Consider the following 72,089-nt stretch of genomic DNA (forward strand, 5'->3'; position numbering starts at 1 on the left):
CGGGGGTGCTTGGGAACAAGCGTTTGCATTTTTGTATGGAGTCGCCACCAATTTTTATGGGAAATTGGAACCGTTCGAATACCTCGTGTCATGTCAAGACACAAAGTAAAGACATGAACACTAAGCAATCGTTACCCTTAGCATTCTATGTCTAGAATGACTCTCGCGGATGCCAATGAACACGGGTGCTCACGGAGATCTGGAGTAAGGGGTGAGGGTACGTATTAGGAAGCTCTTTTGATCGAACACCTAATCCCGCCCGCCTCGATAGCGGCCTCTACTAATGATTAGGGAAGTTATTCGTACTTGATATATCGTCGGCTATATGCATGCAATGCAACATCCAAGTTTTAATCCTAACATGTGAGAATTAATACTAAGTCGGTGAACAATTAATTAGCATACAATTGGGTCGAAGTAGGATTTAGTGCTCAATTACATGTGAAAACATACAAACAATAAAAGAAATACAATAATCATAAATTACAATAATGAAAATTACAATAATTACAATGGAATGGGTGATTTATGTCGAAAATACCTCTAAAACGGATGATTTGAGAAAAAGGAATAAAAGAATAAAAATCAAATAAATTAACGAACATGAATTAGCGTGATATTACAGATAATAGTTGATTAATACGTAAACTAATTAAACTATGTCAAAGCAAAGACGGAGTTCAGGGACAGAACTCAGCCAGGATCAGGCGCAGCAGAGAAGTCGCGTCCTCCTTTGAAACAACAGCGCACGACGCGCGTCTGTTCCTTGGCTCAGTTCTGGCTATGAAGCCGTAATTGCAAGCCGTTAATGTTAATTGGTGATTTTAATGATCAATTGGTATTATTTACTCGGATGGAAGTGATTAATGGGTTATTTAACATATGAATGGGTCATGAAACCAACAAAACATGGATGAGACGGATGCAAACGAATTAACATAAGATGGAATAATGATAGAAGTGAAAAAATATTAATGAGTCAAACAAATTAATTCAATTAATTAGGTTAGATATGATGGATTAATGACGAATATGTGATGAATACAACAAATTACAGATGAAAACTATATCAAAGACGAATTCCAGAAACCCAATATTGACGAATTGAATCTCTACAACCCGAAATTGAATTTGATGACGAAAACCCGTAAATATTGGATTATTAGGGATTTAAGTCGAATTTGTGATGGATAAAACATGTTAATGATGATGATTATAATATACATGTGAATTATACTCTGTTATGATGAAGAATTAACAAACAAACGAAATAAACAAGAGGAACTTGGGACGAATAACAGAGGACGAACGAAGAAGAAAGGAAGCAGGAACTGCGGCAGCCTCACGAAGAGGCGCAGCAGTTGCTGCGTCCTTTCTCGACGGTTATCTACTGGAAATCCGTAAAAAGAGGCTTTAAAGCATGGTTTAAGAAATCGGTTTTAATGGTATTTTCGACGTAAACCTTACAATTGAGGATACAAAAGGTAAATACAATAAATAAAAAAGGATTATACACCCTCAGACTTACATGTTGACGAAACGAGAAGGACTAAGATATCGATTAGTGATGCTCGACGCGAATGCAAAGAAAGTACCCTCGTAAGAGGAAAACGATTAAGTTAATTAAGTTGATTGAGGTGTAGTTGGTCAAATTGGTCGGTCATGCAAACGGAGAGGCTGGTACTCAGAAGGATCCGAGCTTACGTGGTCGAAAGTTCAAGCACGTAGACGCCAAAAAGTAAGAACAAAGTCTAGAATGCAAAGGGAGAAGAGAAGGGCGGACACTCGCGTGAGAAATATGAGGAGCGAAGGCTCCTATTTATACTAATCACGCGACGGAATTAGGGTTTCGGAGACTCTTTGGAAGTGAATCTCGGAAAGATATGAAAAAGATACGAGAAACATGCAGAAAATGGCCTGGGAAGAGGCGCAGGCGGCACCATGCGTCTCTTGGAAGAGGCGCAGACACTGCCGCCCGTGTCTGTTCCCAAGGGGTTTCCTCCTGCGGAAGAAAGATTTTCGTGTTTGAGTTATGGTAGGACGGAAATAATTCGGTTTTCCTTAATATCTTATGTGAATATTACGGGAAATTTACTAAAAGATAAAATTTATGAAATATGGAATAGAAATATCCGGAACGTTCCAGAACATTCTGACTCGGGATTTAACGGTTATCAGAAAATGGAGACGGTTTTAGGCCCGGACTCCGAATGTACTCTAATTACTGTCAAAACGACCGCGTCGGGACGTAGATGACAACTAAGAGGTAGACATTAATATTTGAGCAATCACTTGACGATAATCTAACGAATTGTCACAAATCGTTCCGCGTACCAAACATGCGGCCCAATCATCACCGGGTGGTTTGCGGGAGGTGCAGAAATGAGGTATCTACAACCGGTACTCTCTATCCCGCGTCACCCACATCGTCAACCGATCCGCCCCTTTGTCTTCTTGTCGAGTCAGCTGTCGACCTATGGCACCCACGCCTTGGTCATCCTGGTTCCAATATTATTAGTTTTCTTAATTTTCAAAAGTTTATTTCTTATAATTCGTGTCAAGTCGGAAAACACAAACGACTACCTTCATGATTCTAATTCTATGTCTGTTTGCCCGTTTGATATTATACATTGTGATTTGTGGACTTCCCCTATCCTTAGCAAAAGTGGTTTCAAGTATTACATGGTCTTAATTGACAACTACACTCAATATTTATGGGTATATCCACTTAAATTTAAATTCGAGGCATTTTCCAAATTTTTACAACTCCGTGCTCTAGCTCGTACTCAATTTTCCACAGAAATAAAAAACTTTCAGTGCGACATGGGCCGCAAATTTGACAATTCCTCGTTTCATAACCTTGCCCAATCTCATGGTCTCACCCTTCGATTTTCGTGTCCACATACTTCCCCACAAAATGGGAAGGCGGAGCATATGATACGGCGATTAAATGACATCAAGCTCACGCTCCTTCTACATGCTTCACTACCACCCACTTTTTTGGTCGATGCCCTCCATACTGCGGTCTATCTACACAACATCCTTCCATCAAAACTTCTTTCATATCGATCCCCTGCTTCCGCTCTCTTTATTCGCCACCCTACTTACACTCATCTCCACGTCTTTGGGTGTCTCTGTTACCCCAATCTGTCAGCCACGTGTCATCACAAACTCCAACCTCGCTCCACTCGTTGTGTCTTCCTAGGCTATCCCGTTAATTACCGAGGGTACCGGTGTCTTGAGCTCGCTACAGGCAAAATATTGTTGTCCCGTCACGTCGCTTTCGATGAGAAATCCTTTCCCTTTGCCACCTCACCTACACCCGACCCCCAACCGTATCAGTTCCTTAACCCTATTGAACCCGACAACTTTGCCTATCCACCCACCTCACCTGACCCAATTGAACCCCGCTCACCTGCCACACCTTCGACCCCAACACCGAACCCCCTACTACACCCACAACACCACCTTCAAACCCTGCCACGGCTTCCCCCTCTCCCTCACCTTCTCCTCCTCCATGCACTCCGCCACCACCCCCCCCCCCCTCCTCCAACCCACACGATGTCAACCCGTGCTAGTCATGGCATATTCAAACCTATTGACCGTCTTAACCTTTTAGCCTTTTCCAACAAATCTGTTTCCCCCCTGCCCAAATCACTCTCGGATGCTCTCCGTGACCCCAATTGGACTACCACTATGAACACCGAATATCGTGCTCTTATTGATAACAATACATGGGATTTAGTACCCCGTCCTTCGGATGCTCATGTGATTCGGTGCATGTGGTTATTTCATCAAAGTATCATTCGGATGGTAGTCTTGAGCGCTATAAAGCGCGTTTGGTTGTCAATGGTAAAACTCAACGGGTAGGAATCGATTGTGATGAGACATTTAGTCCCGTGGTCAAGCCTACTACCATTCGCACCGTGTTAAGCCTAGCCGTTTCTCGTTCTTGGCCCATTCATCAGATGGATGTCAAGAATGCTTTTCTACATGGTGATTTACTTGAGACGGTGTATATGCACCAACCTCCTGGGTTTGTTGATCGCTCCAAACCGGGTCATGTGTGTAAACTACACAAGTCGTTATATGGTCTTAAACAAGCCCCTCGGGCGTGGTTTCAACGATTTGCGACATTTATTAAGACCCAAGGATTTCAAAGAAGCATTTCTGATCCATCATTATTATTTATCGACATGGGATTGACACTGCATATTTACTTTTTTTATGTCGATGATATTGTCATTACTGCTTCCTCTAACCGGTTTTTGCAGCATATTATATCCTTCCTGTCTCGTGAATTCGCAATGACGGATCTTGGTGCTCTTCACCATTTTCTTGGTATAACTGTGACTCGCTCCGCCACCGGCCTACTTTTATCTCAGGGACAGTATGCCAAATCCATCCTTGCATGAGCTTCTATGACCGGTTGCAATCCCATTGTTACGCTCGTAGACACCTCAGCCAAACTGAGTGCCTCAGATGGCCCTCCTATTGCTGATCCTGCCCTATATCGTAGCCTTGCAGGTGCAGTTCAATACCTTACCATTACTCGCACTGACATTTCTTATGCAGTTCAGCAGGTTTGTCTCTTTATGCACGATCCCCGTGAGTCCCATATGCATTTTTTGAAGCGGATTCTCCGCTATATCAAGGGCACCATGGAGTACGGGCTTACCTTTTCCGCCTCCAAGTCACACAAACTTACTGCTTATTCTGATGCTGACTGGGGTGGCTGTCCTAATTACCGACGCTCCACTTCCGGGTACTGTATTTTTCTGGGTGACAATCTGATTTCTTGGTCTTCCAAACGACAACCAACTATCTCCCGTTCTAATGCAGAAGCCGAATATAGAGGTGTCGCCAATGCAGTGGCCGAGACTACATGGATTCGAAATCTTCTTTCTGAACTACATATGTCACTTCGTCACGCCTCTCTTGTGTATTGCGACAATATTTCGGCTGTCTACCTCTCTGGTAATCCCGTTCAGCACCAGCGCACGAAACACATTGAGCTTGATAAACATTTTGTTCGTGAAAAGGTGCAAGTTGGACTGGTTCGTGTTCTTCATGTCCCTTCGTCGTATCAATATGCAGACATATTCACGAAGGGCCTCCCTCGCCAGCTCTTTACGCAATTTCGTTCCAGTCTCAGCGTTCAGCCTCCTCCCGTTTCGACTGCGGAGGTGTATTAGTAAATATAGATATTGTATATATTTACGTATATATTTAGTCAATGTATTCACACTGTATTAGCAAGTATATAATGTACTCTAACCCTAATCATTAGTTACGGAATACAATTACTTTCAACATCATATGAATAAACTTCGAAGACTATTGTGATAATTACAATCTCATTCAATCATGGAAGTAGACTTGCCTCACTCATTTGTGTAGTTTATCTCATCATTCGTGAGAAAGCAACATCCTCATCGCGCCTGAAAGCTTATTACACTAGGGTACTCCAAGATCACCGCATGATCGTTGCGTTAATTTTCCGCCCGCCCATGTATTGATCCCACAAACTAATACAAGTACTTTCCAACAAAGACTAGATTAGTCATGGGATTGTATACCATAGTTTATATTTTTCTTTGATCATTTTACATTTCCACCACATTCTATACCCAATTACCCATTCAACCAATCGTTCCTCCTACATTCACCACCAACCCAAATTATTAAAACATTGATCGCATAACTTCATATTCAATAAATATTAAAGGTTGTTACAATAAATAAATTTGACTATTATTTTGGAAAGATTTTTCAAAACATTAATTTGATTCTTGCATTATTAGTATATCACTATGTCAAATTGGTCGCACGTCTACAAAACATGTTTGGTAGAATAATAATTACACCCGAATCATAATTTTGTAAAAGTGTTCATAAAAAAAATTTTAATTCAGGAGAGAACTCTACCCCATCTAGAGACAGAAAACTAGAGAGATAAACCGACTTTCCCCCCTTTTCCTAACCCCTAAGTTTTCCTTGCCTACTACAGCCACCATCCCCTCCGTCCACCGCTGCTCCCCACCGACCCCGCCGGAGATGTGGCCGATCTCCGGCGGCTCCTTTGTAACACCCCCATATACCGAGGAGCCTTAACTAGACCTTCCTTTGCATATAAGGGCATTACCATCTCGGTTGCCCGAGGAAAGTAATCATCAAAGGTCAATAACATAACATTTATAATTATATTACAAGTGTTACAACCAACCAATAAAATAAAGATACAACTAGTCAACTACACACTATCTCTATCGGAACTCGTGACGACTCATCCCTGCCAGGACTCCAACCATCAACCACATCAACACCTGCTAAGACTGACTGCTCACCATAGAGATCACGGCAGACACATAAACAAACAAAACAACCACACAAGGTCAGTAACTGAGACAAGGCACAACTTTAACCGACAACAACCGTCAACGCAATACAAAACACAACCAGTCACACACAATCATGCCCACTCCAATCAATCTCCGTCACCGACTGTCCACTGGACCAGCCCTGCCAGTGGGGGACCGCAGCCGTTCCCACCTAAGCCCCGCTCATCATACTGAGCGATAATCCTGTCCCATTAATGTGCACATCCCCTCCCGTGGCGGGTTCCACGGAGGGCAAAACTAGGGCGTGAAGCCACTCCCGCAAGTGACTCCACTCAGCCGAGGACGCACCTCGAGAACCAGAGACAATCAATCACAGACAGCTGCAACCAACAAACTGTATACACCAACCGATTACCGCATATACTCTGCCACACAAACACAACAACACAACAACCACGACACAACAACCACGACACAACAACCACGACACAACAACCACGACACAACAACAACGACACAACAACCACGACACAACAACCGACACACTAGACCATCCACAGAAACTGAGTAGGCGAACCTACCTTTAAGCGACTACACTGATTCCATGCCCATACACTAAATACCCAGCAATCAAGCAACACCTATATACACAATACAATCATCTATCACTACCAATCTAATCCTAACTGAAAACACAAAGACACAGATGATGATGACGACATACCTACATGAGGAAAACTGGCAGAGAACCGCTACCCGACTCAAGCTATGCACTCATATGGCACAAGGACCTTCAAAGGCTCCCGTGGAAGGCATATGGTAAAGGGAAGAGGAAGGGACGACATCTAGGTTTAGAAGAAAGAGGCGGAAATGATTTGCGGTTTTAGAAAAACACGATTATAAACCCTCGCTGAAAAGACGCTACTCGATAGAGTAACTAACGTACTCGATCAAGTGGCACCCTACTCGATCGAGTACCCAAGCTACTCGATCGAGTAGCCTCTACTCTATCGAGTACCACCCACAACTCAAGGCACGAAGTAACTTTGGCACGCACTCCTAAGGACTATTACTGCTCCCAAGGTCGGTCAACGCCAGTCAACAGGTCCCTAGAAGGGCGGGTATTATATCCTTAGCTTGATCATGGGTTTTTCCATCCTCCCTCTGACCTTTGTTCCGTCTTAGTCTGCCGATCTTGTCTAGGGGCCGTTTAAAGTTTGATCGATTCTCTTTATGTCTACATCTGAGGTGTTCTCATCCCTAATCTTATGTGTGCGCTGTCTAAACCATCTTTATAATTGGGGCTTTAATTTCTATATGGATCATCTTTGCTTAAGCTATTCATTTTCTTTTATTCAGTGGGGAACTTTGTTCCTTAATCCTATATCTTTCTGTTGTGGTTTGCTGCCTTTTTCTACTTAGCATTTCAGATTTCCAAAGTTAATTTTCTATGGATTAGTTTGTTGCCGTCTTTTACTCTGCAATGGATTTTTCAGTTGCCCTGATTCGATTTGTTTAAAGTATGTCATTTGGTTCCCTAGTTTTAATTGACTTGGACATTGGTTGAAGGCCTCTGTTGTTTAACTGTGCTATCTTTCATATTCTTCTTCTCTCATGATTATGTTCTTGTGTTGGTGGTTTGATGTCGGTGGCGTGGGGACGTGTTGGCTGTAGTAGTCTTCCACTCCATGGATTATCAAATTATCCTTTTCAATCTTTGCGATTTAGTTGCTTTGTATGATAATGGTACCGATGACGACGTTCTTGCTAAGTGTCTCATGGAATTAAGGGAGCCATCTTTCTCCGCTGTCAATCTGTTAAAAGATAGGGGTAATGCTCTTTTTAAGGATTGTCACATATCTTTAGCTGCTCTTCACTACACGTCAGCTTTAAAGTTTTTATGTTTTCTTGGACTTCCATCATCATCATCCGATCAGCACAACATGGCTTCCTGCCTTGCCTTTTCCCTTATTCTAAACTTAACTTTTTGTGAACTAAAGCTTTTGAATTATTCTAAGGCTCTGGTATACTGCAACTTTGTCCTATCCTTTGAACCATATAATGTTAAAGCTCTTTATCGTCGTGGCTTAGCTTTCAAGAAGTTGAATTCCCTAACTACAGCTCTTGAAGACTTTGACTCTGCCTTGAAAATTGACTCGAGTAATAAGGATGTCAACTGTGAGCTCAATTCTTTAGTTGACCTTTTAGCACTCAATCTTAACGGGAAGCGGGCCACTTTACAATTCGACCCTCTGGCCATTAACAAGAGAAGTAAGCATCACGTCTCTTGTCCTGAAGTGACAGACACATGTGTTCTTCCTCATGAGTCACATAACTCTTCTTCCAGTATAAGTAAGTCATTCCGTTGACCTAGGTGATGACCAAGTCGGAGTTGCCACTAACTCTGAAGTGATGGACTCCATGAATAAAAACAACCCTTCGTTGGCAGTTGAAGCTGAAGGTCGTGATGATACTACACAATCTTTTGCTCCTACCTCGGAACAGTCCCAATTTTTCTTCACCAACAAAAAGCACGACTACAAGAGGCTGAAACTTTCGTGTCATGCCTACAATAATTTGTTGCTCGGAAAAGATGTAGAGTTTTTTCACCCCAAATCCGGAGCATTCTCGAGGGTTCGCCCCCTCACTCACAAAACTTCTATCCAGCAGGGAACTCTCCATGATGTTATGTCATGGGAAGCAGCAGTTCCCACGTCAAAGGAATTTGGAACTTCAAAGGAACTTAGCCAATCAAAGGAGGCAACGGTTCCCGATGTTTGTCATATGAAATCTGACACTGTTTATGCCGAAGAAGAATTAGCTCGCGAGGAATGCTTTGTCTGAACCGATAAGAAGAAACACATTTCTTCAAACACTTCTTATGCTAGTAAGACCTATATTGTTCGGTTTAAATTTGAAGCAGTTAGGGTGTATTCGGGTGAACAAGTTTGCCGTAAAGACAGCCGTTCCGTTGCTCAGAATCAAGTGACTCGGCCCACTATTAATTTGAAGAAAAGAGTTTCAGTTTCTGTCACCCGCTTATCTTCTTTTTGCAAGTATACCAAGACTACTAACGTTGTAAAGAAGACCAAAAGGTGCGAAGATTACCCGTTTCAATTTGATGATTACTTCCCGCCGTTCAAGAAATGTCGTCTAGCCGGTTCTCTTTGCTCTTTTTCGATGTTTAGTTTAACTAATTGGATGTCGAGTAGATTAGAGGTTTCCCTTGCCAACCCATTTGAAAATGGGTAATATGTAACTAATTATTATGTCGACTTTCTTTTATCTATATCAGTTTATCGCTGTGAAAAAAAAAATAATTACACCTTAAACTACGCTAATACCCCTAGATCCAAAACCTTGTTATCCCTTCATTTTTCATTTACGTTCATTTTCTTTGCTCCCTCCTATTCACTATATTCTTCTCTATTTTCCCTTTTGGATTATTCGGGTATTCTTCCCTATTTCCTTTTTTGGGTTGATTTGTGTGGTATATGGGGTAGTGTATTTTGTGTGGTCCAAATTAACTTTCTTATTTCTTATGCAAAAAGAAAAGGGGAAGAATATAGTGAATAGGAGGGAGTACTACTTTATCTTTTTGTTATTATACTTCTCTATATAATGTAAGTAATCCACCTACTTTATCTTCTTTGTATTTTTTTTATAATTTATCGGGGTGTATATTTCTTAAATATAGGTTAACACTAAAGTGGAAGATATTTAGATATTAAAGATCACTTGATCTTGTTTAAAACTATCTTAACATAAAATTTATGTGAATCTATTTTTAATTCATCTCTATTTAATTAGGTAGAAACGTCCTAAGAACAACCTTTATACAAGAAATGAAGTTGTACAACTAAGTTATCAAATCGAGTTTTTTTTTTTTTTTTTTTTTTTTTTTTTTTTACTTAAAAAAAGGAAAATCGTTGTTTCTCTATGGCTTCTCTTTAGGGTTTTCCTGTGTGAGTCTTCGTCATAGTTTATCTTTGTTTCTTCCTTCCCGTTCAAGGTATCTATCTATGGTGGTGCTCGTAGGTTCGTTCTCTGTTACTTTGCTTCTGTTTCTTTTTCTGGTTAGGGTTTGGCTGTTTTGGTAGTTTGGTGTTGTAGGTTGTTAGGGTTCGAATTTTGTTAGGGTTTTGGGGCCTTTGTTTGAATTATGGGAAGTAGGAAGGGGAAAGAAGTGGTGGACGAAGGCAGTAGTAGGGGGAGTATGGCTTTCGAATGGGAGGTTGGGGGTGTTGAGGATCAAACGGTGAAGACGGAACTTATCTTGGTGGGCAAGATTTGGGCATCGAAGGCGGTTAATGGGCGCGCTGCTATCGATACAATGCTCCGGTTGTGGAATCCAAGAGGTAAAGTTGTGGGTAGCGTGGTGGATGCTCGGGAAAAGCTGTTTATGTTCAAGTTCGAGGATGTGCGCGATAAGGTTAAGGTTATGGAGGGGCAACCTTGGCACTTTGACAAGTTTGTTTGGTGTTTTAATGAACCTTGTGATGAAGGGAGGATATCGGATACTCCATTGTTCCAATTACCTATGTGGGCGTGCATCTATGATCTTCCTATTAAGGGACGCACGAATTTGGCGAATTTGAGCAATCTTGGCGCGCAGTTGGGTAGGTTTGTTGCAAAAGATGAGGTTGATGCTCCTGAATTGGAAAGGGTGGTTCGAATTCGAATTTTACACGATATTAGAAAGGCTCTGAAGCCCGCTGTTGAAATTCGAATGCCGAGTGGAAAAGTTGATACTTTGTTGTGAAGTATGAGCGGTTGCCGCTGTTTTGTTATGGTTGTGGGGTGTTGGGTCATGGGGTCAAGGATTGTGAAAGAGGTCCTTATGATGAGGACGAATTGCAGTATGGGGAGGGCTTGCGAGCTTCTCCTCGAAAGGGAGGTAGAATGGGGGTGGTTGATGGACGGAAAACAGCCAGGGACTTGAGGCCGGATTTCGATGAGGAGTATTTGAAAGATGAGATTGCGTTGGTGGAGAAGTTGCGTCGTTTTGCATTGTCTTGTAAGTCGAAAACAGTACAGGGGAAGGGGACGGTGGGATTGAGAAGCGTGTTGGAGCATGATGAGGAGGGAGGTTATGGGGAGGATCGTTTAATGGTGGGGGAGGGGGTGCAGCAGCCTGTTCAGAGTATTGTGATGAAGGAAGGGGGAACAAAGGGGTCTGAGACGGGTAGGGAGAGTGAATTGATGGCGAGTGCGGGGCTAAAGACGATGAATAAGGGCTTGGGTGGTGGGGTTGCTAGTATTTCGGCTGAGGAGATAGCAGGTGACAAGCGGAGTGAGACGATGCCTGGGAAGTTAATTTTGACGTCTATGGGGGGGGGAGGGAGATGCAGTTGGGAGTTAATCGCTAGTGGGGCTGAGTGGAGTAGAGGGTGGTGAGAAGAACAAAAGTGGAGTTAGGAAGTGGGTGCGGCTGGAACGTGATGTTACAGAAGGTTGTGGGAGTGTTGCTGGGTTTGGTGTGGAGGCGTTGACTAATGATTTTAATAAAAGAAATAGGTGTGAGGTGGACAATGAGGATGCTGTGGGTAATAAGAGAGTTGCGATACACAGGGATGTGTTGATATCTGAGGCGGAGGTTGATAGCAATCAACCCCGCCGGGTCCAATGAATTGTTTAAGCCTTAACTGCAGGGGGCTGGGCAACCCCGATGCAGTAGGCGGTCTTCGGAACCATATCCGACGGGAGGCCCCGGCTATGATATTTCTCTGTGAAATGAAGTTGAGTAGTCGTGAAATGAGTAGGTTAATTAGTAAGGTGGATGGATATACGGGTGTAGCTGTAGATAGTGTGGGCCGTTCAGGTGGGCTTGCGTTTTTGTGGAAAGAGGAGGTGTTGTGTGTTATGAGGGCGGTTGCGATCCATTTTATGGACTTCGATGTTGAATGGAATGGCTTAAAGTGGCGGGTTACAGGATTTTACGGGTGGCCGGCTGTCCAAGATAGGCATTTATCATGGCAGCTGTTGCGGATGTTGGCTGGGGAGGGAAATGGCCCTTGGCTGTGTGTGGGTGATTTCAATGAGATTCTGTATTCTACTGAGATGAAAGGGGCTTCAAGAGCGCAGTGGCAGATGAATAACTTTCGTGATGCTGTGGATGAGGTGGGTATTCGGGATCTTCCTATGGAAGGCTATGCCTTTACTTTTGATAATGGACAGGTCGGAGAGGATAACAGACAATCTCGTATTGATAGGGCTATGGCTAACGAGGAGTGGTTTGACCTGTTTCCTTATGCTCGAGTGCTTCATCTGAACAGGGAATGGTCGGATCATTGTCCGATAAAGGTTGTGGGGGATCGGCGACTGGGGCGAGAGGGCCGGGGTGATAGGATGTTTAGGTTTGAGCATATATGGGTAGATGAGGAGGGGTGTGAGGAGGCTGTTAAACGGGGGTGGAGCAGAGGGGGTGATGATTTTACGGAGTGTATTGATTGGTGTGCTCGGGAATTGGTAGAGTGGAAGGGGGTAAGTATAGGGAAGATCATGAAGAGCCTTGTTAAGAAGAGGGAGCGTTTGAAGGTGCTAAATGAAGGTGATAGGAGTTTAGGGCGTGTTCAGGAAAGGAAGCGGGTGGTGATGGAAATAGCGGCTCTCTTGCGTCAGGAGGAGAGGTTTTGGCGACAGCGTTCTCGGGCTATTTGGCTACGTGATGGAGATAGGAATTCCAAATTTTTCCATAGGGCTGCTAGCGAGAGGAGAAAGAAGAATTTTATCTCAAAGGTTAGTGATGATCTGGGGAATGCTTTTGAGGGTACTGAGGCTGTTTCACGATGTGCTGTAGATTACTTTGGTGAGCTTTTCGGTTCAGGGTCACCGGAGAGATTTGATGATCTTTTGACGGTTGTGGAGGGTCGAGTTACGGGTGAGATGAACGCGGGGTTGGCAGAAGAGTATACGGGTGACGAGGTGGCTATAGCGTTGAATCAGATGCATCCATTGAAGGCGCCGGGACCAGACGGTATGAACGGCCTTTTCTATCAGACATACTGGCATATTGTTGGACCTGCGGTTATAAGGTTAGTGCTCAACATTCTTAATGGGGCCCCTATTCCAACCGGCCTGAATGATACTAATATTGTTTTAATACCGAAGAAGAAGGCGCCTGATAAGCTGGCTGATTTTAGGCCAATTAGTTTGTGCAATGTGATTTATAAATTGGTTTCGAAAGTGCTAGCTAATAGAGTGAAGAGATTTTTGAGTGATGTTGTGTCAGAGAATCAGGGGGCGTTTACACCCGGAAGGCTGATTAGTGATAATATTCTGGTTGCTTTTGAGTTGTTTCATCATATGAAGAATACAAGGAGTAATGGGGGCCATTTGGCGTTGAAACTTGATATGGCGAAGGCTTATGATCGGGTTGAGTGGGATTTTTTAGAGGCTGTTTTATGTCGAATGGGGTTTCATGAGCGGTGGGTTAGTACGGTTATGAGGTGTGTTCGGTCGGTGCGATATTCTGTGCTTGTTAATGGTCAACGGTCGGAGTCCTTTTTACCAAGTAGGGGGTTACGACAAGGGGACCCGTTATCGCCTTATCTATTTCTTTTATGTGCGGAAGTGTTGTCTGGTATGTTGAGGAGAGCAGCAGAGAGGGGTTCGATTCATGGTATTAGGATTGCTCATCAGGCCCCGAGTGTTTCGCATTTATTCTTTGCTGATGATAGTATAATATTTGTGAAGGCTAGGGAGAGTGAGGCTAGGGAAGTTAAGCGTATCCTTGATCGCTATCAGCAGGCTTCGGGGCAGTTAGTGAGTTTACCGAAGACCACGGTTTCTTTTAGCCGTGGAACCAGTTTGGCGAGGAAGCAGCAGATAGGGAATGTGTTTGGAGTGAGGCAGGTAGTGTGTCAGGAGAGATATTTGGGTTTGCCGACTGTTTTAGGGAGGTCTAAAGGGGGACTTACGGATCTGATTCGTGACAAGTTGACTAAGAAGTTGCAGGGATGGAAGGGTTCGTTACTCAGTAAAGCGGGTAAGGAGGTGCTTATAAAGGCAGTGGCCCAAGCTATACCAACTTATGCGATGAGTGTTTTTCGAATTCCGTCTAATTTCTGTGATGAGTTAAGGTCCCTTGTTTCGAGGTTTTGGTGGGGTACGGAGAATGGGAGGAGGAAGATACCTTGGATCGCTTGGCGGAAGCTTTGTTTACCTAAATGCCGTGGGGGACTTGGGTTTCGAGACTTTGTCAAGTTTAATAGTTCATTGCTGGGTAAGCAGGCATGGAGGCTACTTACTGATGAGGATAGTTTAATGACACGACTGTTAAAAGGTAAATACTTTCCTTCTACTTCTTTTCTGGAGGCAGGTTTGGGATCCAATCCGAGTTATTCTTGGAGGAGTATTTGGGAAGCACGGTCTGTGTTGTCGATGGGGTTACGGCGTAGGGTGGGAGATGGGCTTTCCACGGCGGTGTGGCGGGATCCGTGGGTGGGGGAACTAGTTCGGGGATGGTTATTTCGCCTAGGGGGGAGGCTGATCCGGGTCTGCGTGTGGCGGACCTTATGGAGGAAGGGGGAAGGGGGTGGAATAAGGAGCTGGTCGAATCTTTGTTTCTCCCGTTCGAGAGTGAGAGGATATTCAGGATGCGTATTGGTGAACAGCTGGTTCGGGATGAGTGGTTTTGGAGTGGGGAAAGAGATGGAGTATATACTGTTCGGTCGGCTTATAGACTTTTGGTTAAGCAAGATGGGGATGTGGTGGGACCTTCGAGTTTTCTTTCAGATAGCTGGTTGTGGAATAAAATTTGGAAAGTACCTGTTTTACCGAGGATTAAAGTGTTCATGTGGCAGCTGTGTAATGAGGCCATTGCTACTAGAGGCAATATTTCAGCGAGGATGGGTTCGATTGGAGGCGAGTGTGTTCGATGTGGGGATTGTTTAGAATCTTGTTTACATGTGGTTCGCGGGTGTGGGTGGGTTGGTGGCGTTTGGGAGGGATTGGAGGTGGAGGTGCCGTCTTGTTTAGGATTTGCTAAGGTAAGGGACTGGGTGGAGGTAGCTTTGAAGGATCTGGAGATACGGGAACAGGTGGTTTTCATGACTGGGTGTTGGGCTATTTGGGAGAGGAGGAATAAAGCAATTTTTGAAGATGGAGATTGAAGGGCGGAATTAGTGGTAAAACGGGTTGGGGATTTGGTAGATGAGATGGAGGGGAAGGGAAGTTTGGAGGTGGCGGTGGAGGTCCGGGGAGAGGCGGCTGGTGTTGGCGGGTGGATAAGGCCGGATGACGGGGTGGTGAAGGTGAATGTGGATGCAGCTATTGTGGAGAGTGTGGGGATAAGGTTGGGTGCTGTATGTCGAAACGATAGGGGGGAGGTTGAGTGGTGTAGTGTGGAACAGAGCTCGGTGGCGATGGATCCAGAAGAAGCGGAAGCAGCTGCTATCTTGTATGGACTCAAGGAGGCTCGAAGGAGGAATAATTGAAAGGTTATTTTGGAAGGTGACTGCTCGAATGTTATCCATGATCTACAGCTGAAACGGAAGGGACGCAGTAGGGTTTTTTTGATTTATATTGACATTTATGCTTTATGTAATTCTTTTGATTTTGTTTCGTTTAAATGGTCGCGTAGATGTTTTAATAAGGTCGCTCATGAGCTAGCTCATCTGAGGCCATGGACTTTAGGTTCTCGTAGATGGTTGGCGTCTTTTCCATTGGACATTTCTGATGTAGTTCGTGTTGATTCTGATATTATATCTACTTAAACCCGTGTGGGTTTATTTCAAAAAAAAAAAAAAGAAAAAAGAAATGAAGTTGTACAATTCGACTTGGTGAAACATACCGACAAAAATGACTCGACTCGAATAATCCAATCTGAACTCGACCCGAACTCGAATTGAGGACCCGAATTTGACCCAATAACCTTTATTGATTCGATCATATTAAACTCGACCCGGATGTCTATATTGCATATTGACCATTATCTTCGGCCTAACTCAACCCAACCAACCCGAATCCAAACTGAGCCAACACGAACCCGAGCCAAATAATCCGTTTGTCAGGTCTATCAATCAAAGCAAGGACAATTTAGTCAAATCACGTCGCAAAACACAAAGTGATAGAGTGTTAAACACGTTGGACCGTTGGTGGCTAATGAAATGTCGCGAAACCTACGCATCTAATAAACCAAGAACTCCTTATATCATCACATCTTACACTCTCTTTCTTTCCGTTTCACAGTTCTTTCTTTCATGTTCTTACGCCTCAAAGATTAAAGGTTAGTCTAATTTTTTTCAATTTTTCTCCTTTTTAATCTTAAAAGTTTCTTTATGGTTTTAATTGAATCAATTGATCTGAAATTTGGATAAACCCTAAAAAAAGTTGTTTTTTTAGGCTAATTTGCCTGATTTCTGATCTGGGTTTGCAAGATCTGAGGGAATTAGTGTTGGGTTTTGTAAAAGATGGGATCTTTATCTAATTTGGGGATCTGGGTAGTTGTGATTTGCATGATTTTTGAAACTGGAATTGGGTTTTATTTACCTGGTAGTTACCCTCATAAATATAAAGTTGGGGATGTTTTATCTGTGAAAGTTAATTCTTTAACCTCAATTGATACTGAAATTCCCTTTAGTTACTATAGTTTACCCTTTTGTAAGCCTGAGGAAGGTGTTAAGGATAGTGCTGAGAATTTGGGGGAGCTTCTTATGGGTGATAGGATTGAGAATTCACCATATAGGTTTAAGATGTATTAGAATGAGAGTGAGATTATTTTGTGCAAGACGAATCCGCTTTCGCCTGATGAGTTTAAGCTTTTGAAGACTAGGATTGATGAGATGTATCAGGTTAATTTGATCCTTGTTAGTATTCAATTTCTAAATATTTTTCCAAATTAACCACCTAAAAAACACCAGGCTTTTAAAATACCTTTTAGGGGGCGTTTGGTTCACGCGTTGGTATGAGTTTGGAATCAGGAATCATACCCGGGTGGTATGGGTTTGGAACTTGATTCCTCATACCATGCGTTTGTTTCAATTTTGGTGGAATGAGATCGAACTTCATCAAATTTAAAAAAAATCTAAAATACAACATTAAAAATAATTATTTTGATACTAAAAAATCATGAAAATGAAGATTTAATCAAATAAATGTAAAAAAAATTTCATTTAAAATGTTCCATTTAAGTTTTTTTCATGATTTTTGGTTTTATTACTTGATACCCATCAATCTCATACCCACCTCCCCCTGGGTATTCCAAACCCATACCTCATGGGTTTGAGGTATGGGTATGAAACCCCCATATTTGCCAAACAAACACTTGGTATGGATTTGACTCATTCCAAACCCATAACTCATACCTTTATGAGTTGAACCAAACACCCCCTTAGATAACTCCTATATAGGCTAACTCAAATAAAAAACGTAAAAAATTACTCGTAATTCTTAACTATTATAGGTGGCCCAGAATAATAACTTTAATCGTCTTAATACAAAACTTTATATATAGTAGATTTATTAAATGTAAAAATAATTAATGTCAATATTAAACAAATTATACGCGGACGAACCCGTGCTAGTTTTACTCCTCAAAACTCAAAAGGAGGATATTTCACCCTGCTCAAACCCTCAAATACCTTTGCGCCACCCGAGATCAGCTACCTTAGCCGTCTCTCTCACAGACGTCCACGAGCGCTCGACCATCGACTCAGCAAAACCCCAAACCCCTACCCGGCGATCGACGACAACGATACATCTACTCACAAAGTAATTAACTAATTACAACCTCTTTTATAATTTTACCCTTGTCATTTTTTTCATCCCTCTTTTTTTTTTTCCATTCCCTTACGTTCACCTCCCTCCGGCAACCCCCACTTCGTCTGACCTTACTCCGGTCAACTTGTGCTTCGTCTGACCCTACTCTGATCGGCCGGGACTCCGACATCATTATGTTGCAAATTTGCAGTATTATGACATTAAAATGCATTAGTGTACAACGCTGTACACTGTGATCAGGTAAACATTAATTACACTAGATGTTGTGGGTATATTGCAAGTCTATGAGACAACAACTCACAACGTGGCGTTCATGAATCAATTTGTTGTAAACCTTCTACGAGGAGCGATTTGAAGTTTAGAAATCAATTTAATACATATCACCCATGATAGTACATAGTATCACTCTATCAGGCTATCGCTGAAGAATATGAACATGTTTCCTCGCACCTACGAGTGTAACCACCATGCTTTCCTCCAACGCACCACTATCGGTCCAACCTTAATCGATAATTAATAAACAACTAAATATATTAATTTAACAAATTCATAAACCCTAATAATTTCAACAAAACATATTAATAATTTATAAACAACTATATTACTTCACTAATAATTTGAGAATTATGATCTATTGTTCGAGTTTTTAGAGCAATTAGATTCGATTTTAAAGAAAAAGGTACAAAAGAAATGATTTGTTTAGGTTTGGGGGAAAAAGGGGATGATATGGAAAATTAATGAAAAAATGTATATGAAAGAGTAAAGTTCGCATGTGGAAAAGTAATTTCGTTTTTTTTTTTTATTATTGTTTTGATTGTCGTAGATACACCTTATGAGTTGGATATCGGACCCTGCGGGTTGCGGGTTACCCATATCTGACACATATAATCTAGCTAATTTGGAGTCGTCGGATATGTTCAATTGGACCCTATCCAGATGCGACCCATTGCCATCCAACTCGTATGACAACCTCCTAACTGTAAAAGAAAAATAAAATAAGCCCCGCTTCCTCTTCTCTCATCTTTTACTCAGCTTCTCTTTCGTTCTTCATTCTACAATCGGGGGGAAGTGGCAAATAAGCCCCAAACGTTTGCCACTAGGTGCAAATTAGCCCCATCACATTTTATACGTGCAAATTAACCCCATTAGTTATACCCGATGTGCAATTTGCCCCAATTAGAGATATCCGAGTAAATTTCTCGTCGGAAAATATTGACATGGCACCGGAAAGATGACTAGGATAGATTAAATTAAATAATAAATAAAAAAAAACAAGAATTATCACTATCACTCTTATCACTTGTTACTTCCTCCCTCTTCTCTCCGACTCTCATATATTTTAAGCTCCTTCAATCCTCACACCTCCATCCGATCCCTTTTTTCTATTTTTTTCATGTCAATTTTGTTGTTTGTTGTAGCCTACACTAATTCTCATATATCATCCACCATTTTTGTAATTAAAGTTTAGCAAGTATCAGAAAAACTCAAAAAAAAAATTGAAATTTGGGGAAAATTGAGTTTATGCACAGTACACTTATATGCCGCCATTTTTACACGATTTGAGCTCGAAAATTAACAATAGCGATGAAGAAGACAGGAAGCACTAAACAGACGTAAGAAATAAAAATAATGAGGTTAATTTATTATCTAAAGGCGAAAGAAGATAGGAAGCAATAAACAGACGTAAGAACTAAAAATTAACAATGGCGATGAAGAAGATAGGAAGCAATAAATTGAAATCTGGCAATATTTAAAATCATGTTTTTTTAAAAATTTATTATATAATTTAATCTATTCTAGTCATCTTTCCGGTGGCACGTCAATATTTTCCGGCGAGAAATTTACTCGGAAATCTCTAATTGGGGCGAATTGCACATCGGATATAACTAATGGGGTTAATTTGCACGTATAAAATGTTATGGGGCTAATTTGCACGTAGTGGCAAACGTTTGGGGCTTATTTGCCACTTCCTCAAGTGAAGTATTTATTATTTCTATTTGTTCACTGTAATTGATTTATACATAATACAAAATATAGCCTTGTGTAATTTAATTGATTTATTATTTATAGGTTTTGCGCGGCTTGTGTATCCATCATGGCAAGATCTCTATCAAGTATGATTTTGCGAAACATTTGTAATTCATCTGCTCCTCGTTTCACCTCTCAAGTATGTCGATTTCTTTCTTTCTTTCTTTTTTTATTAGCTCATTTGATTTTGATTTTCCCCTTGTATTCCGAGTTTTATGATCGTCTCAAATTAGATTGAGAATGATGGTTGTGTATCGAAAAGGGTTTTATAGTTACAAAGTTTTGTTGTACTTGGACTATAATTTGATGCATCGCAATGTTACCAGAAATCGAAATGTTGTGTCTTTAGGCTTCACCATTGTTCATATATACATGTTTGGCATTGGATATGCTACTTTTAAAGGCAATTCTTTTGACTTTAAAATGAAGATATGATAGTCTGGCTGGTTATATAGTATATAACTTATATCGGACATGAAATGAAGATATTTTGCATGATATTGATAGTGCAACAGGTAGTGTTCTGTTTCAGTGGCAATAAGATTTAACAGTAAAGCATTTGTTGAAATAAGGAACACGCTTATCACTACTGATTACTAATTGGACAAATTCATCTGTCTTGTATACTCCTTGCTTCATTCACTTGTCCAGGAAATATTGACTAAGATTATCTAAGATGTCTATATTCAAATTTAGTACCCAACTTCCAGAATTAGACATTGTTGCTGTTGGTGAAGCGCATTTCAATTCTTCTCCCTCTATTTTTTTTTTCATTTGGCCCCATAGGAGAATGGCGTAAATTTATAGGGTATTCGAATAAGCAAGGATAGTGTTGGTCTTATATGTGGGTTCTCATCCTCAACTCTTCTTTCCCCCTTCTATCACCATATATGTTTATGTGTCTTACTTTTCTTTCCCTCTCTTCTATCAATGTACACCTTCACCACCACTCATTCACCTTCAACCCCTCCTCCCTCTACCATCATCGACCCCCACTCACCCTTCATTATGCCCTCTGCCCCACCTCCCTCCATCATCTACTTCCCTTAACTATCCCAAAAGCCCTATTTCCCTCCAACTTCCCCCCACCTCCTTTCCTTGGTTGCTCTACCGACTACCATACCAGCATTCACAGCAAGAAGAATGACTAAGTGGAGGGCTCATTGGTCTTGCTGGCCGGCAGCGCTTGGGAAGGAAGGGCGAGGAGGTTGGCGTTTGAAGGTGTTGCAAATGTCTAAGTAGAAATTTGTTGATGACTTCACAGGCTTACTAAATTTCAGAGCAAAAAGACATTTACAGAGTAGAAATTTGTAGACAGTTACTTTTATGTTCGTTTTTGGTAAAAACAATTATTTTCTAATAGATCTGGGAAAATAATTTGATTTATTTGAACCCTTGCGAAAGGGAAGGGATGAGGTGAGGTGAGAGTTTGGAGGTTGAGAGGTTGGTTGGGAAGGGGGTGTGCTGGTGTCGAGAAACTGTTTGGTTGTGGGGTTGAGAAGGGGGAGTAAGGTGTATTGGGGTTGCGCAATGGAGGATCATATGTGTATATATACATGTTTGGCATTGAATATGCTACGAAATGTTGCTGATTTTTAGTGATATTTTGTACTTTCATTGAGTTGATAACAAGAATGTTTATCTGACTGGTTATATATAACATAAGTATCGGACATGAAATAAAGATATGATAATCTGGCGTTTTTGGTTTCATAAAATGTAAAATATGCCTAGTTTTGTGTCAATATATGGACTATGGTTACACTTACGGTGGAGAAGTGTCAGGGTACAACAACACTTCAATTGTTTCGGTGTTTTGTGTTTTCTTAACTGGCCAGTGGCTACATGACGTTAAATTATACCCCTAAAATTAAATACCTAAAAGCTATTTATAAGACCGTTAATTTTACGATATGCGCACGTTTGACCCTTGAGTTTCTTCGTCATTACACTTGCGTAGTATTTACACCTGACTTTTGCTATTGGCATGAGAAGTATTAGACTATTAGCCATTCTCTTGTCTCTTTTTTTTTTCACAGGTATCTGGGGCATTTTACCAGAATCGAGTGAAGTACTCAACTACTGTGTCCAACGACCCTGATACACATGAAGACTTCAGGCCGACCAGTAAGCATGAGAGTTCAGACCTTTCTGCCAAAGATGTTGTTGATAAGGTTGCTTTTGTTTAACAACTTTATCACTTTTGACCTCATGATTCTCACATGTATTTTATTTGCTTGCCATCAATTTTTTTTTCTTTTCATTACGGTGATGTCGTGCATGCCTTCTTACATATCATGAATTGCACTTCCAGGATGTCAAGGAAAATCCTGTTATGATTTATATGAAGGGGAACCCTGACGTGCCTAGGTGCGGTTTTAGCGCTCTTGCTGTAAGGGTACTGAATGAGTACAGTAAGTTATACTTAAGTTTTCTGCCATTTCATGGGACTTCTGTTCCTAGTGTTTCTTTTACTTTCCTCTTACGGACGTCTTGATCTTTATATGCTTAAATGTAAAAGGTTATTCAAGAACAAATCTATCACCCATTCACACGGGTGTATTTGTTGTGATTGTTTTGGAAGGAGCATGGCCAAATAGGACGTGAGGGAGGAAATTAAATCGTTGGTTTACATTGCTGGCTTTTGTAGCACTTGGCTCAAAGCCTCAAAATGGTCTGCCATGAATAGTATAAGACTATAAACCGTTTCTAGTGAAAGAGCCATCAGCATTCTTTGTGAACAAGGATTAAAGTTTTGAGGTGCCGAATTGGAAAGTGGCAAGAAATTAAAGGTCTTTGAGTGATGCATTCTGCAAAATCGCAATTTACCTGTGTTACTTAGACACTCCGACGTGGTCTTGTGTCGGAGTCGGGTTGGAGTGTCGGACGCGTAATTCCTAGATTTTCTTATATAATAGTTACTCCACTGCATGTGCATGTCCACCATGCAGAAGCTGTACAAGTATTAATGTGTCAACTGTCAAGTGTTTGTCCGCTCGCGACATGTCTGAAGACTGCCGTGTCGACGTAACACAACAAATTCCAATATGCATTTGTGCTTCATGCCCACAAGTTAGGCCCTGTTCTTTTGCACTTAATTTCAGTTCTAATAAGTTCAGTTCAGCTCCATTAAGTTCAGTTTAGCTTTATTCAGTTCAGATCAGTTCAGTTCATATTAGTTTATTTTAGTTTATTTGAACATTAATATTATTATTCTTATTTTATATTCTTATTCATATCATTATTATTATATTAATTTATTTACTATTGTTATTACTATACTAGTACTGGCACCGCTACTCCCACCACTACTACCACCACTACAACAACAACCACCACTACTATGACCACCACCACCACTATGACCACCACCACCAGTACTACTACCACTACCACTACCACCACCACCACCACCACCACCGCTACTACAACCACTACCAACACCAACACTACTACTACTACCACTACCACTACCACCACTACTACAATACTACTACTACTACTACTTAGAGGTGATCATGGGCCGGTCCGGGTCGGATTTGGGCCGGACCCCAGTATTAAATTAAGCCCAAGTTTGCGGGCCAGGCTACATGTGCGGGTCTATTTCTTCTTCATCATCATCATCATTCTTTCAGCTCCATTCAGTTCAATTTAGACAATTTTAGTCCAAAAGAATAGGGCCTTAGTTTAACTATTATTATTATTATTATTTCAGCTCAGCTCAATTAAGTTCTTTCAGCTCCATTCAATTCTGTTCAGACAATTTTAGTCCAAAAGAATAGGACCTTAGTTTAACTATCAACATTTATTGTTGCATTCATTTCAAAAATGCAGACGAGAATGTGGAGAAAATAGAATAGTTGGACAGTAGGTGACTAAAAATTCTCCCTTTAACATGTGTGTGTATTACTCCCGCCTTCCCTAAATTTAGAGTATGATGCCATGTGCAACTTTTTCTTGTGTGCTACTAGGCTTCTTCAGTGATTTTATGCTTCAGATTTGATATACTTTGTACAAGTATCAATTTAACATGCTTCATTGGGTTAATATCGGTGAATAGTATACTGCATAAATTTGCAGTTCGAGTTGTTACCATAGGGGAACCTATATCTGTGGCGAATAATTTTATGCTAACAGCCGTCCATGTTGGGGAGGACTTTGTGAATGTTTTTTTAGAAAAAGGTTTTAGGGGATTGTCCGTAAGAGTAAGTAGGGATGCCTACTTTTCTCGTAATTTGGCATTCATCTCTTTGTTGGATTTTGTAGCCTTGTATGGTCGATCCTTTTTTTTTTGTCGGCAAAGCCAAAAAATATACACTCGTAGTTGCCTTTGATGTTTAATTAATTCTAGAATTTCTATTTTATTTATTTATTTGACATTTTGAAATGAAATTCTATCGTTTCCATCCTTCACACTAAATTGCTATTTGTAGATGTTCCTTTTAGTTCAAGAAGTATACTAGAGGACATGGAGTTGAAGGAAGCTGTTAAATCCTACAGGTAATACACCAAGCACAGGCAGAAATTTTTATTTCTACTATTTTTAATTTTTTTCTAGTGTGTGTAATTTCTGTTTGTTTGAGTTAACTTAGTTACGGAGTTGGGGATCATTAGCTCATATGCTTTTATTATCTATCAAATGTATATTGTTGTTGATCTTATTCCTTTCTATGTAGCCACTGGCCCACATTTCCACAAATATTTATCAAGGGAGAATTCGTTGGAGGTTCAGACATTATTCTTAATATGCACCAGGTAGCCTTATCATAACACATTTTGTTTTAGAATAGTCAATATAGATGAGATTATCTGCTTACATATCTACCTTGTTCAGACGGGCGAGTTAAAGGAAATGCTCAAAGACGTTCCTGCCTCAGTGAAATCTGAATAAGCATGTAAGTGCATGAGATGCAAGCATGGGTTTTCGTCGAGTGCTCTGTCGAGTCCAATGTTATACTATCGTCAATTTTTGACAATAGCTGAGAGCCTGTTTCTTTTCCAGTTTGTCGTTCAACTTGTGTTGCAAATATTAGTCAAGTTCGAGTATACCCATCACCTGATGGTTGACCTAGATTAATCATAAGGCAAATGTTTGTCATTTGTTTTAGAACAGGTGTATAATTTGCTTGCTAATTGTTTGGAGAACACACAAAGGATCTACGATTTTATTTGTAAGAAGGGATACAAGCTGACAAGCATGCATCATAGACGTGCATGGTAAGCACGTGATCCTCAATTATTATATACAGTATTATCAATGCATCTTAAAATGAGAGTATGCCCATTTAGGAGATAATCCTAAAATGGGAGTTAAAGAGTAGCAGCAGGGTTGTTGGCCATGCGATTGATGGTGGCGTTGGTCTTGATCTTTCCATCCTCCTTTATCACTTCGACAGTAGGGTTAGCTATATCTAGATTCCGCTGGATGGAGTACCAAGTTTGAGACTCAATATGTAGTCCCTTGGGCCGCATTCAATGTAAACCCGTGCAGGACACGACCCTCGTCGGAAATGCGTTAAAACGTGTCGAACACCTTTAAAGCCGTGTCTAATTTTCTTCTTTTCTTTGGCCACATATCCGACATGTGTCCATGGTATTTGTACATATTTTGGGGACACTTCAAAAGAATCAAGGTGAATTTAAGATGGTTTTTTTTTATTAATGTGAGTTGGCAGATCAAAGATTATAGGTATGGATGTCAAATTGTCAATGTGGCGGGGTAAGTGCAGAGAATGGGCATCCCGCTCCCGCATTCACGAACTATAATGCGTACTCACAACCGGCTCACGACTCGTGCGGGTGGAACTTTTTAAACCCGCACCTGTCCCGCGGGTACATATTAACCCGCCAAATTACCTTTTCCTCATAAAAGAATTTTTATAAATATAGTTCTTGAATTTAAAACGTACTAGTCCTACACAATTTAGACAAATGCATCTCTACAAAGGGATTTAAAATAGTTTAACAATCAATTAATTAGTATATAAGTTTTCAAACAATGAATAAAAAAATCATTCTCCAAGCTAATGGTTTTCAATCAATCCTAGTTTGGTTAGTATAATTACTATATTTACTATATAATAGTGTATGAATAAGTGAGGCAGATGAAGTAAAAATAGATCTTCAATGAGGCGGAATAAACGAACTTTGTTTTTTTTTTTTTTTTTTTTTTGAAAACCATCCCAGGCGGTATTACCTCATATTAATAATATCATCGGAAATCAAATCCATAACATGTCGCGGCAGAGTACTAACTCAGACTTTCCTACCGAGATGCGAAGAGCTTAAATGAGCGCTACATTGTTATGTTTTCTAGACACAAACGACCATAAAATAGACTCAAAACCATTACACAAATCCAAAATATCATCAAGTAATAAATAAAACTCGCTTCTACCCGTTGCCTTCGACTTCAGCGCGTCGATCAACACCTTGCAATCGCTCTCAATAACCAGCCGCCTACACCTTCTTGCTTGAGCTTCCTTTAGACCTGCCATCACCGCTTCAGCCTCCGCCATTTTGGGTTCCATGGTCCCGCTTCTGAACTCCGTCATCCCCCACAACACCCTACCCTCACTGTTACGGCACACCGCTCCAAGTCCCGTATCCCAGCCTTCCTTAACACCCGCGTCCACGTTCAACTTCGCCCATCCTTCCTCTGGTTTACGCCAGCTCCCTCGTCCCTCCTCTTGCTTATCTTCAGCACCAGCCACCCTCACCTCATCCTCCATTTCCTTCCTTAACTCTTCCACTCTTCTAGCCACCTTACCTGCATCCACCGAAACTCCATCGAAAACCCATTTATTTCAAGCTTCCCATATCGCCCAACACCCCATCATAAAAGTATCTATCTCACTGTCCTCGAGCTCCCTCCACACGTCCTCCACCCACTCCCTCACCCACTCATACCCATCAGCCATGCGCATACCAATTCCCAGCCTATCCCACAGCCCACCCACCCAACCACAACCCCGCACAAGATGAAGACAAGTCTCCATCTCATGCTCACATACCGGACAACCAACCTCCACCGAATGGACCCGCTTGGCCAAGTTAACTTTTGTAGAAATTGCATTATTGCACAATTGCCACATGAAAACTTTAATACGGGGTAAGACTTTGGCTTTCCATATACGATTCCATAGCGCTTTTTCCTTCAAAAAATCCGAAGAGCTTACATCCTTCCCACCATCTTTTGTGAGCTCTCTATAGGCGATTTGACGGTATATTCGCCATTCTTCTCAAGGTCCCACATCCACATATCCTCGAGTTTCGTTTTGGAAATGCGCATCTGAAGTATACGGTCTTGTTCAAAAGGGAGGAAAAGACTCCTTACCTTGTTTGTGTCCCAGCCAACTCCATCCGTCCGCCATAGGTCTGCAACCACCATATCTGCACTAGTATTCAGTCGAGGTGAAATTATTTTACGAGTTTGGGTATTCGGTATCCACGGGTCAGACCACACCAGAGTACTCAGCCCATTTCCGACTCTCCGTCGCACTCCCAAACGCAGCACCTCTCTAGCTTCCAGTATCCCTCTCCAAGTGTAGCTAGGATTCGGGCCCATCGTAACCGACATAAAGGACCCATTTGGGAAGTACTTACCACCAAGTACCCGCACCATCAACCTCGATCGATCAGTAAGAAACCTCCATGCTTGTTTACCCAAAAGAGCCATGTTGAATTTATGAAAATCCCTAAAACCCAAACCACCAAAGCATTTCGGCCTACACAGCTTTGCCCACACAACCCATAGTATTTTTCCTTTTCCATTCGTGGCTCCCCACCAGAAGCGAGATACAATGGATCGTAACTCATCACAGAAGTTATTAGGCATTTTGAAGACGCTCATCGCATAGGTTGGGATTGATTGGGCCACGGCCTTTATCAAAATTTCCCGACCTGCCTTCGAAAACAACTGCCCTTTTCACCCCTGTAATTTCTTGCATAATTATCCCGTACCATGCTAGTCACCACCTTTCGCGAATGACCCACTACAGTGGGAAATCCGAGATACTTTTCTTGTACCTCGACCACCCTAACACCGAGACAATTGGTCACCAAATCCCTGTCAGCCATCCTCGTACCTTTGCTAAAAGAGACAGACGTCGTATCGAAATTCACAATCTGACCCGACGCCCTAGCATACTCCAGGAGAATTTGTTTCACGCAATTGGCTTCCACTTGATTTGCTTAAACAAAAAATATACTATCATCAACGAAAAGGAGGTGTGAACAACCGGTGAAGAGGCCGAAACCCGGATGCCATGGATAGATGCATTCTCCGATGCTCTTCTCATTAAACTCGATAAGACTTCCGCACAAAGAATGAAAAGGTAGGGAGATAAAGGGTCTCCTTGTCGAAGCCCTCTACCTGGCCGAAACACCTCAGACGGAGCCCCATTAACCATCACGGAGAAAGTAACCGAGGAGACACAATGCATAACTCTACCCAGCCAACATCGAACCCCATACGAAGCAACACCCTCTCAAGGAAAACCCATTCGACCCTATCATAAGCTTTAGACATATCTAATTTCAGCGCCATATGTCCATTCTTGTTCTTTGAATTTTTCATAAAATGGAACATCTCAAATGCCACAAGAATATTATCCGTAATTAATCTCCCCGGGGTAAAATCACTTTGATTCTCGGAGACAATATCCCCCAAAAACAATTTTAACCGATTAGCGAGGACTTTTGATACTAACTTTTATATGACATTACATAAACTGATAGGTCGAAATTCAGTCATTTTATCTGGGGCCTTCTTTTTCGGAATTAAGACTATATGAGTTTTATTAATACCTTCCGGAAATGGCGCGCCACGAAGCACTCTGAGCACAGTACGGGTCTCCGCAGGTCCAACAATATGCCAATACGTTTGATAAAAGAGCCCGTTCATTCCGTCTGGACCCGGAGCTTTCAAAGGATTCATTTGATTCAGGGCGAATATCACTTCATCTTCGGTATATTCACTGCGTAGCACATCGTTCATTCTACCCGTCAACCTCCCCTCAATACCGTCTAACAACTGCTCGAATTGACTTGGTTCCTCTGACATGAAAAGCTCTTCGAAATATGCCTTTGCTACGTCCGTAATTTCCTCTAGATCCTCTCGCACTCGGCCATTTTTATCAACAATTCTCGCAATATGATTTCGTTGCTTACGCTGCCCCGCTTTCCTATGAAAATATTTCGTATTCCTATCCCCTTCCTTCAACCAAAGAGCCCGAGACCTTTGACGCCAAAAACTCTCCTCTTGGTTTAAAAGCGTAGCTATTTCCTTGACTAGTCTCCTCCTCTCCTCTACCTCTCGCCTAGACCTCCCTCCTTCATTAAGTTTATGTAATTTACGCCGTTTGATATTCAGGTCCCTCATAATTTTGCCTATGCTAACCCCTTTCCACTTCTGTAGCTTCTCCGCACATCGTTCCAAAATCGTAACCAAATCGTCTTCCCCATCCTCCCAGGCAGCACGAACCGCATCCTCACACCCTTGCTCCCCTACCCAAACCTTCTCAAAATGAAAGAGTCTCCCCCTCACACGTTCGTCCTCGACCCTTCTGTCCAACCGAAGCAAAATTGGTGAATGGTCTGACCATTCCCGCGTCAAATGAATCAGCCTCGACCGTGGGAACAAATCCGCCCAAGCATCATTGCACAAAGCACGATCAAGCCGGCTCTGTCTATTATCCTCATCCGCCTGCCCGTTGTCATATGTAAAAGTATATCCCTCAAACTCTATATCTCGTAACCCACAATCATCTAAAGCCTCCCGGAAGTTGGTCATATGCCATTGAGGCCGAGAGCCCCCTTTCATCTCCGTAGCAAAGAGCACTTCATTAAAATCTCCAACGCACACCCACGGCCCCCCCGTCTTGAGCACCAAGTTCCCTAAGCAGCTGCCACGAGAGGTGTCTATCCGTGACGTTTGGCCATCCGTAAAAACCCGTTACTCTCCAAGTCCCATCCAGCTCATGTATATCAAAATCCATGTGATGAATCGAGGCCGAACGAAAAAGGCACTTCACATGTTTCTTCCACATAAAAGCTAACCCACCCGACCTACCAACACTATCCACCTCCATACCCTCATACTCATCAAATTGGGCACGGACTCTCCTAAATTCTTCACCGCTCAGCTTGGTCTCGGAGAGAAAGACCATAGCGGGGGCCTCTTTCCGCAATAAATTACGGAAACCGCCTACTGCAGCGGGGTTGCCCAGCCCCCTGCAGTTAAGGCTAAGGAGATTCATTGTTCCCAGCGGGGTTGAGTCATCTCAACCTCCGCCTCAGATGAACATACATCCAAGATTTTGCGAATTTTCGAGCCTCCTTGCACCTCAACATTATCCTCATTACTCCTCCCTCTCTTCTCCCCTAACATCACGTTCAGGTCTGTCACCTTGTTGCATCCACCTTCCTCTCCGCCATCATCACTCCTACTATCTATTCTTGTCCATCTCAATGCCCCCTTCCCCTTATCATTCGAAGCCCCACTAGTCTCTTCTTCACCCCCACTCCGCTCCCTCCTTTCCCCCTGACTTCTCATCCTCCCTTTACCACTTTCAACTCCCACGCCATTCATCTATCCCTCATCTTCCCCACTCCTAATCTCCCCATTGACTCCTTCTACCGTCCCCCCAAACCTCTCAACTGTCTAGTTTTGCCCTCTCTGCACGGAGTCAACAGTATGGAGTGATACCTCCATTTTCTTTGCTTTAGACTTAATCGAAATATTTTTCAGCTTGGCAATCATTTTATCAACATCTTCCTGTTCCGAACGTCTGAATTCCTCCTCGAAAACCCTGCTCAAATCCTTCGAGTTTTTTAGTCCTGAATCCGCAACATTCTTTAACACTCTTCTCGGGGAGGCCCTCAAACTCTCGCTAAACCTCAGTTCGCCCTCTTCGTATGGCCCCTCATCACAATCCTTCTCTCCGTGTCCAAGAACACCACAGCCGTAACAGAATATCGGGAGCCGCTCATATTTGACATCGAATTCCACAAGGTTACCCTTAGCCATTCTCGCACGCACAGAGTCACGTAAAGGTTTACGCACATCGTGCAAAACCCTAATCCTCACTGTCCTCTCAAGCTCTGGTAGGGGCGCTTCATCCATACAAACAAACTGTCCAATTTGCATCCCAATTTTCCGGACATTCTCCTCATTCGATCGACCCCTTAGAGGCAAATCGTAAACCCTAGCCCATAACGGAACTTGGAACAACGGTGTATCCACAGGTTTTCCGTCACAGATAGGATCATTGAAGCACCAAATATATTTATCGAAGTGCCATGGTTGGCCTTCGAACACCTTAGCCTTATCAATCTCAGACGCAAATTTGAATAAGAAAATTTTATTTTTTGCATCAAGAATATTGCCAACTACATTACCTTTCGTGTTCCACAGTTTAGTCATCGTCTCGATCGCTGCTTTAGCATTAACCGTCTTTGAGAACCAAACCCTACCAACCAGCATAACCTCCAGCGTCTCCTCGTCCTTCCCGTCGTCACCAGCATCCCAGACAAACTCATCGTCATGCTCCATAATCCTCTTACCCTTCCTTGTACTCGAATCCCCATGCTCGCTCATCTTGCAAAACCCTACTTCTCAACCCTTGGAAACTATGTTGAGAAGGTGGGCAATAACCAGAAAATAAAGACCACGAACCCAGTAGAAATCGACCTAGATGAAAAGGATGAACTAAAGACCTCGATTAGACGTAGGCTCTCATAGGAACCCTAGAGAGAATTTTTTGCAGCCTTATTTAGGCGCTCTTTGGTAAACGACAATAAACGAACTTTGTTACTTATTAGAAAACAAAGATTTGAAATATTGCGACAAGTAAAAATCAATAATACCTTATGAAATAAGCTTAATAAATTGTATAAATACAATTGTTTTTGTGCCTCCGTCTAAAGAAGAGAATGTTTGACCTAGTTTGCTTAAAATGAATTTCTATTTTTTAAGTCTAATTTTTCAAATATAGTTTTCAAGAAACAGAAACATCAAATTGATACTTTTATTTTTATGGGCAAAAAAAAGTTATTTCACTAGTAGAAAAATATTTTTTTGCGGCTCTCTATTTGAGGTGTTTTAGCCTAATGGCAGCAAATAATTTTCTTTTTTTTTATAAATCATATTACTATTTGCGGCGTTCTTTTAAGAAAACGCCTCAAATAGATAATGTTTGACCTAGTTTGCTTAAAATGAATTTCTATTTTTTAAGTCTAATTTTTCAAATGTAGTTTTCAAGAAACAGAAAATTATTTCTTAAAAGAAGAAATAAAGAAGAGAATGTTTGACCTAGTTTGCTTAAAATGAATTTCTATTTTTTAAGTCTAATTTTTCAAATGTAGTTTTCAAGAAACAGAAACATCAAATTGATACTTTTATTTTTATGGGCAAAAACATGTTATTTCACTAGTAGAAAAATATTTTTTTGCGGCTCTCTATTTGAGGTGTTTTAGCCTAATGGCAGCAAATAATTTTCTTTTTTTTATAAATCATATTACTATTTGCGGCGTTCTTTTAAGAAAACGCCTCAAATAGAGTATTTGCGGCGTTAAGGTTTAAAAACGCAGCAAATAATAAAATTAGTTAAAATAAAAACAAAAACTAAACTCATCCGTGTTATACACTATCCATATCCATATCAATATCGTATTTTCTTAAAAAAAGAAATATGCTCACAGACTCACAAAGTCACTCTCCATCACATATTCTCTCAGTCCTGTTCTCTCAGATTAAAATTAAGAAAATCAAAATAAAAAGTAAAATTCACCACCAAAAGAAAATCTTCAGATCGCCGGCCACGTCGTCACCTCGCCATCTCACCAGAAAAGCTTGAAATCGACCAACCGTTCTATTATTTGATTATTAGGTATGTCAAATTATGTTCCATGGTTTACTTTTTCAATTAAATGCAGTGAAGATTTTTAGGGTTTATTTTAGATTAATTATTTTAGTTAGGGTTTATATTTATTTTCGATTAATTGGAGTGCTGATTTTGGAATACAATTCGATTAATTATTAGGGTTTATGTTTGTTTTAGATTAATAATTTTTGTTTGGGTTTATGTTTATTTTCGATGAATTAACTAGCTTTTATTCATTGATTACTCTAATTTTCGATCAAAGCCAGCTTCGATTTTAGCTCTTTAATTCAAACCCCATGCAATTTTCCATCGTTTTCATGTTTTTTGGTTCGGGTTTTTACAATTTCTTAGAGATTGAGTAGAAAGATTGTATTTTTTTTTTGTTGTAGTAATCAATTGTACTGGAGTTAACATCATATTTGGGGTCTGAACTTTCCAATTTTTTAACAAGAAAGACTCCAACTTTGTCTGTTTAGCAGTAAGGACCTGCTCATTAACGGAGTCAACTTTGCTCGTTAAAAGGGGCTGAGTTGCTGACAAAGAACACTTTGATTTCATCTTCTCCATAATCCCTTTTTGTAATTGGATATTTGAGTGAGGGATGCATCAGTTCTTCGTCCAAACTCCAAACGCAAATGCAGTAATAATTTTCTTTTTAAATCTTTTGTATAATAATGTCAAGAAAGTAGGCCACAATTAATCGAACCTATTAACCAAATAACCAAATACTTTTTTTTTTGATAGCGAATAACCAAATACTTCGTAACCAAATAAAAATACGTGTATATTTAGGCTTTGTTAATCGAGCCTTTTTAGCGGTTGACTGAACTGTTTGCGATGGTTTTTAACAATTACTTACTCCGTCTCATTTATTTGTTTACATTTGATTAAAATACCGCTCAATAGAAAATATAAAAGGTAAACAAATAACTTAGATAAAAGAAGTAGCTGAAATCGATTGGTTTAGGTTAGGGTCAGCGTGTGAATGGAGTGAATGGACTGAACTGTCTAAACCGAACCAAAATAGTGGTTATAAAATTTAAAACTAGTGGACCTAGATCATACCCATATCCAATTTAAAACTAATCCTTAACCATGTCTTAACAGAATCCATGTGCCCATATGCAAATGTTAATCGACACCAAATACTTATATATATAGTACGATACAGAAAATAAACAATAATTGTAATTCATCTTTAGGATTGAACCTGATTTGTTCATCTCTTTTTCATTTTATGTTCGTAAAAATGATAATTGATACCCTAACCTTTACTTAATGGTGAGCTAAAATGTTTATCATGAGATATTGAATGAAAAATAAAATGAAGCTGGATTTCAGTTTCGGTGAAAGTAAAGGGTTAGCTAATCTCTCCAATTTTAGGTCCTCTTTGTAACATTCCGTTTGACGGTTGATCTTATTTGGTGGATTGTCTTGGTATTGAGGGTGCTAGTGAGCGTTATGGCAGTAAGACAGAGTTGGCAACACATATGTTGTGAGTATCCGATAGTACTGTGGAGTTAGCATTGAGAGTTTATGCTGTAGTTGAGACGATATCGTGAGCCATAGTGTGGAAGTAAGCGTGTTGGTGAGTTAGTGTTAGGTGTTCATGTTTTATAGGTTAGGTTGGAACTTCGGGGACGAAGTTCTTTTTAAGGAGGAAAGACTATAATACTCCGTATTTTAGTGGGAGTACTTGGTCGAGGACTTGGTTGGTACTCGGCCGAGTGTGTGTTACTCGGCCGAGTGCACTTGACCGAGTAAATCGGTTCAGCAAGTTGACGGTTTCTTTTATGTTTTGACCAAGGATATCGTTATAATGCTTATATCATTTCTAGTTCATTTTAACATCTCTAAAAACCATTTTCTAAACCTAGAGAGAGGGAGAGGAAGAAGAGTGTCGAGCTTTTCATTGGATTGGAGATTTCTCATCTTTTTTTCAACCTAATTCGATTTCCCTGTTTGTAAGTCGATTTCATTCCATTGTTTATACTGTTTTAAAATCTTCATCTTCGAAAAGTTTGAAAAGAGAGTCCTGTTTATTTGATGTCTAGTTTATGCATATCAAATCTCGTAGTCAAATTCTTTATGGTTTATCCTAGGTGATTTATTTATGAACATGTCGCTGAAAAGTCCACGAATCTGATTTGGTTGTGGAAAATGATTTGAAACCCTAATTTATATATCGATTCAGTTATGGGGCTTTTTAATACATCATCTTTGTATAGTCTAGATGACAATAGGATTTGGAATTACTAAAAAATAATGATTTAAACTCGTTTTATGAATCAATACTTTTTATGCGACGGTTTCTGTCAGTTTTTAGAAATCAGTCTGAAAACCCTTGATAAGTTTGGAATTTGAGAAAAATACATTAAATAGTATTTGTATCTAAGACTCATGGGGTTCCAATCCAATTGGCCTTGCATCAATTAGATTTTTCTAGAATTAGTTATGCATTTTATACCGAGTCTGCCATGTGCTGGAAAATCAGGAAAAGTCGTGTTTGTTCTTTAAGTTGATATTCCTATTAAGTTATGGTAAGTCTAGGTTATGTGCATGATTAATTGATTGAGTAGGTGGTAATTATACATAATTATGTTATGTAGGTGATGGATATGTGAAGGATTATGATTGATTGCTTGTGTGTGCTTGGATTGCGAAAAGGTAGGGTTTCTCCTACTCAGTACTGTTAATTGATTGAGATTGCATATGTTTCATAATTGTTGTTATCTGCTGATCATCGGAGGTTGGTGTTGTGGTGACGGTGTTGGTGTGGTTGTGTTGTGACGGTTGTGGTGTTGTGACAGCTGTGATGCTGTGTGTGATTGTGGTGGAGTCACTTGCGGGAGTGGCTTCACACCCTAGTTCGCCCTCTGTGGAACCCGTCACGGGAGGGGATGTGCACATTAAGGGACAGGGATTGTTAGTCGCTCGTTGATGAGCTGGACTAGGCGGGGATGGGCTGCGGTCACCCACTGGCGGCGAGGATTACCTGTTGTGATGGGTAATCTGACAAGGCTACACACTTCGGTGTGTAGTCGGTTACTGTGTGAGATCGGGAGACCGGGGATGGAGGATGATCAGCCGGTTACATTGTTTGTTTGTTTTATCTTGATTGAACGGTACTGAGCCCGTGTTGTTGTTTTGTAAAACCTACGGTGATCCATTCGGGGATGGTGAGCAGATTGTGACAGGTAATGCAGATGTTTAGCTATGGGACAGTCATGGGGAGTCATCACCTTGAGTCTAGCTTCCGCTGTTACAAGTTTAGCTGTCTTTGATTTCAGTTGTATTGAGTTCCTTACACTTTTATTTTGAGTTGGTCTGAGATTATGTAATCGTTAAAACTCTTATACTTTAATAAAATTGTTTTGGATTGTTGCTTTTGATATACTAACCTCGGGCAACCGAGATGGTAACAGCCTTTCATGCTAGGGTAGTCCTTGGTAAGGTACCTTGGCATGAGGGGGTGTTACAAAGTGGTATCAGAGCTGACGATTCCGGCACCTAAAACAAATGAACCCAATGAACCTAGGGAGTCTAAATAAAATGAACCCGGGGAGAGTTGTTTGGAGCTACCGCAAAGACTTGGGAGACGTCCCGAAGTTGCATTAAGGCCCTTACGATCTCAAGCCGGTCACATGGGGGGAAACTGTTGTATGTTTGAGTCATGTGTGTTTGATACCTATAATTGGAATCTTGTGAAGTTGTTGGATGAATGGTGAAAGTGTTGGAACGTGGTAGTATATGAGAGGTGGATTGTGAATTCGTATATGTTAGATCTTGAGCATGAAGAATGTGATCATGTTACCTGTTTAATACTCTCTTGAGCATGAAGTATGGTAGTGGTACATGTGCATATGAACATGATGATGTTAATGTTTGGGTGTTGGTAGTAGCATATGGTTCCGGTCACGCGTCTATATACATGAATGTTGTGTTTAATTTTCATGTGGGTATGATAAAAGTGCATCTATGTACTGGTTTCTTGAAGTATTGGGTCGTTATTGTTTGTTTTATGCAGGTGTAAGTTGTGTTGTTAAGAAAAATTGATTTCTATAAAGACCAATTATGGAAGGGCTATCTTAAAACTGTCATAAGTCGAGTTCTAGAAATGATATTGCTGTAATTCCAATTGGAGGTGATAGCTTGTCCTCTTACGATTCTAACGTTAGGTCACACGCCCAGATTGATCAGGTAACGAGTGAGATATGTCTGTTTTACGAAAACTGGACGGTGCTGAGAACTGTGCCGATACTTGACCGAGTAGGCCCTACTCGGCCGAGTATCTTTCATACTCGACCGAGTATTCCATATTCGGCTGAGTAATCTCTTTGTGATAAGTCTGTTTAGCTTCTGGGGTCGTGACTCGGCCGATTAGTCTCATTACTCGACCGAGTATCCTATACTCGACCGAGTACCTCTTTGGGCGGTCATTTTGAGTCGATGACTATGTTCTTACATTTGTTTTGAGTCATAGGGTTGGTACACATGTATATTTTGGGTCTTAAAGCATTCTTTTATATATGTGACGGTTTTGATACGTAAGTTACCAAATGCTATGATAGGGACAATGCCGGCTTATGAGGGATAGGTGTTGGATATAAAGGACATGAGGTATATGTGGTTGTGAGGGATAGTGGACCAAGAAAAGAGTAGATTGATGAGCTAAATGAGGCTAGGAACATGTTTTGTGAAATATGGTGAATGTTATAGTCGTGTGTTGAGTAATATAAATGTAAGAGTATATGGACAGAGTAATGTAAGTTTAAAGAAACGTGAGAATTAAAGATTGAGATGAGGGATACGAATAGTGGCATATTGGGATGTGTAAGGATTTATGGAGGGAGACGGTTAGGATTTTGTTGGTTAGGGATATATGTGATGAAAGGTCGTTATAGAGGGATGGGAACGAATGAGATCGAGTTATGCCGCGATGGGTAGATAGTGGTCGAGTTTGGGAATTTGGAATATCTAGAGGTGAGCCTAGTGTGTAATTCTTTGGACAATTAACGGTATGAGGTGAATTTTGGTTTCTAGAGATACGAAAGGGAGATACGACTAATTGAAGAGTAACCGTTAGTGTGTGGACTTGTTGGTGACAAAGGTGAGTGAGAAGCAAGATGAGAGATGATAAATGATAAGAAGAATGATAAGATATTGATATGAATTAATGGAATAAGTGTTGTGGAGTTATGGGAAAATAAACAAATTACTAAAGATTTAGGTAGAAAGAGAAAGGAGATAAATTATTAATTGGTATTATTGAGTAAAAAGGGAGAAAGAGGGATGAAAGTAAGTTGAGAGAACGTTGACCGGAGTTAAGGAGCATGAAGGTAGGAAATTATGGAAATGTACGATAGCCTCACTAGAGGGTGTGAGTTAATGATTATATAGGAGAGCAGGACGATATGTTAGCCGTGAGTTTCGAGGTATTAAGGAAATAAGAAGCTTGTAGAGTGTTTACACGATATGAGATTTTGGTGGAGAGTTAGGTGACGACGCAGTAAAAGGTAGAATTTGAAATAATGATGAGGTAGATTTTATTGATGGATTTGATGTTCGTTATTTGGGATGATAACCAAAGAGAGGAAACGAATTGTTATATTAAGAAGTGATAGTAAAAGAGTAGGCGCATGGGAGATGGTGGTGTCATAATGTTGTCTAGTGGTTAAGGATGAGGTTAAATAGAGATGTTAGTCATTCTAAAAAGATTGTTTTTGTGGAGGCTTGATTGGTATGTGTGGATTGGACGGAGTATAAAATGTGGAAATATGAGGTATTCGCTGGTAATTGGGTACTGATGATATGGCTACGTTCGCCGGGTGGTGATAATTGAGTGTATGAGAGGATATGTTATGAAGAGCACCTGAGTTAAGTCCGGATGAGAGGTATTCATTATCAAGTGGTAACTTACGTACTCAGGATTGGCTAGTTACATTTGATTATGGGTCCTTGATATGTGTAGATGTTTGTGTGAGGTTCTGACCTCATGATTCATGGTCTGGATAATATTCAGAAGGTTGGTATTTGTGATTCTGTTTATTATGTTACATCGTGATCTAGTAGAGCGGTTTTTAGAAAGTCTTCTGGTCAAGGAAGTGTTACTCAGTCAGTGTTATGAGGTTGTAAAATTTGTGATGGCTATCGACATGGTTGTTGTGCCTAGAGTGGCGACCTGGACACGGTATTTTCGTGTTGTCATACATTGTTGTTTGTTTACTGCTATTTCCTATCAGTGTCGGTCGGGGCATATAGACCGTTGTTTTGTTTCCCGATGTTTCTTACCAGTGTCGGCATGGGAGTGAGAATAGAGTATGACATGAAAGAGAGTTGGGTATGGTTCTATTGTTGTCATGGTATAGTAATATTCTGTTAATGTGACACAGTTGTGAGAGGTGGTGGGAGTACTTTTGATCTTATTTTAGATGAGGCATTGGTGGACGTAGTTGTGGCAAGAGAATTGTGGAGCATGTGTGATATTGAACTAGAACTACATGTGGTTTAGCACCTTTTATTGGGACAGTGAGTACAGAGTTTTGGGAGTTAGTATCATGTCGAGCCAAGGGTGAGTTTTGTGGTAATAAAAGAAGTGAACTTGAGAAGCTAATGTGAGTGTGTATAATAATCGTGGATCGTGAGTTATGATTGTGGAAATCAGTGCATGTATAAAGAAGTATGCCGTTTGTGGTATAGGTTATGTGGTGTGCCGAATGAATTGAGGTATGAGAATAACTAGAGTAAGAGATCCCTGGATATAGGAATAAATATAATAGGTGTCGAGGCTATAGGCGGATATCATTGACATGCGGTAGTGATGAGAATAATGAGAATATATAGTTAAGGATCTAGTATTAGTGAGAGTTACGAGGACGTAACATATATCTTAAGAGGAGTAGGATGCGATAAAGAGAGTTTGATGGTTGTACATGTTATAGTATAATTGGAAGTTTGAGTGTTGGTGTAGAGTAAAGGATGGATTTGTGTTGGGGTTGATTTTTATTACAGGTAATGGCAGTGCTTGTGGTAGTATGATGTTTACGAGTGTGAGTAAACTTCGAGGACGAAGTTCGTTTTAAGGGTGGTAGAATGTAACATTCCGTTTTGACGATTGATCTTATTTGGTGGATTGTCTTGGTATTGAGGGTGCTAGTGAGCGTTATGGAAGTAAGACAGAGTTGGCAACACATATGTTGTGAGTATTCGATAGTACTGTTGAGTTAGCATTGAGAGTTTATGCTGTAGTTGAGACGATATCGTGAGCCATAGTGTGGAAGTAAGCGTGGTTGGTGAGTTAGTGTTAGGTGTTCATGTTTTATAGGTTGGGTTGGAACTTCGGGGACGAAGTTCTTTTCAAGGAGGGAAGACTGTAATACTCCGTATTTTAGTGGGAGTATTCGGTCGAGTACTTGGTTGGTACTCGGCCGAGTGTGTGTTACTCGGCCGAGTGCACTTGACCGAGTAAATCGGTTCAGCAAGTTGACGGTTTCTTTTATGTTTTGACCAAGGATATCGTTATAATGCTTATATCATTTTTAGTTCATTTTAACATCTCTAAAAACCATTTTCTAAACCTAGAGAGAGGGAGAGGAAGAAGAGTGTCGAGCTTTGCATTGGATTGGAGATTTCTCATCTTTTTTTCAACCTAATTCGATTTCCCTGTTTGTAAGTCGATTTCATTCCATTGTTTATACTGTTTTAAAGTCTTCATCTTCGAAAAGTTTGAAAAGCGAGTCCTATTTATTTGATGTCTAGTTTATGCATATCAAATCTCGTAGTCAAATTCTTTATGGTTTGTCTTAGGTGATTTATTTATGAACATGTCGCTGAAAAGTCCACGAATCTGATTTGGTTGTGGAAAATGATTTGAAACCCTAATTTATATATCGATTCAGTTATGGGGCTTTTTAATACATCATCTTTGTATAGTCTAGATGACAATATGATTTGGAATTACTGAAAAATAATGTTTTAAACTCGTTTTATGAATCAATACTTTTTATGCGACGGTTTCTGTCAGTTTTTAGAAATCAGTCTGAAAAACCCTTGATAAGTTTGGAATTTGGGAAAAATACGTTAGATATTATTTGTAGCTAAGACTCATGGGGTACTAATCCAATTGGCCTTGCATCAATTAGATTTTTCTAGAATTAGTTATGCATTTTATACCGAGTCTTCCATGTGTTGGAAAATCAGGAAAAGTCGTGTTTGTTCTTTAAGTTGATATTCCTATTAAGTTCCCTTATTCCCGACATGCTATGATTCCCCGTGGTGGGTCCTTTCAGGTCGAGTCCGGCTCCTTGTGATGCAGCGGAACCGTGGCAATTAGGATTTTAAGACGCAGCTAGGTCCAGGGGTCCAAAGCCAGCTAAGGAGTTCCAGCCTGGGGACCGGAAGAAGCGGGGGCAGGAGCAGGATCCGGAAAAGGACTGACTTCATTCAACTGCCGCTGGACTGCGAGAAAGTTGAGCTTGATTGACAGCTTCTGAGAATTGCTCCTGCAAAGATAATCCGGAGACGAAAAGCAACTAAAATGACTCTTTAAGAAAACCAATTACCAATAAAATGAAAGAGACGAAGGAGACGAAAAGCAGCACCACCCACCACCACGCTATTCTCAGGATCAGGCTAGCAAGTGCACCTATAGCAAGGGCGCATCCTATCGAAAAAACCCTCCGTTCTTACCAACCTCCGGGTTGGTAATCGACATGTTGCTAGCTTCAACTCGGTCTAAAATCATTGATTTCTTCTGCTGGTAAGTCTAGGTTATGTGCATGATTAATTGATTGAGTAGGTGGTAATTATACATAATTATGTTATGTAGGTGATGGATATGTGAAGGATCATGATTGATTGCTTGTGTGTGCTTGGATTGCGAAAAGGTAGGGTTTCTCCTACTCAGTACTGTTAATTGATTGAGATTGCATATGTTTCATAATTGTTGTTATCTGCTGATCATCGGAGGTTGGTGTTGTGGTGACGGTGTTGGTGTGGTTGTGTTGTGACGGTTGTGGTGTTGTGATAGCTGTGATGCTGTGTGTGATTGTGGTGGAGTCACTTGCGGGAGTGGCTTCACACCCTAGTTCGCCATCCGTGGAACCCGTCACGGGAGGGGATGTGCACATTAAGGGACATGGATTGTTAGTCGCTCGTTGATGAGCTGGACTAGGTAGGGATGGGCTGCGGTCACCCACTGGCGGCGAGGATTGCCTGTTGTGATGGGTAATCTGACAAGGCTACACACTTCGGTGTGTAGTCGGTTACTGTGTGAGATCGGGAGACCGGGGATGGAGGATGATCAGCCGGTTACATTGTTTGTTTGTTTTATCTTGATTGAACGGTACTGACCCCGTGTTGTTGTTTTGTAAAACTTGAGGTGATCCATTCGGGGATGGTGAGCAGATTGTGACAGGTAATGCAGATGTTTAGCTATGGGACAGTCATGGGGAGTCATCACCTTGAGTCTAGCTTCCGCTGTTACAAGTTTAGCTGTCTTTGATTTCAGTTGTATTGAGTTCCTTACACTTTTATTTTGAGTTGGTCTGAGATTATGTAATCGTTAAAACTCTTATACTTTAATAAAGTTGTTTTGGATTGTTGCTTTTGATATACTAGCCACGGGCAACCGAGATGGTAACAACCTTTCATGCTAGGGTAGTCCTTGGTAAGGTACCTTGGCATGAGGGGGTGTTACACTCTTTGTACGCTTAACTCAATTGTACTGTGTCTGCTTTCTGGGTGCTACTGTTTTTCACTACATGAACTGTAATGTAATTTTCAGACCTCAATGTTGTGACTGTTGTGACTGAGCTTATGGGTACTATTTATATACTTTAGCTTTTATTTGATGTTTGATTTTTTTTTCAATTGTTTATCTGTTTCTGCTCTGATTGGTGAGCTTTCATTAGCAGTCCTTAAATTTGCGATTTTCATGGCTATTTTCATCTATTGTGACTTTTGTTGGCTAGTACTCTTGTATTGTATCTTGTATGTGAGTGAATGCAATTTGCCTATTGTAACTGTAATAGTTGCGTAAAAAAAAGCCACGGTTTGATGTCTAGTGTTACCTGTTACATGACAAATCGTAATAGTTAGTGAAATACAAGCAGCACCAATGCAAACGGTTGTGATGGATATAGGCAATGGGGTATAGGCTGGGGACTACAAGTAAGGAGAAAGAGGAGGATGGGGATAGAATAACAAGAAAAAGTTGACCACTTGCTTCATCTATATATTGTTAAAAGTCTCTTTCTAAAAATATAGGGAGTGAATTTGTGAGAAAACGTGTTGAAATTATCATTTGTAGAAAATATATTAATCATCATAAAACCAACATACTCATTTTCCAACTAACTCATTTGTAGAAAATATTAAAGCTAAAACATCAACAACAACATCAGGACATACGACAAGTACTCCTATATTCTAATTTGCTTCAACCAAGCTTTGTCTTTCTGTTTCACAGGTAATCTTATCCTTCTCCTTCCTCTCATTCTTGACAAGACTTTATTCTTAAACTTATTCAGTACACATTCAAGTCTTACATCATCGTTTCTTTGAGACCACTCTTTAATAAGACTGATAGCCTTCTAATGTCCTTGGCATGAGAAAAACAAGTGATCCTGGCTTTCTACCTCCTGACCACATGCACAACATCCTGGACTTCATACTATTCTTAGCTTTCCATATACTTCTCCAACTGCAATATGAAGGGGGTCCATAGTCATTTATTTTGTCTTCCTTGTCTTTAGTGGGTTTTGCATGAGATGGATCGAAGTTGGATGTATGGTAAACATAATTCGATAGAATTTCAAAAAGGCGTTGAAGAATTTTGTAGAACTGTTTAACGATTGGGTAGAAGATTGTGAACTCCTCGAGCTTGAATTTTCGGGTTCATCCCACACTTGGTTTAGAGGAAATTCGGAGGAAACTAGACAAAGTGCAAGATTGGATAGAGCCTTATGCAATAGTGAATGGGGGACTCTTTTTGAAAACGCGAGTGTTCGACATTTACCGGCTTTCCAATCGGATCATTGCCCTTTACTCATCTCTCCCAACGGCTTTGCTCCCATGAATTCGGTACAACGGCCGTTCCGATTCCAAGCCGCGTGGCTCACACATGAGAAGTTTTCGAATTTTGTCAAAAGTAGTTGGCCTTCTGGTGATAATCTCGTCTCGTTTCTCTCTAATTTGTCTACCGAATTACAAGACTGGAATAAAACAGTGTTCGGTAATATTTTTCGCCAAAAGCGGGAATTAAAAGCTCGGATTGCTGGTTGTCAGAGAGAACTATCTCTCAATCGTCAACGTTATCTTATAAGTCTAAGTTGAGAAAAGAACTGGAGGAAGTTTTAGAACGAGAGGAGCTATTATGGTATCAAAAGTCGAGGGTCGAATTCATTAAGGATGGTGATCGAAATACTTCATATTTCCATGTTAGCACATTAGTTCGCAGATGGCGTAACAAAATTAATTCTTTGAAGAACGATAATGGCGAATGGGTGCATAATAAAGAGAAGGTTAAACGGATTGTAGTTGATTATTATAAGCAGCTCTATACTGAGGAAGCCCCGTATCCGATCGATGACGATGTTGATATTCCTTATGATGTTTTCCAAGACTACATCAATGAACAATGGGAATGGCTAACACGTTATTTCTCGTTGGCTGAAATTGAAAGAGCAATTTTCGACATGGGTTCTATGAAAGCTCCAGGTCCCGATGGATTCCAAGCATTGTTTTTCCAAAAGAACTGGTCGGTTATCAAAACGGACGTCTGCAATATGGCTATGAAAGCTTTGGAGGGCAAGGGATTTCCAGCCGGCCTGAATGATACGCATTTAGTTCTTATTCCCAAAATTAATGCACCCGAACATATATCCCAATTTCGGCCCATTAGTTTATGCAATGTTGCATACAAGATTATTAGTAAAACTATAGCAAATAGAATCAAGAAGGTGCTTCCGTTTTTAATCTCGGAAAATCAAAGTGGATTCGTACTAGGACGACAAATTACGGACAATATAGTGGTATTTCAAGAAGCTATTCATACTATGCGCCAAAAAAAAAGGAACTACAGGCTATATGGCGATTAAAATAGATCTTGAGAAGGCGTATGACTGTCTACGATGGGAATTTATTAAAGACACTCTATCTGATATGCGCCTTCCTATTCTACTTATAGATACAATTATGGAATGCGTCACTACATCCTCAATGCAAATCTTATGATATGGGGAAGCTACGGAAAATTTCAAACCAACGAGGGGAGTAAGACAAGGAGATCCGTTATCCTCGTACTTGTTTGTAATGTGCCTAGAAAAGCTGCAACAAGCCATAGATAAACGAGTTGCGCTTATTGACTGGATGCCTATACCCATTTGTAGGGGAGGTCCTAAAATTCAAATCTTTTCTTCGCCGATGACATGATCTTATTTGCGGAAGCAAGAGTCGATCAAGCTATTGTAATCAAGTATGTCCTCGATAATTTTTGTAAGGCCTCGGGAGAAAAGGTGAGCATAGTTAAATCCAAGGTCTTCTTTTCTCCTAATACATCTCTGTCGGATAGGGAGGAAATAACGAGCGTCCCTGGGTTCAATGAAACATCGGATTTGGGTACATACTTAGGAATGCCGACTATTAATGGACGCGTTACTAAGGCAACTTTTGCGCACTTAGAGGAGAAATTTAATAAGAAGCTTGCGGGATGGAAGACTAAGCACTTGTCGATGGCTGGCCGTAATATTCTTGTCCAATCAACCTTGTCTACAATGGCCAATTATAGTATGCAAACCGCTAAATTGCCAAGGTCGTTGTGCGATAATCTTGATAGGAAAACTCGCCGCTTTCTATGGGGGGGAGATGATGAAAAGAAAAAAATCCATCTCATAAATTGGGAAAAAGTGCAAAAACCGAAATCTCTTGGAGGCCTTGGGCTGCGTTCATCACGCCAATCGAATGCGGCGTTCTTGGTTAAACTTGGTTGGCGGGTCTTAGCAGAACCGAATAGCCTTTGGGCTCGTGTCCTGCGAGCTAAATATTGTCATGGGCGTTGCGATATCGACATGTTTCAACGGAAAGCAGGCATGTCAAATGTATGGTCAGGTATTACTTCAAATTCCGAGTTCATTTATAAGGGGGCCTCAGTAGCAATTGGTAATGGCAGGCGAACCTTATTTTGGGATCACTCATGGGTTGATAAAGGATGTCTTTCGGATAAAGCTCTAGCGCCTATTCCTGAAGCTTTAATCGGCGCGACAGTAAGCGAGATGTGGGACGGAAATGACGATTGGAAGTGGGATGTGTTCTCAAATTTTTTACCTCAAAAAGAATTAAAGAAAATAGCAGCCTACTCCCTTTCGCCAGACCCGGATATGGAAGACAGTTTGTTTTGGAACGGAACTTCCACTGGCAAGTTCTCTATTCAATCCGCTATGGCTATTATCAAAGGGGCTGATGTCCCACCCGAAAATAATTCCATCACTTGGCATATTATTTGGAAACTACCAGTACAACAGAGAGTCCGGATGTTCATTTGGCTTGCAGCCCATGGGAGGTTAATGACGAATTATAATAGGGTACGAAGGGGACTTGCAGACGATCCCTTATGTCCTCGCTGTCATGAGGAGGACGAAACTTCTGATCATCTTTTACGTCTTTGTCCAATGTCTGAAGAAATTTGGACCCAAATAGGTGGGTATGCAGCCCACCCAGAATTTTATACAGACCCATACCCGGTATGGATCACAAAAAATGCGAGCAATGGGTCGTCTTTGTCATCTCCCAATTGGTCCATGAAATTTACCATTACATGTTGGTGGCTATGGAGGTGGAGGAATAATATGGTATTCGGAAAAGCAGAAGAAAATCCAACGGATCCCCTTCGTTTTTTGCAGCATCAATTCGAGATGTCCAAAAGAGCTTTTGACCCGTTCTCACTATTTATTCCTATTCCCGGCACATCAATGGAGGAGCGATTTATTCGATGGCATACACCTCCACACGGCTGTGTATTACTCAATACGGATGGAGCTTCTAAGGGCAATCCGGGGTTGGCTGGATGTGGCGGTCTAATACGAGATGAAACGGGTAATTTCATCACTGGCTTTATGTTTTCTTGCGGTATTTGCACATCTATGAGGGCTGAAATGAGAGCGGTTGTAACCGGCTTGGAGCGAGCTAGAGCGATGGGTCTCACAAAGGTGCTAGTGCATATGGATAATAAACCCTGTGTCGACTTCATAAAGAAAGAGCAGCTGCTGAGTAACAGCCTTCGACCTTTGGTCATTCGGTGCAAAGATCTCATCAACATGAATAGATGGACGGTAAGGGTTGAGCACATGTTTAGAGAAGCTAACCGGGCAGCGGATTGGCTTGCTAATGCTGGAGTGCAGGCTGCTACAACCGTGACATATCTTGATGATACACCAGAGAGCTTACGTTCCATTCTTCGAGAAGACTTACTCGGAATGACGTTCCCTCGTTTAGTAGCTGTCTGATTTTGTTGTCTGTTTGGGGCTTAGCCCCTCTTTAGCACCAAAAAAAAATATTCCACAACTATAAATGATGAAGGGTTTTATTATCATTGTGTGGATTTCTCCAATGTGACGAAGTTTGATAGTATAAATTAAGAGAACATATTATGTGTCGTGGATTCAGACAAGGTTACCATATTTGGATATGGCATGGTGAAGAAGGAATATATAGGAAAAATTCCAACATCAACTATCATTTATCCGAACAACCTGTAGAAGATGAAAACCCTCTACAAACTGAACACCATCTCCAGGTTCATACCCAAGAGGTGGAACCAAATCTTGAGATTGATGAGGATAATTTGAATGAAGGTAATAGAGTTGATATTGACGAGGAAAATATTAATGATGATGATGATGGCGACCAATTAAATGAGATGTTAGATGTTGTTGAAGATCAGTTTCGTACCCGTTCTGGGTTCGAAAGTTTGACGGAAGCATGTGAACTTCCGTTGTATCATGGATGTGATAAGTACACTAAATTGTCTGCGGTGTTAACATTATTTAACATTATATCTAACCATGGTTGGAGCGACACAAGCTTCATGGAATTGTTAGAAGCTTTGCAAGACATGTTCCCCGAAGGAAACCAACTTCCTAAGTCCAATTATTATGCTAAGAAGTTGTTGTGTCCCTTAGATTTAGGGTACATAAAGATAGACGCATGTCCAAGTGATTGCATTCTATATCGCAATGAGTATGCCGATTTACATAGATGTCCTCGTTGTGGTAAATCACGCTACAAGTTGGGAGACCAGATTATATTTGATGGGACTAAGAAGTATCCTTCAACAAAGGTTCTATAGTATCTTCCAATTATACCATTTTTGAAACGCTTGTTTTCAATCAAGAAACATGCCAAACTTTTAAGGTGTTACAAGGATCGAAGGATAAAAGATGGAAAGCTAAGACATCCCGCTGATTCTCCTCAGTGGGAGATTATTGATGATAAGTATCCTGAATTCAAAAATGAAGTTAGAAGTTTAATATTTTGCCTTAGCACGGATAGAATGATCCCATATGGTAGTTTGAGTAGTTTACACAGCACGTGGCTAGTTTCTTTAGTTATTTATAATCTACCCCCATGGTTATGCATGAAACGGAAATACATGATGTTGCCACTTCTAATATCAGGCCCTAAACAGATTGGAAACGACGTAGATATGTACCTTGCGCCACTCATTGATGATCTTAAGAAATTATGGGATGAAGGTGTGACACTGTTTAATGCGCATGCTGATGAGAACTTCACGTTGCGTGAAATGCTCTTTTGTACCATCAATGACTTTCCGTCTTATGGTAATTTGTCGGGTTATAAAGTTAAGGGAAAAAAGCCCTGCCCTATGTGTGAGGATGATATGAAGTCAACATATTTGACACATTCTAGAAAATACGTCTACATGGATAATCGCAGGTTCCTAAAACGCTTTCACCCTTATCGTAAGAAGAAATTACCATTCAATGGAAAAGTGGAGGAAGAAGTAGCTCGCAAAGCATTAAGTGAAAAAGAGGTTTATGATTGAGTGAAAGGTGTTAAAACGGTTTTTGGTAAGCTCGTAAAACCAAAAGAGTCTGAAAGTCTTTGGAAGAAGAAGTCCATATTTTGAAAACTTCCATATTGGCAAGACTTATCGGTACGACATTGTCTTGATGTGATGCACATTGAGAAGAATGTATGTGATGCTCTTTTGGGGACACTGCTCAACATTACCGGGAAGACAAAAGATGGCTTGAAATTGCGTAATGACTTGATGGAAATGAAGATTCGGACAAATTTAGGCCAATTGAGAAGAATATACCAAGGGAAAAAAGACATCCTTTTATATTCCACCAACTTGTTACACCTTATCTAAAGAAGAAAAGCGATTATTTTGTGAGTGCTTATATGGGATCAAGGTTCCTACGGGGTACTCATCTAATATAAAAAGGCTTGCATCCAAGATTGATTTGAAGTTAAGTGGCATGAAATCTAATGATTGCCATGTCATGATGCAAGTGTTATTACCGATCGCAATTCGTGGAATATTGCCAAAACATGTAAGGGTGGCCATTACTAAACTTTGTTCATTTTTTAATACAATATGTATTAAGGTGGTTGACCCAGAGACACTAGATGCACTACAAGTTGATGTTACTGAAACACTTTGCCAATTTGAGATGTATTTTCCACCTTCTTTTTTTGACATTATGGTCCATTTAATTTTACATCTTGTCCAAGAGATCAAGTTGTGTGGTCCAGTATTCTTGAGATGGGCATATCCTTTTGAAAGACACATGGTTACTTTACCAGATAAGGTTAAAAATCCAGCTCGACCTGAAGCTAGCATTATTCAAGGCATTATTAGTGAGATGGTAACTGAGTTTTGTAGTGAGTTTGTGAGCAAACTTCAGGCTATTGGTCTTCCGAGAAGTAAAGATGATGGAAGGTTTGAAGGTAAAGGTCTTGTTGGTGCCAAAGTAATGTCAGCTCCATCAAATCTAAGAAGTAAGGCACACATATACGTATTGCAGCAGAGTGATGAGGTGCAACCATATTTGACCAGACACAAACAAGTATTAGCTTCTGAGCATCCTTCAAGAGGTGAAAGGTGGTTGATGCAAGAGCAGAATCACACGTTTATTAACTGGTTTTATGATGAAGTAATGCAAGAATTGTCAAATGATAGTAATGATGTATCTAACACGATCAAATGGCTTGCATATGGTCCTAGAGAGAGTGTTACCTCTTACGAAGGGTTTACTATAAATGGATAGACTTTCTATACTGAGCGCCAAGATATAAAGTCTTTATCTGTGCAAAATAGTGGCGTAACCGTTGTTGCATCATCAAGGGAATTTTCTAGTTCTAAAGACAAATGTCCAATCGATGCGACACAATCATACTATATGGGAACTAGATTATTGTGATTTTAAAGTTCCCCTTTATAGGTGCAAATGGATTGAGAACAATCGACTGGGTGTTCATATAGATGAATTTGGATTTACTCAAGTAGATATGAATCGTTTGCGAGACACCAATGAACCATTCATTTTTGCATCACAAGCTAAACAGGTCTTTTACATTCTTGATCCTTCTGACCATCGTTGGTCTCTTGTGATTCATGGAAAGAGGCGAATTCTAGGCGTTTGGGATGTTCTTGATGAAGATGAGTGTGATGAGTTTGAGGACATTCCACCTTTCTCAAATCCTATAAACAATGTGAATGAATGAAATTGGAGATCTTGACATAATATATACGCGTTCTGATCATGGTGAAGGAGTTATCGTGGATGATCCTTAATTACGGGACTTGGGTACGATTCTAAATGAATGCTCCTCCCATTTTAAGTGACTTTAATTTATGAATCATTCTACTCCTGCCAGTCCTCCACTGCTCAATTTTTTTATCTAAGCTCTGTCTCTGCCAGTCAAGAGGCTTGTTCATGAGGTCCTTGCACCTGGCCAGTGCTCTTTCCTTCTCTCTTTTTCTCTTTTTCGTTCTCTGTTATTCATGTTTTTTTTTTAAAAAAAAAAATTATCTTCTCTGCTTTTACCGTTGATATTGCTTGCTGCTGTTATTTCTCTTCTCTTCTCTTTTTTTTTTCTCACTTGCTGATGACGACTTCTAGAGTTGTTTGTTGATGCTTTTTTTAAATTTATCTTTTCTGCTTTTACCGTTGATATTGTTGTGCTGCTGTTATTTCTCCTCTTTTTTTCTTTTTCTCACTTGTTGATGACGACCTCTAGAGTTTTTTGTTAATGTTGATGACGATTTCTAGTTGTTTGTTGATGTTGTTGTTATATCACTACAGAAGTTAAAATACTAACACTAGTTTTCTGATTTTTGAATTATCAGGGCCAATCTGCAATTTTTCAAACATGACTGACATGGATGATCCAAGGACATTGCCGATGACGATTACGATGATATGGAAGATAAGGATTACAATGACGATGCCACTTATAATGCTGACCTTGAGGATGACATTAATGAGGCGGAAGATGAGGATGAGATGGAGGAAGAATAGGATGAGACGGAGGAAGAACGTAGAATAAACGAGTTTGAGTGCATGGCCAATACAGCTGCTTTGAAAGGTTTAGAAATAGTGGAGCCTATGAATCTATCCACCTTAATGACTACTCCTAAAGTTCCGAAACAAGGTAAGGGTTCGGGCAAAAGAAGGACGGCGACAAAGGGGTTCAAGATTCCGGATCCTGATGAGCTCATAAAACTAGAGTTTGATGAGTTAGATCGTCCCATTGGCAAATGGCAGGGAAATTATGGCAAACAAATTGGGTTTTGCATGCGAAAATTGAACATTAACTGGAATTGGAAAGATGTGAGTGCAGGAAAGAGAAAGTTGTTGTGGCAAGATACAATGGTAAATTGCTCTGAAGCTTTTTTTTTACGTGTTCTTGTTTTTAGTGTAGTTTTGGTCCCAACTTTCTAGTGTAGTTTAGGCTTTATGTTTTCAGCTTTTTATATTGTATATTGATCTAATGTAACTTTTTTTCGCTTCTAGACTATGTTCCACATCCCTGATGACAAGATATTGAGGAAGAACTTCTTGGCTACAGTTTCCAAAAGGTTCAGGGATTTCAAAGGCAAATTGGTAAGTGGGTGGATTACTAAGACTAGAGAGAACCAATGAACAGGATGGACGGGAGCCTTATGAGATTTGGAAACATATAAGCATAGACGATTGGAAACTTTTTGTCCAAATTAAAACCTCTAGTCCAGCAAAGGTAATAAATGATCCTTAAATAACTACTCATTTATTTGTAATTCTCAGTTAATGCAATTTTTTAAATTCTTGTTTTTGTTTTTCTTATGTCCCCACTGTTATAGAGAAAGCCTGAGAAAGCTATCGAGTGTGCAAAGAAGAATGTACATTATCATCACTTGGGTCAAAAAAGCTATACTACTGCTCGACATACTTGGATCAAAGATGGCTTTTATCCGGCGAGAACTCTCGTATCAACAAGCACTCATGTATCATCGGAGACGGCCTCTACAGTTACGCTTCAACCGAATCGAGCTGATGATTGGTTATGTTCAATGCATATTAAAGATAAAAAAACTGGCAAATATGTTGTAATGGGGCCTAAAACCAAGGAAGTAGCTGAAAAATGCGTAAGTTAATTTTCAGCTCAAACTAGCTTTGTATATCTCATAGCTGGTTTTCATTAATTGTTTTAGTTACCAAAATCATGGCCTAGTATATTGGACTATACGTTTTTGGAGTATGCTTTTAGTATATTGGAATTTTAAATGTCAACTTAATGTTGTATGGATTGTGGTCAAGTTTCAATTAGGCAGAAATTGCACGAGTGTCATGGAAGTAGTTTAGCCATATTGATTATTTTATAAGACATGCAAACCTTTTTAATGTTTACGGTGAGGTTGGCCAATTTTTTTTTTTTTTAAGTTTGCAAATTTGAGATTGTTCGCCATTTTAACATATTAAAAGGTGTTGAGTTGAACTCTTGCATTGCGATTTGATATTTTTTTTTCACTATTTATATAGATGTGTAAGTTCTTATTAGCTTCTGTTAATGTTATGGTGTTGACCTGCATGTTTTGCAAATAAATAGAGAAACTGGTCCTAACCTAAGTATATTGATTCTTGTGACTTAAAGTCAAATGTTCGTTTTTTCATTATATGATAACCTAATGCGTTCATTTATCACATTGAGTGCTGGTTGACAGAATTACTTTATTGAGTACTTCATTAGATTCATTGTAACATTATCTTAATTGATGTTTATGTGTAAAATTCATGTTAGCTAGATCTAAGAAAAAAGCAAGCCAAAAGAGAGTTTGTTCCAGATAGCAACAAAGATGCTTTATTTTACGCTCTTGGTGAAAAGGATGAGCACCCGAGCCGTGCTAGAGGTTTTGGTGGAGTTAACATTACTGTGAAACGTGCATTTAGGGCAACAACCAAAACTAGTCGTTCGAGAAAAGGGAAACATCGTTAGAGGACCGAGAGGCCTTAAAAACTGAAATAAGATTGGAGCTTAAAAGTGAGATGCCATTGGCAGTTAAGAATAGTGTGTCATTAGTTTTGCAAGAAATGGGCTTGTCCACCTTGAAGCAACCTGGCAATGTAACCTATATTGGTGGTAATCAAAGACATCTTGACCATGCTGAAGTAAACAACTTACAACCATATTCAACGCCAGAAATTAAGGTAACCACAATTTTTAAGCATGCACTTAGTTGTCAATGGTTATTGTTTTTGCTTTTGCTTGTATGATATATATAACTAATAGATCGATTGCTGTAAATTATTACATATATATATTTAAATATGTAGAATGATACGTTACTTCGCCTTCTTCTAAATGACCCTCAAGGCGGAGTAACGTATGAAGTTGCTCGTGGCAAGGCATTTCCAGGAGAGCTATGTCATCATGACTATGCTGGATCAGATCAAATAAGGGTAAAAGTTTCGATTGTTCCTCAAGAGTTCGAGACTCTTCCACTTCCTATTCCGGTGTCAGCATATGATCTATATACATTGAAGGATGTGATTGGAAGTATTGTATTGTGGCCAGTTGCATTAGTGAGAGTTGAAAATGAGGTATTAATGATTATTTAGTTCTCTTTATACCTTTAATTTTATATCTTCCAATTATGCAATAGGATAATTGGTTGGTCAGAATGGTCTATGAGCATAATCAGTCAAGTGTCAGGTCAAAACGGTAGACCAGTTCTGGTCTGAGCATATGGACATGTTTTGGTCTGAGCATACAACAACCTGTCAGGTGAGCATAAAATGTCCTAACTTTAATATTGTTTCATTAATTGGGTGAGCAGGACGCACGGCCTTCACAACTTGAAGTAATGGGTAGCAACTCACATCATTCGAAGTTATCGGTTACGCCAATAAAAGCACCATTCAAGGAACCCGTGGTGGAGTCTTTTAGTCTAGATTTGCAATGGCTGAAAGTACTTCTTGGTACAATGATTGATGGAGAGACCTATAACATTTACTTGGACGCTGATTTATTTTATCACAACACAAATGAAAAGACGGAAGTGTACAAAGATGATCTAAGCCAATTTCTCAAGGGGTGTGAACTTAATATCCCGATCATTCAAATATTCATAAGGTCTTGTAATTTATCTACAGCTATTTGAATTTTTGTTTGAATTAGGTTATATATACATACACCTAATCCACCCGTATGTACTTGCAGGGCACTTCGAGATGATCTAGTCAAAGAAATTACCCAACCTCGGTTAGGATGGTTATGCCCTGATGCAACTTCAGATACCAAATTGATTAAAAACCCAGAGATTACAATTGCGTATACTACTAGAGCATTTCAGAAGTCCGTTCAGAATGGCCATGAATTCATCTTGGCGCCAATTATTAACAGGTAAAACATTTCTAATACTTTACCGCTGACTAGATAGTAGAGTTCTGGCTAAACCCATTTGCTGACCGGATACTTCCAGCCACTGATTTCATTGCTTGATGACTATTTAGTAAACTGTGATTGCTGCTATGTTTTAAATGCAGTAAGCATTGGGTTCTACTTGCTATTGTTCCACAAATCTATACCATATATGAGTTTGACTCGGTTGCCCTTAAAGAAGGTCGCAAGTTGTATATGAAGATGGTACGTTGTTCTCAGGCAAGTAATGGTATTTTAAGTTTGCTTATTTATCTAGCCTATGTGAGCGTCACTAATTATACTATCCTTGTAAATTTTTGTATGGTAGCTCCTTAAAAAGGTACAAAATATCGGGTGGTGAAATAAAGGTGAAAAGGAAAGAGCCATTGTGGAAATCTATTAAGATGATTGATACATTTTCAGAATACATTAAGCTCATTTTATATCATTAGCTCGTATTTCAATTGCGACTATCTCATCTAATTTTTTATATAATCTGTTAGTGCCCTCAACAAAACGGGAGCGTGGAGTCTGGCTATTTTGTGATGCGTTTCATGTATGACATAGTGAAGAGTTGCACAACTATAAATGATTTGGAGAAGGTATGTCTCATTGTCTTCCATTTATGTGATTCGCTTATGGTCATTTGCATGACCGCAACTGTATTTTAATTAAGTGGGGAAAGTTGGTAGTACGTCTTAATTATTTTTTCTTATGTTTTGTTTTTGGGTTAAATGAATATGATTTGCTATGGTCAAGAAGTACCAAGCGTGTGTATGAAACCTACAAATGTTGTGTCGAGAGTGTTCGTGCCCTATGAACTCCTTTGCCCACGAGATTATAGCCATTTTCTGGAAGATCATATAGTTTCAGACTTCACTCAGATGCAGGACATGCCTATTTCAGTATAGTATGAATTGAGCATTGTGGTCTAGTATGAAAATGTTATTAGCTTTTTCTCCTTTCGTATGCTTTTGGTTGTGGCCAGTATTCATGATTAAATAATACTCATATATAGTATGTGGACTTTCTACAATGTCTGCTATGTTTTGTTTTATGGTTTCTTGCTTTCACCTGCTTAATATACGATGGTGTATGTTTTCTATGAACTTGTTGGTGCCTGGTGTTTCCTTTCCTCGGCCTGCCTGCTTGATGCCACAAACATGTTCTCTTGTTGTTACCCCTCCCATTTGCCCTCTCTTTTTTGGCCAATTAAGACTCCAAAATTATAATCTCATACATTAAAGATTTTATACTCATACTGTGTTATGTTATATTTAGGTTTTTAACTCACAAGGAGAAGAGTCGTACACGGATGGTGAGATAAATGAAGTGCTGGACAAGTGGGCTACGTACTTCACCAGTCGATGTGTTAATTAGTCATTAAATCATCGTATCTACTGAAAATTCTTGTAAGGCTTTGCTTTCTAAACGATTAGTGGACATCACGTCCTACTTTTGATGGTTTTTTGACGTTAGTTATAAAGATTGTTGATGGTAGTGGTTGTAATAAAGTATATGTATTGGATGAAAGTTATGGTTAGATGTAATGGTATTTGGGTTGATTTTGGAAATTGCCATTATTGCAGGTTTAAATTTTTGGTAAGAGCCTAACTCAAATGAAATGGCTAAATGTTCACGAGTTCTGTAATGTGCGAAAGACACAACTAAAATAAATAATTAAATAAATTTAAATCCATAAATATAGGTAATATGAGGCGTTTGCATAAATTATTTTGTATCACTATTTGCGGCTCCATTTAAAAAAAACGCCTCAAATAAAAGCCTATTTGCGGCTCTTTTTTAGAAAAATGCCGCAAATACTACACCTATTTGCTGCGTTTTTTTCGCTAAAACGCCGTAAATAGCTTTTTAGTTGTGGTGTTTTTTTCCGCCGCAAATAGCTTTTTCTATTTGCGGCCCCCTTATTTGCTGCTACTGCAAAAACGCCGCAAATGGGCCTTATTATGACGCCTCAAAAAAATATTATTCTACAAGTGGTAGGTGGCTCAAGTGCTTCTCAATAGCACTTCTAGCATGAACCATTAAGGACATATGTCCAACCTTGTGTATGATTAATGTGACTCATATTTGAGCATATTTAGTCCCCGAATTAGCCTCGTTCCTATGCTTTTAGTGCATAATTGGGTCATTTATTATCTTTAATTTCCCATTTTGCATATTCTTTGAGGTTTTGTTTCCTTGGTAGGAGAGGAGTGCAAACCTTGCATTTTCATGGCAAAATGGAACTAAATTGATCGAATTCAATGACCAAGCATCAAAAGGAAGACGATACTAGAAGGCCTATCTAGATAATAAAGTAGATTGGGCAATGATGAAAGGATCTTTGCATCCTCAACAAGATCCCCGAGGATTGTTGAGGAAAGAAGAAAAGAGAAGTGCCTGACCCAGGATCCGAGCGGCTCCCTGCCAATCCGAGCGTCTCCCTGCCCAGAAATCCGAGCGTCCTGATGCCAAGACGCTCGTCTTGAGGCCAACAAATCCGAGCATCTCTCCCCTGATCCGCTCGGATTCCCTTGCAGACTCCACCGTGCCTACTGCATAGACGCTCGGGACGAGCGTATTTCCTTGGGACTACCAAAACGGAGATGAGCATCTCCTTGGAGAGGAGCACTTCCTCAACTTTTCTTAAGGGTCTTAATAGTCATTTAAGCCCTTAGTAACCCTAATCTTTGTACATAATCTCTAGTATAAATACCCCATTGTACTACCTAGATTAGCATCTTATCTTAATCAAGTCTTAATACTCTCTTAATCTTGTAATCAATTCTTAATTTAGCATTAATACAAATCTCATTTCTTAATCTTTCCTTAATTTCTCTATTGTTCATCATTTATTTTGGGTAGAAGATTATTTGGGTTTATTTGGAGAATTGACAACCTTCCATCAATCATCAAGTACTTCTATTATTCTTTGCTTTATTATTTGGAATCATCTTTATAGGTATAATTCTCTCTTAATCTAATTATTGTTAATCATCTTCATTTGTTCATCATGTTTTGTCTTGCTAGTATGATTGACAACCTTGTTAGCATGTTAAACTTGATAATGAGTGAGTAGTTTCCTTAACTAGGGTTAATGGAGAATTAGGGGAAACCAACATGGGGAGTGATTCATGCTTAATCTAATATGTTTTCATAATTAATTTGCTTGCTTGTTATGATTTCAACTTATGCACATGTTATGTTTGATGAAATGCGAGCTTATGAATCCTTGCATTTTTTACCCATCACTTATCTTTTCAATGAGACTTGTAAGACATAAATCAACTCAAGTCTCATTAGACCATGCATATAGTTGGATAGGGAGGATTAAGTCGACTTGTAGGTGTTGTACAATCTAATCGATTCGGCTCCGGGACCCAAACCTTCTTTGGGATTGTAAGATATACACTAACTCGATCCCATCACAACAATAAGTGCTTGCATCTAGTTGAGAACATGTTTGTATGATCAAATCTCCTATGAACCCATGACACCCTAGTCCTTTTAATCAATTGTTTACATCTCATTTTAATTATCTTGCTTGTTTTCATTACTTTATTTACATTGTTGTTTAGTTTAGTTGATCTCCTACCTCAACCCAAATTGTGACACCCCTAGACACAACCATTTGCAATTGAAAATCCTACATCAATATCCGTCCCTTGGGATCCGAACTTTACTTACCTCTTTACTAAAAGTAGAGTAGTTTGTGAAGTTATAAATATTGTTTTGGTCAAGGTAACTTTTGACGACAAGTACAAAACCGACGAAACCAATGATTCATCAAGTGCGTCTCAAAAGCACCACCATTTAAGGCTATGAATCAAATAACGCCATAAGAATAGAGAATTTAGGCCTAGTCTGTGGACAGCGGGCCGCCCACGGGGGCGCTTGGTGAGAAACGGGACAAGCGTTTGCATTTTGTAAGGAGTCGCCACCAATTTTTATGGGAAATTGGAACCGTTCGAATACCTCGTGTCATGTCAAGACACAAAGTAGTGACATGAACACTAAGCAATCGTTACCCTTAGCATTCTATGTCTAGAATGACTCTCGTGGATGCCAATGAACACGGGTGCTCACGGAGATCTGGAGTAAGGGGTGAGGGTACGTATTAGGAAGCTCTTTTGATCGAACACCTAATCCCGCCCGCCTCGATAGCGGCCTCTACTAATGATTAGGGAAGTTATTCGTACTTGATATATCGTCGGCTATATGCATGCAATGCAACATCCAAGTTTTAATCCAAGCATGTGAGAATTAATACTAAGTCGGTTGACAATTAGTTAGCATACAATTGGGTCGAAGTAGGATTTAAGTTCATTTACATGTGAAAAACATACAAATGATAAAAGAAATACAATAATCATAAATTACAATAATGAAAATTACATTAATTATATTGGATAGGCGATTCATGTCGAAAATACCTTTAAAACGGATAATTTGAGAAAACGAATAAAAGAATAAAAGGATAAAAGGATAAAATTAATGAAGTAAACGAACAGAAGTTAGTGATATTACGGATATTAGTCAATTAATATGTAAACTAATTAATTACGTCAAGGCAGAAAAGAAGTTCAGAGGCAGAACTCATCCTGGAACAGGCGCAGCAGGACTGCGCCCTCTGGAAGAGGCGCAGCAGACGCTGCGTCTGTTCCAAGGGTGAGTTATGGCTGTGAAGCCGGAACTGCAAACCGTTAATGTTAATTGTTAATTTTAAGGATTGATTGATAATATTTACTCGGATGAAAGTGATTAATAGATTAATTATATGTGAACGATAGTCATAAAAGTGATAAACATGGATGAGATGGAATTAAACGAATTAATTACATGATGAAGCGATGTTAATGAATGAGTCCTCTGTTGAAATAAATTAACTAGATTAGATATGATGAATATATGACGAATATACGACAAACATGTGAATAAACAAACGAAAACTATATCAATGACGAATCTCAGAAACCCAATATGAACAAATTGAATCTCTGAAATCCGGGTTTGAACTTAATGACGAAAACCCGTAAATATTGGATTATTAGGGATTTAAGTTGGATTTATGACAATTAAAACATGCTAATGAATGATGAATCATATGATACAATATACATGTGAATTATCAGTGACGATTATATCAAAGGATTTACGGATGAACAAATAACAAATAAAAAGAAAGCGAATTACAGAGGACGAGGAAGAAGAAGAGAAGCAGGAACTGCGGCAGCCTCACGAAGAGGCGCAGCAGGAACTGCGCTCCTTCGAAGAGGCGCAGCGGCGATTCTTTCGTCTTTTCTCGACGTCTGCGTCTCTTGAAATCCGCAAAAACAGGTTTTAACAAAGGGTTTTAGAAATCGATTTTAACGGTATTTTCGACATAAACCTTACAATGATGATACGATAAAGTAAAATACAATAAATAAATAAGGATTATACACCCTCAGACTTACATGTTGACGAAACGAGATGAACTAAGATATCGACTAGTGATGCTCGACGCGAATGCAAAGAGAGTGCCCTCGTAAGAGGAAAACGATTGATTAATTAAGGTTGATTGAGTGTAGTTGGTCAAATTGGTCGGTCATGCAACGGAGAGGCTGGTACCCGGAAAGATCCGAGCTTACGTGGTCGGAAGTCCAAGCACGTAGGCGCCAATTAGTAAGAACGAAGTCTAGAATGCAAAGGGAGAAGAGAAGTGCGGACACTCGCGTGAGAAATATGAGGAACGAAAGCTCCTATTTATACTAATCACGTGAAGGAATAGGGTTTCGGAGACTCTTTGGAAGTGAATCTCGGAAAGATATGAAAAAAGATACGTAAATCATGCAAAGAAGGGCTTGGGAAAAGGCGTAGCAGCCACTGCGTCTCTTGGAAGAGGCGCAAAGACTGGGCTTGCGTCTATTCCCGTGAGGTTTCCTCCCCGTCAAGAAAGATTTCCGTGTTTGAGTTATGGTAGGACGGAAATAATTCGATTATCTTATGAATATTACGGGATATTATTTGCCAAAAGGTAGAATTTATGAAATATGGAATAGAAACATCCGGAAGATTCCAGAATATTCTGACTCGGGATTTAATAGTTATCAGAAAATGGAGACGGTTTTTGACCCGGACTCCGAATGTACTCTAATTACTGCCAAAACGACCGTATCAGGACGTAGATGACAACTATGAGGTTGACATTAATATTTGAGCAAACACTTGACGATAATCTTACGAACTGTCACAAATCGTTCCGCGAATCAAACATGCGGCCCAATCATCACCGGGTGGTTTGCGGGAGGTGCAGAAACGAGGTATCTACAGAGCCCCCACTTTGACTGAGGCTTGGACAAGGCGAAAGTCAAAGTATAGCCATCAGGTCAATCGAAGATTACAACCTGACGACTATGGCGACGCGAGGCGGCTCAAGGGGTCTAAGCCAATGACCTGTCGTCGGGAACATTTTAGAGTCTGTCGACTATCGGGGAGGGTCGTTTAAAGTCCATTAGACTACGTAAGGAAGCTCGTCAGCCATAAGGAGAGATCATACCTGAGACTTAATCGAACTTCGCGGGGAAACAAGAAATATTGAAAGCAGCAGGACGTCGGTAGAAACTGCTGGGGAATCCGCTTGCGTCGGTCTAAAGCGAACTCTGGCAAAACTTAAGGTTGAATCTGCTTGCGTCGTCTCAAACAAACTCTTGCTGGGGAATATTTTGACGACTAGGAACATCTTGATCGTCATGGAAGAAATCTTGAGTGAGCAGTACTGCAAAATACTACTGCGCTGGGGACAGACGACTAGGAACATCTTGATCGTCATGGAAGGAATCTTGAGTGAGCAGTACTGCAAAATACTACTGCGCTGGATATAATGATCTTGAGCAATACTGCAAAATACTGCTGCGCTGGATAAAATGCGGGCCGGAACGAAAGAAAATCATCGAAACGGACCAAAAGAATATAATAGCGTTGAAGAAGAGGCGCACCAAAGATGGGCCCACAAATAACGAACTCATAACGAATTTTTTGAAAATCCGTATGGAGGGAACACAAGGAAGAGGCGCAGCAAGAGTTGCGTCTCTTAGAAGAGGCGCGGCGCCTGCTGCGTCTTTTCCCCAATTTGGCTATTTCCGCGTAAAAACGCGAACTCAGAAGGATTATATTTCATTATTTCGAAACTCAATTCTTTCAATTTCTCTCTCAAATCTTCACCATTTTCGTCGAGGTTTGATCCAAAAGGTTGCATTAAACATGACTAATCGAGGTATGTGTCTTAATCTTGCATTAATCATCTACATTTGTTGAATTTTGAGCCGCGAAAACTAGGGTTTTCGACCCTTTTGATCGAAAATTTGGGGCTTTTCCCCCAAATGAATTTGCTATGCCAAATTGATGCTAGAAATGGATAGTAGGCAATGTTAGGAACACAACCATGTATTTGCTTCGGATTTTCATCGAGTTTTGAGCCTTTGAATGAATTTTGAGACGGTTTTACAGCTGAACCGTAAATTGCTTCGAAAATAGCCTTAGGATTGTCCATTGGCGATGAAATTTGATATTTGGGATCCTTGGATGATGGGTAAATTTCCTACCATCTCGGAATTTTGGTTTGTGACAACATTTTCAGGGCATAATCGCCGTTATAACGAAATGCTGTCGAATTTTCGACTTGAACCTGGAACTAGGCTTTGACTTGGACTTGACTTGACCCAATTTATCACATGAGTGATTGGGTTGGCGGGAATATGGATGGCATAGAAAGGGCAGTTTTCAGGGCTTTGAAGGCTCGAAAATCCCTTAACAAAGGCTTGTCGTCATGTGACGCGGCCTGAATTTACCTTAATGTTGCAGGTGATGAGGCTTCTACTTCTGGGAGGACTCCCATGGAGATAGACGCCATTACTGTTGAGGAGGCTTTAGAGCAGGCCTTCACCACTGCGGTGATGGCCACTGGAGACGAGGCTCACGAGGAGGAGGCCGTCGAGGAGGAGGAGGTCCCGAGACGGGCCAATGCCAGGCGAGGAGGTCGTCAGCTGAGGGGAGCTCCTACGTGGGCTGAGACCTGGGAGAGTAGGCACCTCGTGTGGGCTGCAGAGGGTCACCTGTCCTACAGGACGGTGAAGAGCTTGGTAAATAAGAATTCACTACTCATTACCTATTCTTTTTCATTCTTTTTGTCCAAACTTCTTGCAAATTTCATTCAAAACTAAAGATAGCTTTGTTTTAAATCATTATAGGAGGCCGGGAACATCAGGTCGTTCTCGGGTTACACGACAGCGATGGAGCACTACGAGCAGCTGTCGGCGGAGGAGAGGGCCATGATCGAGCGTGGAGCGTTCGGTCCTCTGGTTCAGGTCTGGAGGGATATCGTGAAGAGGAAGTTGCGGGCTAACCTTAGCCTGGTCCGCACTTTCTTGGATCGATTCTGGGACACAACTTCCACGTTTCACCTACCTTTCGGTGAGGTGGGAGTCACTCTGGAGGACTACGGCATGATTTCTGGTCTGCCGTGTGGGACCGAGGAGATGGTGTGGCCGGAGACTGCTATGAGGGCGGATTCGGCCGAGGCGAGGAGATTGATTGGCTGGAACTTATCGCCGAAGGCTGTTGCAGTGCCGGGTTTGGTACCCAGTACCTACGTTCGGGACTACTTTGCGGGGAAGACCCCGGCGCTGGTGACGATCGATGGGAGGGAGACCGCCCCTCCTCCTTGTACAGCTGAGTAGAGGGCTCGTCTGTGGCTTTGGTGGTTCCTGTCTTCGATTTATCTCGGAGACAAGGGCGAGAGGCTATCGACGAAGCTTCTTCCCTTTCTTTCTGACCTGAGTTCCCTAGGGCGGTGGGACTGGGTCACTGCTGGTTATGCGGTCCTCATCCGCTTCATGAGGGCCATGGTTCGCCCGGAGTTGATGGAGAAGGGGACTTCTCCTGGCGCTGTCGGACCTGGACTACTGTTGGAGGTATGAACCTTCCTTTAGACCAAAGTAAATTCCTTTCTTTATTGAATCACGAAAGATCGTCATTGATTATTCTGTTTACAGGCGTGGGTGTACTCTTACTTCCCGAGTCTCGCGCCCAAGAGGACGGAGCCGTTGGAGAAGGCCTATCCCGTGGTGAGGGATTGGGTGATGTGCCGGACGAAGAGCAAGCGCTCTTCTCACAATGTCTACCGGCGGGACGTGAACGCTCTTCAGCTGAGCAACGTGAGTATCCCATTTGTATTTATATTTCTTATCCTTTGATTTCACTTGATCATAGGAATGATCTTTGCCTTTATATTGTCGCAGTGGGTGCCCAGACCTTGGGCGGAGTACGCTGGAGCGCCTCCTTTTGTTGCTGAGGTCCTTCGACCTAGGATCCCGAGTAGGCTGCTGTTGTGGACGTCGATGGGTCCTGTGTGGTATCTGGGCGAGCGTTTGGCTCGTCAGTGCTCTCGGGGCGCGTTGACAGTTCCCATTGACCCTCCGAGGACGATGTTCAAGGAGCCTTCTGAGGCTGAGAGGGAGGCGGACTTGGCTGGTGCCCGTGGCGACGACCTTCTTCTCCCTGGCGAGGACTACTCGGCGTTCCTTTACGGGAGGTTGGCGTACTGGCCAGTAGTGGTGAGTATCCTTTACTTTTTGCTTGATTTGATTTTAAGAGTTACGACGAAATATCATCGATTAATGAGAGCTATTTGTCCTTGCAGGAGGTTGAGGCGGCGGGCTTCGAGCCCCCAGTGTACCCCGAGACTCTTGAGTACACCGACGCGACTGGGAGGACAACGATCTCCGAGTTGCGTGACTTTGACGTAGCTGTGACGGATGCTGGCCTAGACGACTGGCAGCATCTGATTCGGAGGGTGAGCCTCTTGTTTATATAACTGTCGTGTAAGAACACATTTGATTGAACTTGTTCACTTTACTGAGAATTTCTTTTGAAATGCAGGTCGCGCCATCTCGGTTCGTGGCACTATGGAGAGTGGCCAACCGGCTACGAGCTACCGCCATCGAGGCACTCGTCGGTGGTCGAGGTCGTCAGGTATGAACCTCATTTGATTTCTTTTGATTTTTTGATTTTCAGTTTTGTTTGAGTTGATTGACATGAGCCAATTTCTTGTTTACAGGGTGACCGCGAGCTGGAGCGAGAGTTGGCCCAGTCTCGGGAGGAGACGACTCGCTTGCTGAGGGAGCTCGAGTTTCGGGATGCCGAGAATGCCGTTCTTGCGGCCAGAGTTGCCGAGTTGGAGGGCGACCGCGAGCTGGAGCGAGAGTTGGCCCAGTCTCGGGAGGAGACGGCTCGCTTGCTGAGGGAGCTCGAGTTTCGGGATGCCGAGAATGCCGTTCTTGCGGCCAGAGTTGCCGAGTTGGAGGGTGCCCAGCAGTAGTTTTATGTAGTTTTGCAGACTTGTACATTTTGGACATTTGATTTTGAAATATTTTTGGACCTTGTTTGGGGCGCAAGCCCCTAGTTTGCTTGGACTTTTAGACTTTGTTCGGGGCACAAGCCCCCAGTTTGCTTGTACATTTGTATATATGATGGCCTGAGTGCCTTTGCTGCTGGGTTGTGTTGCTTTTACCTGCAGGTTAGTTCTTGAACATGTTCGGTAGACAACGGTTTACGCCGTTATGCTGCCGAAATTTACATGGAAATCACACCAAAACATACATTTTATACACATATGGTCTTAATTAGCGCAACAATGAGACTCAAAAGGACACAAAAATGCAAAAAAATTTGCCGGAAATGACCGGACGGTAGGGAGGGTTACCCCCTAAAAAAAAAAAGAAAAAAGAGAAATCTACAAGTGTAGAAATGAAAATGTTGAAATTCGTTACAAATGAAAACAAAAGAAAATTATTTCCTAAAAATGAAATTTACTTCCTAAAAATAAAAAAAATGAAATTTATTTCCTAAGAATAAATAAATGAATTAAAATAATAATAAAAAGAAGAATTAAGTGCGATGAAAATGGCGAAGGTGTCGACGTTGCCTCGAAATGCGTGCCCGCGAATTTAGGAAACTTGAAACATGGTAAACTGCTCGTATTTACCAAAATAAAATCCCGTAGGAATAGGAAATTATTCGTTATAGAATTAGGAAAAATCCAAACGCGGAAATCGCAGAAAGTGAGCCTGTGGAAGAGGCGCAGCATGAGCTGCGTCCCTTTGAATAGGCGCAGCAGGCGCTGCGCCTGTTCCCAAGCCGGTCTTTTCTGGCGGATTTTTGGAAACAGCAATTAGTATAAATAGAAGCGTCGACGAAGCTTTAAATCATATGATTCTTCCGTCTCTTCTCCGTTAATCCACATAAAAACTCCCAAAATAAATTTTCAAGAGAAAATTGTCATCATGAATACTTTGGAGATCCGCTTGAAGGAATGGACTAATGAATTCTCGAATATTGAGAAGCACGACATGGGTGCTCATAACCTTGGGTCTCTATTGAGTTTGAAACTCATTAAGGTTGTAAAACCGTTCTTGGATGCTTGCCTTGACTATTGGGACCCAAATTATCATGTTTTCGCGTTCCCAGGTGGTGATATTTGTCCTTTTCCGGAAGAAATTGCTGCTATTGGTGGGTGGGACCCCGAGCATTTACCTGCCATTCCTTCCACTTCACAAGGGTATAAGAGCAAATTCAGAGACCTGCTCGGATTGACTCGACTCGAGGTGGATCGCTTAGTTACCCCGAAAGGCGTGAGGATGCTGGACTTTGTAGACCGATTCATTAACAGGGCCGACCCTACTGTTTCCTATGTTGCCAGGAGGAGGGCATTTGGCTTTTGTTTGCTGCATGTGTATGTCTTCCACGGACACGTTGATGAAGATTTGCGAGGTGATCCCCGTCTTTTGGGTCTTATCGAGCAAATGGAGCTGCGCAGGAGCCCAGCTTGTTTATGCTTAGGGGAGATTATCTTGGGTTTGGATAATAGGAAATCCAACCGCGATCTGCCGCTTTTGGGGAGTCCCGTTATCCTACAGGTAAAAGACACCCCTTTTTTTTTCTTTTCTTTCTTTTCGTTTTTTTTTTTTTTTTTTTTTTTTTTTTTTCGTTTTTTTTTTCTTTTGTTTGGGTGTCTAATACCTGCTTTTGGTAGGTCTGGCTTATGGAACGGCTCCGACTGCTCGAGCCCCCAGTTCATGCACTTTCCTATCATTCCCGTATGATTGCGATGAGGACGCGGTTGTACATGGTGGACTTCACCCGGGTCTGTGACTATTGGAAGAATAAGCTGAAGAATGATGATGGTCCGTTGATTAGGTGGGTCGTACCGTGGTGGCACCTCAAGTCTGTCACTGGAGTGTCTTCTTTGGATCCCACTAGGTCCATGCGCATTCCGGGATTGGAGTTCATGGTATGCATCTTTCCGGAAAGATTGATGAGGCAAGTTGGGCTGAAGCAGACTATCCCGAGGCTTGATACCGTTTCGCAGACTGCTGTAGCGCTTACCACCGAGAGCCGAAGAGAATGGGCTATTAAATGGGCCCAAAGAAACATGTGGTTCTTGAGCTTCTCCGCCAATGCTTTGTGGGTGTCGGATTCCTATCTGAGGTGGAGAAAGGCTGCAACTTCGGAAGAACGCGAAATACTGAGGAAACGCAAGCCTGTTGACTACAAGGTGCGTGAAGGAGAGAAAGAGAAGGAGAAGCATCTGACAGAGGGAGAAGAAGAAGCTGGATTTCAGGTCATTCATCCTTCGAAGAAATCAAAGACTACTCCTGTTGCGGAAATGGTGGTTGGCAAGAATGGAAGAGTCAGGCCTCGAGAAAGACCGTTGGTGATTAGGTCTGAAGTGGTGCAAGAGCGTCCGGCTCGAGGTCGTGACAAGAAACATGACAAGAATGACAAGGGCAAGGGGAAGATGGAGGAATAGCCCGAGTCCTTACTTATTATTTGATTATTATTATTATTGTTGTAATAAAAAGGAGGGATTTTTAGAATCCTAGCCTATTCTATTTTTATTATGTAACGTACTATTATTATTAGAAAGCGAATAAAAAAAAGGTTAAATAGTTATGAAACCGTTGTGATTTTCTTTTATTATTCTTGTCGAATTTCAAATGCAATGCAAATGTCCTTCTATTTACATTTTAGATATAATGGGTTGAATCCCGTGAAGGATTGCCTACGTATTCACTTAAAAAAAAGCGAAATCAAACCCTTGCACGTAGTTCGAGTAAATGTAAAAGAATAATTGTTCTAAGCAAGAGCTTGTAATGAACGTAGAAAATAAGCATGAGCTTTTGCTTGTTCTCAAGGTGCCAATTTAGTTTATTTGATGATATGAGGATGACAAATTTGTCAAAATGCAAGAGCATAGTGACACTTAGCTTATTTCAGCTTGGCCAGGGGCCGTTTATTTAGTGCCACAAGAGCGACACATGGGTTTACGCGAGGCGCGTGTGTGGTCCTAATCTAGGCATAGTATCATTTCAGTTGGTCAAGGTTTGTGGGGTTTGAAAACTCATTCCCATCTAGGTCTGTGATTCTAACCGCACCCCTGGGAGTATGGATTTCACTAGATATGGTCCGGCCCAATTAGGTTTGAATTTTCCCCTTGGGTCGACAGGTAAAAGAGCTCTAACCGATTTGAGTACTAAGTCTCCTTCTTTGATGTTTCTTGGCCTAACCCTTTTGTTGAAAGCTCGTTTGATACGTGCTTGGTATGTTTGGACATTATGTAAGGCGCGTAGCCTACGTTCATCCAGGAGGATGAGTTCTTCGTATCTATCCTTCTTCCAATCGGCTTCAGGGATTTGGCTTTCGAGTAGAATACGCAAGGATGGTATTTCTAGTTCGACTGGTTGTACGGCCTCCATGCCGTAGGTCAAATATAAAGGAGTGGCCCCAGTGGGCGTTCTAACAGATGTACGATACCCCCACAAAGCAAAGGGTATCTTGCTTGGCCAATCTCTATAGTTGTCAGTCATTTTCTTGAGAATTGTGACAACGTTCTTGTTTGCCGCTTCTACCGCGCCGTTAGTCTGTGGTCTATAGGGCGAAGAGTGGTGATGCTTAATCTTATATTTGGCTAGCAATTGCTCGGTTTCAGCTTGGAAGTGTGACCCATTATCGCTGATGATCTCATGTGGGCAACCATATCGACAGATGATGTTGTTTTGTATGAACTTTGCCACATTTTTAGCCGTAAGACCAGTGTAGGAAGCCGCTTCTACCCATTTGGTGAAGTAGTCGATTGCTACTAGAATGAAACAGTGACCTCCTGTTCCGGCTGGGGTTATTTTCCCGATTATGTCAATTCCCCATGCAGAGAATGGCCAAGGAGATGTCATCGTGTATAGCAACGAAGGAGGGACATGTTGTACATTCCCGAAGATTTGGCAATTGTGGCAATGTCTCACGTATTTGATGCAATCGGATTCCATTGTGGTCCAATAATACCCTAAGCGTGTGATTTTCTTTGCCATCATGGGCCCACTCATGTGAGGACCGCATTCTCCGTCGTGGACTTCTTCCATCACCTTTCGTGCCTGTGAATGATCAAGGCAACGTAGGACTACACCAAGAGGTGTTCTTTTGTATAACTCTCCTTGCATCAGGATGTATTGGGAAGCTAATAGGCGTATAGCACGTTGTCCCCTTTTGTCTATATCCGGTGGATAGGTACCGTTAAGCTTGAAATTCAGGATTGCTTAGAACCAGGGTTCCTGTGCGATTTCTTCTTCATCGGTGATTTGGTGGACATAAGCCGGTTCCGACCGTCGTTCGATGCACAAAGGCATGTCCATCATATGGTCTGGCATATTTATTAGAGATACAAGTTTCGCAAGAGCGTCTGCAAATTGATTTTCCTCCCGAGGTAGGTGTAGGTATGTTACTTGATCAAAGAATTGAGCGACTTTGTCTATCCTAGCTTGATAGGGTGCGAGGCTTTCGCTTCGGGTTTTCCAGGATCCTGTAACTTGGTTGATGATCAGTGATGAATCCCCATGTACTCGGAGGTTTTTGATACCTAAGCTTACTGTCGCTTGTAGCCCAATAAGACAAGCTTCGTATTCTGCGGCGTTGTTTGTCACCTCGAAGTCGAGTTTGACAGCAATCGGTGTATGCTCACCATCAGGAGAAATGAGCAACACTCCTATCCCGAATCCTCTTAAGTTTGATGCTCCATCAAAGTATAGATCCCAGGAGTCTACATCTGTTTGAAGTATATCCTCGTCGGGAAATGACCAAGTATCTATGGTTTGTGCGTCGTTGATAGGATTTTCTGCGAAGAATTCGGCGACGGCGCGACCTTTTATGACTTTTAGTGGCACATATTTGAGGTCGAATTCTGAGAGCATCAGAGTCCATCTTGCCAGACGTCCGTTGAGGACGGGTTTCTCGAAGAGGTATTTGACCGGATCCATTTTGGAATATATTTTGACGGAGTAGCTAAGCATGTAGTGACGTAGCTTCTTTGTTGCCCACACAAGAGCGAGGCATGTCTTTTCGAGTTGCGAGTATTTGCACTCATACTCCAAGAACTTCTTACTTAGATAGTAAATAGCTCTTTCTTCACTTCCTACATTTGAGCCAAAGATAGCACCCATGGCGCTTTCGATTCTCGTGAGATATAAACCAAGAGGTTGATCTCGTTGAGGTGGCATGAGCACCGGTGGTTTAGCCAATATCTCCTTGATTCGGTCAAACGCCTTTTGACAATCATCATCCCACATGGTGTGGTCTGTTTTCTTGAGTTTCTTGAAGATAGGCTCACAAATCATCGTGAGTTTCGATATGAATCGACTTATGTACTTGTACTTTTCCCAGAATCCTCGACTTCTTTTTTTGTTTGGGGTTGTGGCATTTCGATCAGAGCTTTGATTTTTGAGGGATCTATTTCTATACCGCGTTGGCTAACGACATATCCCAGGAGTTTTCCGGATGTTACCCCGAATGTGCATTTCTGAGGATTAAGTCTCATGTTGCACTTTCGTAGCCTCGCGAAGAACTTGCGAAGGTTTGCAATATGTCCCTCTCTTTCCTTGGATTTGCCGATCATGTCATCTACATATACCTCAACTTCTTTGTGCATCATGTCATGTAGGAGTGTAGTTGCGGTGCGTTGGTATGTAGCTCCGGCGTTAATCAATCCGAATGGCATTACTGTATAGCAATATGTTCCCCATTGGGTGACGAATGCGGTCTTGTGCATATCTTCCATGGCCATCTTGATTTGGTTATAACCCGCATATCCATCCATGAAGGATAGTAATGCGTGGTCTGCAGTATTGTCCACCAATATGTCAATGTGAGGTAGAGGAAAGTCATCTTTTGGACTCGCTTTGTTTAAGTCCCTAAAGTCAACACAAACACGGATTCTCCCATCCTTTTTGGGCACAGGTACTATGTTAGCTACCCAGTCAGAGTACTCGGAAACTTTGATGAACCCGGCTTTGAATTGCTTATCAACTTCTTCTTTAATCTTTAGAGCCCATTCTGTTCTCATTCGTCGAAGCTTCTGTTTCACAAGTTTGAAACCCGGCTTAATTGGAATCCTATGTTCGGCAATATCTCTTTCGATCCCTGGCATGTCTTTGTAGGACCAAGCGAAGACGTCTTTGAATTCATTTAGGAGGTCTATGAAATCGGCCCTTTCGGTAAAGCTCAAGGTAGTCCCTATCCTAAGTTCTTTGGGTTCTAGTTCGGTTCCGACATTGATGGGTTTGGTATCTTCTATTACTGGTCCCCCTTCCCCTTCCTGTAATATTTCTTTGGCTACGTAGGGAGGTATTTCGGTCAAGTCTGGGTCTTGGTCATCCTCAGTATCATCGTAAACAGAATTGCACTCGAAAGAACACAGAGAGTAAGCAGAACCTGATTTATTCATATTAAGATTTGAGTAAAGTTGAAACAAAGAAGCCAACTGATCCATGGTCAGTGGCGGCAAAGGGACAGTAGTTGGGACATTTCCCGAACTACCGTGACTACTCGAGGCTAAGCTAGGAGAAACGAAGGGAGTGGGGATGACAACAGGAGTAGATTCTCTAATGACTCCTCTAGACTCTGACTCTGACTCCGACTCCGACTCCGACTCGAACTCGTCGTCTTCTGGTTCTCCTTTGAACATCTCTCCTTCTCCAGGAGTGAGCTTGAAGAGTCTTCCTTGGTTGTTGGTCCATTTGATAGATTTTCTCCATCCTTTCTGCTGCTTTGCGTCGATTTCTGTGATCAACGCGGTGGGGTTGAAGCGATCGTCCTGAAGTATCAT

At 40.9% G+C, this 72,089-nt stretch overlaps 3 protein-coding genes across 3 annotated transcripts; 2 read left to right on the forward strand and 1 right to left on the reverse strand.

Moving 5' to 3' along the window:
* Positions 1-16,390: 16,390 nt before the first annotated feature.
* On the forward strand, positions 16,391-25,360 carry LOC141606110 (monothiol glutaredoxin-S15, mitochondrial-like). The gene is made up of 7 exons (XM_074425126.1): positions 16,391-16,569; positions 20,133-20,229; positions 22,130-22,264; positions 22,405-22,504; positions 24,524-24,590; positions 24,767-24,845; positions 24,925-25,360. The coding sequence occupies exons 2-7, from the start codon at positions 20,158-20,160 to the stop codon at positions 24,979-24,981; spliced, it is 510 nt and encodes a 169-aa protein (XP_074281227.1). The 5' UTR covers positions 16,391-16,569; positions 20,133-20,157; the 3' UTR covers positions 24,982-25,360.
* A 1,014-nt stretch (positions 25,361-26,374) lies between these two features.
* LOC141608388 (uncharacterized) lies at positions 26,375-27,088 on the reverse strand. Its single transcript, XM_074427747.1, has 2 exons — positions 26,947-27,088; positions 26,375-26,859 (listed from the first exon to the last, which is right to left on the reverse strand). Exons 1-2 carry the CDS (start codon positions 27,086-27,088, stop codon positions 26,375-26,377), a joined length of 627 nt encoding a protein of 208 aa, XP_074283848.1.
* Positions 27,089-47,618: 20,530 nt separating this feature from the next.
* On the forward strand, positions 47,619-50,265 carry LOC141608390 (uncharacterized). Its single transcript, XM_074427749.1, has 3 exons — positions 47,619-48,308; positions 48,363-49,022; positions 49,603-50,265. Exons 1-3 carry the CDS (start codon positions 47,619-47,621, stop codon positions 50,263-50,265), a joined length of 2,013 nt encoding a protein of 670 aa, XP_074283850.1.
* The last annotated feature ends 21,824 nt before the right edge of the window (positions 50,266-72,089 follow it).

This window comes from Silene latifolia, chromosome 10 (genome assembly GCF_048544455.1).
Source record: "Silene latifolia isolate original U9 population chromosome 10, ASM4854445v1, whole genome shotgun sequence".
In the NCBI taxonomy this organism is placed as follows: Eukaryota; Viridiplantae; Streptophyta; class Magnoliopsida; order Caryophyllales; family Caryophyllaceae; genus Silene; species Silene latifolia.

Coding starts and splice junctions, on each gene's coding strand:
- LOC141608388 (XM_074427747.1), bottom strand. CDS start 27,088: ATGGAGACTTGTCTTCATCTTGTGCGGGGTTGTGGTTGGGTGGGTGGG. Junction 26,860..26,946: donor GTGGAGGGAGCTCGAGGACA/GTGAGATAGATA, acceptor CGGTGGATGCAG/GTAAGGTGGCTAGAAGAGTG.
- LOC141608390 (XM_074427749.1), top strand. CDS start 47,619: ATGTGTCGTGGATTCAGACAAGGTTACCATATTTGGATATGGCATGGT. Junction 48,309..48,362: donor AGAAGTATCCTTCAACAAAG/GTTCTATAGTAT, acceptor TTTTCAATCAAG/AAACATGCCAAACTTTTAAG. Junction 49,023..49,602: donor AAGCATTAAGTGAAAAAGAG/GTTTATGATTGA, acceptor ATATGTATTAAG/GTGGTTGACCCAGAGACACT.
- LOC141606110 (XM_074425126.1), top strand. CDS start 20,158: ATGGCAAGATCTCTATCAAGTATGATTTTGCGAAACATTTGTAATTCA. Junction 20,230..22,129: donor CTCCTCGTTTCACCTCTCAA/GTATGTCGATTT, acceptor TTTTTTTCACAG/GTATCTGGGGCATTTTACCA. Junction 22,505..24,523: donor AAGGGTACTGAATGAGTACA/GTAAGTTATACT, acceptor TGCTATTTGTAG/ATGTTCCTTTTAGTTCAAGA.